At 37.2% G+C, this 72089-nt stretch overlaps 3 protein-coding genes and 1 long non-coding RNA gene across 7 annotated transcripts; 2 read left to right on the forward strand and 2 right to left on the reverse strand.

Annotated features, from left to right (window-relative positions):
• Positions 1-12874: 12874 nt before the first annotated feature.
• Positions 12875-14185, reverse strand: LOC110872775 (probable acetyltransferase TAP2). 2 transcript variants are annotated; one of them, XM_022121652.2, is made up of 4 exons: positions 13689-14185; positions 13390-13448; positions 13242-13298; positions 12875-13144 (listed from the first exon to the last, which is right to left on the reverse strand). In XM_022121652.2, exons 1-4 carry the CDS (start codon positions 14112-14114, stop codon positions 13006-13008), a joined length of 681 nt encoding a protein of 226 aa, XP_021977344.1. In that variant the 5' UTR covers positions 14115-14185; the 3' UTR covers positions 12875-13005. The 2 variants fall into 2 exon arrangements, with proteins under 2 accessions (XP_021977344.1, XP_035832087.1); XM_035976194.1 differs by having other exon boundaries at positions 12875-13131; positions 13689-14184.
• Positions 14186-14923: 738 nt separating this feature from the next.
• Positions 14924-19747, forward strand: LOC110872778 (probable nucleoredoxin 3). The gene is made up of 4 exons (XM_022121654.2): positions 14924-15119; positions 15196-15473; positions 16419-16898; positions 19067-19747. Exons 2-4 carry the CDS (start codon positions 15372-15374, stop codon positions 19646-19648), a joined length of 1164 nt encoding a protein of 387 aa, XP_021977346.1. The 5' UTR covers positions 14924-15119; positions 15196-15371; the 3' UTR covers positions 19649-19747.
• Positions 19646-33813, reverse strand: LOC110872776 (cytochrome P450 714A1). The gene is made up of 5 exons (XM_022121653.2): positions 33449-33813; positions 22809-23035; positions 21644-21894; positions 21195-21543; positions 19646-20180 (listed from the first exon to the last, which is right to left on the reverse strand). Exons 1-5 carry the CDS (start codon positions 33780-33782, stop codon positions 19752-19754), a joined length of 1590 nt encoding a protein of 529 aa, XP_021977345.1. The 5' UTR covers positions 33783-33813; the 3' UTR covers positions 19646-19751.
• A 10558-nt stretch (positions 33814-44371) lies between these two features.
• LOC110872779 lies at positions 44372-48684 on the forward strand. 3 transcript variants are annotated; one of them, XR_004864350.1, is made up of 8 exons: positions 44372-44763; positions 44878-44960; positions 45306-45385; positions 46025-46115; positions 46239-46467; positions 46742-46854; positions 46969-48072; positions 48450-48684. It is a non-coding gene; the product is annotated as an uncharacterized LOC110872779 (long non-coding RNA). The 3 variants fall into 3 exon arrangements; XR_004864351.1 differs by lacking the exon at positions 46025-46115 and having other exon boundaries at positions 44373-44763; positions 44875-44960; positions 48450-48683; XR_004864349.1 differs by lacking the exon at positions 46025-46115 and having other exon boundaries at positions 44373-44763; positions 48450-48683.
• Positions 48685-72089: the final 23405 nt, after the last annotated feature.

Below are 72089 nucleotides of genomic sequence, written 5' to 3' on the forward strand. Positions count from 1 at the left end.
AGTTGTTTCTCATGGTCAGCTTTATTCTTTGAATAGATAAGAATGTCGTCGATGAAAACGATGACAAATTTGTCTAAGTACGGCTTGCAGACGCGATTCATGAGATCCATGAACGCAGCCGGTGCATTTGTGAGTCCAAAAGGCATCACTAGGAACTCGTAGTGACCGTAGCGAGTCCTAAATGCTGTTTTGTGTACGTCTTCATCTCGGACTTTCAACTGATGGTAGCCCGACCTCAAGTCGATCTTTGAGAAATAACTAGCCCCTTGTAATTGATCAAACAAGTCGTCGATCCTTGGCAATGGGTATCTATTCTTTATCGTGACCTTATTAAGTTCACGATAGTCGATGCATAGACGCATCGATCCGTCCTTTTTCTTAACAAATAGGACAGGTGCTCCCCAGGGAGATGAACTTGGTTTGATGAAACCTTTAGCCAGCAGTTCATCCAGTTGGGTCCTTAATTCCTTCATTTCACTGGGTGCCAGCCTGTAGGGTGCTCTAGCAATGGGAGCTGCTCCAGGGATGATATCTATTCTGAATTCCACTTGCCTATCTGGTGGCAACCCATGTAGATCTTCGGGGAAAACTTCTGGATACTCCGAAATGACAGGAATGTCCTCTATCTTTGGTTTGGGCTCTTCGATTATCACCTGCGCCATGTAGATGACACAGCCACTTTTTAAGCATCTTGAAACCTTGAGCATAGTTACATCCTCGGGCAATCCATACTGCGTATCTCCTCAAATGGTAAGCGATTCACCACTCGGAGTCTTTAGCACTATTTGTTTTCTGTTGCAGACGATCTGGGCCTGGTTGTGGGATAACCAGTCCATACCCAGAACGATGTCAAAACCAGCCAGTTTGAAGGGAAGTAGAGATAGAGGAAAAGAATGGTTCTTAATGGATATCATACATCCATCTAATATAGCGGAGACGGTTTCTACTGTGCCGTCTACTAGCTCTACCGCGTATTTCACATTTAGGGTTTTGACCGGCATATTCAACAGTTTGCAAAATTTTTGGTCTACGAAGGATTTATCAGCGCCTGAATCAAAAAGTACTCTTGCGAAGACATTATTCACGAGAAAAGTACCTGTGATTACGTTGTCGTCTTGCAAAGCTTCCTTCACATCCATTTTGAAGACTAGCGTTATTCTTTTTGGTTTCTTCAGTCTTCTTGGCGAACTTGGGGCAGTTGCTTTTGATGTGCCCCTTCTCACTACAGTTGTAGCAGGTCGCATCTTTAATCTTCTTACAGTCCACAGTCTTGTGGTCTTTGGACTTGCACAGTCCACAAGTATACGACTTTGACTGGGACTGTGAGTTTGACCCAAGCCTGCATTTCCCAAAGTGGAATTTCTGGCAGTTTTTGCACTTGGGCTTCTCTCCGGATTGTTGCCCATCTTTCTTCGACTCGGTCCCTCTTTTGTCATCACCGTTCCCACGGTGCTTCTTTCCCGACCTTCCTGAGGTATCATCCTCACGCTTCCTCTTCTCGGCCTCCTTGTTTCTCAGCGATCTCAGTCGGATCGCGTCCATTGTGAGGGACAAAGAGAGGTCAGTTACAGACCTGAAGGTCGTTGGCCGAGAGGCCTTCACACTTGCCTTTATCGCGGGTTCTAACCCCCCGATAAAACGAGCGATTCTCCTTGGTTCCGGGGTTACCAGATATGGAACCAAGCGAAACATCGTGTTGAAGCTCGTTAAATAGGCTTGGCAGTCCAGATTTGTCATCACCAATGATACAAAATCGGACTCTATCTTCTCCACCTCATGTTGAGGGCAGTAATTTTCTTTGATGAGAGAAACGAATTCCTACCACGTCATGCTGTAAAGCACAGCTTTTCCCGAGGCCTGAACCAGTGCCCTCCACCAAGCCAGGGCCTTGCCCTTGAATGATTGCGACACAAACTTCACTACGTCCCTCTCCGCACAGCCACTGATGTCCACCACAGTGTCCATCTCATCCAGCCACGTCATACATTCGACGGCACCTTTCTCCCCCGTGAAGTCTCGGGGTTTACAAGACACAAAGTACTTGTATGTGCAACCCCTGGCACGGGAAGCATCAGTATACTCCCTTTCCCGACGAACACTATTTTCATTTGACGAGTGATTGTCGTCGTCTTTCTTGGGCTTGGACGAGTGGTTATCGTCGTCCTTCTTGGGCTTGGATAGTGGTTTGCTGTGGGATTTTGAGTGTGTCTTCGGCTTAGAGGGTGGTTTGGACACGGTTCTGCTTTGAGATTCGGTATATTGTCGATCTAGAGCTGCCTGAACAGCGTTGTCGACAAGAGCCTTTAGTTGAGCGCCCGTTAAATGTACTTGGGCATTATCATAATCATCTTCATTTGTATGGCTATTTTCTCCATTGGGATTCGCCATAGTAGCTTGTATCTGCTGCAGAAGATAATGAAAATTCTATTTAGGAGTTTGTTATCGAATTGTCTTTTATGGCAATTCATTAACCATGGTAACAAAGACCATATCCGGTTAATTTGTTACTCACTTTTCATTTAGGATTTGAACATACTTATCCTAATTACAATATAACATTGTTAGTGGCATAAAAGCCTAGTCACGAGGACATTATTATTATAATATCAGTCGAGATTTCAGAGAATCAAGGTATGAAGGTTTGAACCGTAGTTCTTTTACCCCTTTCTGACAGGGAGTCATAGACCACCACTGTCTTTTGTCTTATTATGACAACAATTATGGCCCGTAGGCACTACATCACTAATGGATGTTTGATAAGGTTGGCCCGTAGGCACTACATCGCTAATGGATGTTTAACCAGGGATCATCTTCATTGATGATTTAACCCATGATTTATTATATCATTGATTTGGGCTTTGGAATCCTTTAAAGGATTCTTGTATAAGAATGACGTGTGCGGTTTTAACGAATCACATCTGCCATGATTGTTAACATGCTTACAGAGGTTAACAGGGAATCTGAATCTTTTAATCAGGTCTTACCATCTTGGCCGGATCTTAAAAGACACCTGGCTAGGTTTCACTCTTAAGATTCTTTATTTAAGCAGATCAAATTAAAAGGAATGATTTTGTTTTATTTCATATACAGTAATAACAAAAATGAAATTCATAACATAGCATTCCAAAACTTTAAACACGATTACACACTGCCCTAAACGGGACTTTTAACAAGTACATACCTACGTAGAGGTTAATAAAAAGACAAGTCCACGCAAGGACTAATACTAGATAGGTGTCCGCATAGGGACTAAAAGATAAGTCCACGTAGGGACTGAAATACGATAAGTGTCCACGCAGGGACTAAATTGTAAGTACAACAATCCATAAGGAGACTAAGGGTCTCGTTTCTTCTTCTTGCCCTTTAGTAGGTTTGCCAATCCCTTGAGGAATCCTCGGTGGCTCTTACGTTCTTCCTCGAAGTCTCTTTCCACACGGCTCAAACGGTGGAGTATTTCTTCTTGTTCAGGTGGGGAAAAACGTGGTTGTGGCGTCGGTTGCGGAACTGGAGGTCTAGGAGGTGCTGGATACCCATGAGCTGAGTAGTCCGGTATTCCCATGTTTCCATATGCTCCGTCTGGATATCGGGCATTATACCTAGCCCCTACCACATATGGGTCTTGCTCATAGTTGTAATTGTAATGAGCGTGCGACGATGGTTCGAACGGGTTGTATGCCGATGGACCCATGTACGCAGGTATTGGGTGGTCATACCCAAACGGTGGCGAAGACGGTGCAACTGGTGCGGAGTTCGCCTCCTGTGCTGGACTTGCAGGTCCTTCTTCTGGTAGTGGCGGGTAGTGGCTACTACTAGAGTGTCGAGGGGTGCTGAAGTGGAAATCCCCTCCTCCTCGTGTGGACATACGGGCATTTGTCCTCCTACGCCTTGGCGGATCAGGCATTACTGGCTGTACCGGTGGCGGAGGTGGTGGCGTAACTACCACGAAACGTGGATCCTCGGAGGGATCTCGTGGATGTTGCGGCTGTTGTGATGTCTGATGAGATGGTGTATAGTACCACTCATGTCGGTCGAACAATGCTTGGAAGCTATCTGGTCCCTGATAGGGTGTGCCATGAAAGGATGACCCATCAGAGATTTCTATTGGATGCGTGGGCGTACCACGAGCAGGTTCTGTCGGATCCGTGTCCTCGTCCATATGGTCTTCGGAGAAGTGATCCTGTGGTCCTAATGGGACAAAGCCAGCAGGCTCCTGAATGTAGTCAGCTGGGTTAAACTGACCTCTGAAGTATGGAGTAGGGTCGTCGAAATTGCGGTGCGATACCGAACGTTGTAGAGGCATGTAGGATGGTTGAGGATTGTTGGGATCATTCTCGGAATCTGGCCCGAACGAGTGCCGGTATGATGGCGTCGAGCTGTGCGAGGTGGAATGCCTCGCAGGTTCGAAAAGGTTTCTCCGTCTTTGCGGTTCTTCACTCCTTGTGGTCGAAGGAGCTCGCGTATTTGAAGGTTCAGCTTCGTGATCGTTGTGAGTAACGATCTCTCCTCTGCCTCTTCTTCCTCTTCCTCTTCCTCGGAAAATTACAGGTGCCATATTTCCTGCTTTCAAAACTATTAAAAATCACAATAACAATAAAAGACAACTGGAATAAAGAATTCGAATTTGTCCTATGTTCTTGTCTAGACTCAAGTACGTGCAATTGTGTCACTGAGATTAAACACATTAGGATAGTGTTTAATTCACTCAATGTTGGCTCTGATACCAACCTGTCACACCCCGATTTCCACGTGTATCACCGGTGGGCCCGGTGGGGGATTACCGTGACGTAGTTGGCAACAATATAGTCAAACCACAATATATGAATGCACAGCGGAAGCATAAAGATAAATATAATTCAACCATTTACTGTAATATCGAATGTATCACATATAGTTGAATAGTATCCACAGGAGAATCAAAAATTATAAAAAGTGTTGTTCAACAGACAAGGCATCAAAGTTTGCGAGACTTCTTAAGATGCTAAGGAGCTATTGCCAGCCGATTTCGTGTAGTACCTGCACTTAATCTTTTTGGGAAAATACGTCAGTTTACACTGGTAAATACATTCAACCGACACTTTTGTAAAAATGTTTATTTAAAATTGATTTGAATGCACAAGGCACAAATTCTTTTATAACTTGGGAGAATTATTTAATATTATAATCTTGTGAACGAATTACATGTTCCTTCTTTGCGTTCAGTAGCCCGGATCTAGTCCGGGTTAAAGATCAATAAACACACCACTTTGCGTAAAACCGCGGTGGGTAACCAACGGCTACGTCTTTTAATAATATAGACATAATACCGGGTGTACGCCTACACCCGAGTGTCGAGGTCGTGGCCATTTCGTAAAATGATGCCTAGGATATCCGGGACATGGTCATTAACCCCCCAAAGGCTTTTAAGTAACAAGACTGTTTAAATGAGCCGATCAAATTATTCAATTAACCACCTAAACGATGGAAGATTTGATGTTCAATCAAGCGGTATTAATATACCGTAACCCAAGCCCGTATAACGAAAAATAAGTTAAAAGTATTTACCTTTGCAAGTATTGTCCTTAATTGGTTAAATCACAGATATCTTTTACTGGGGCTCCTATTCTGGAACGAAGGTTTTAAAAATAACCTCTTAGAATCCTAACGGGTCTTTATATTAGCCGTAGCCTAGACCGGTCAGTTTCAAGGGATAGATACGGTTTAATCGCGTGAAGGGCGAAAACCGAGAATGGAATGTGATTCTGACCCAACAAGTTCGAAGACTTGTTTTATATGGGTTTAATATTCACACTCTGGATTTTGGGGTCAAAATAATATGGTTTGACCCGTATCGGCTAATTTTATGTAAACTAGTTACATAAGCCGAACCGCGCGCGCAAAAGGCGCAACGGGTAACCGTAAGAGTCCTACACTTGTTTCCTAAGTCAATATGCCTTAAAGAGGTTGTGGTATCAGTAGGATACCTTCCGTGATACCCCTAACGAGTTTAAGTTTATTATACGCCCCGTAGGGGTTTTCCGGTCATTTTAAAGACTTTTAAAGGAGGTTTTAGAGTTCTACAGGAAATCTGAGTTTCCCGATCAGTTTACAAAGTTCAAAATACTTTATTTATTATTTAAAATCAGTAGCAACTGGAATCGGGTCAAAAGACCTTATAGAACTCAAGTTTTGGCCGAAAAGGGTATATTCGGTATTTACCGAACCGTAGCCATAACCGCAGGTTATGAGCAGGTTAAAATTAATTAAAAATCCTTAAAAATCCCAAAATATTATTTTACAACAGTGAGTAAAAGGTTTGGTGACGAAATCTTGGTTTAGGTAGGCGTTATGCTAATCGCGCCGTTTATTACAAAAGTTTCTTTTAATTTCGCTATTTAGCATAACTCCTATTCTAGACCTCGGATTGGCGTGAAACTTTAGGGACATGCTTAGAATTTAGTAAGCAAGGTTATGGTCCCTTCACGTGTCCGAAATACTCGTTTTATTTTGAAAAGGGCGTTACGGTCAACTTTTAAGCAATTAACGGAAATGCGTAAAAGACTCGGACAAACAACGAACCGGTCACAGAGGGTGATACCATCACGTGACCTGGTCCTAAAAGAGTCCTAAGGCATATCTACATTGCACTAAAACGGGTCAGAACTGAAGTCAAAGCAAAAGTCAAACTTTTGCGACATTCGGCTCCGAACCGGGTCAATATATCAAATGGCCGAATCAAACGAGTTTAGACAAGTTTATATACTTAATATCATGATTTATAAGTATTCAAACAGGTTTCATATCATCTATATTACAGATTATGCAAGAATCGCAAAAAAATGGCTTTCTGTTGACTTTTTAAGTATACGTTTGACTCGACATTTGAACTAGTTAGAGTGGTGATCAGGGGGAACCCTTTTAGGGGTTTATTACCCATACAAATACCAACTTATAACTACTTTTGATTCGAGATATGACTGAGCCATTAAGGACTTATCTCGAAGTCAAACCGTAGTTACGACGGTTTGATTTTTAGCTATTTAACTAAGTAAAACTAAACCACAAAGGATTTAAACAACTTACAGAAGCTTGAGCACGAATTAGGATGGTAGAATAAAGCTTGGAAGCTCCAGAGGTGATCAAGAGAATGTTTTTGAAGTGTGGTGAACTTATGCATAACATAGGCCTATTTATAGTACAAGAATGGCCTTTAGATCCTTACAACTCAGCCTACAAGTGAGTATGGATGATGGGCAGGTGTCCTAAGGTGCTATGGGTCGAGTAGGGGGCGCCCATGCCTCCTTGATTGCTCACAAGGTCGTTCACTAGCCAAATCATTGAGCTGCCCATGTTTTCTGTTACTGTGTGTCCCACGCGGCCCGCGTTAAGGATTCACGTAACTTGGTCGCGGGTCGCTTGAGTTCGCATATCAGAACGCGTATAAACAACAGGCTCGCGGCCCGCGTTAACTTAAGTGTAACTTTAAAGCGGCCCGCGTTAGGTCTGTTTTTCTGGATTTTTGAATCTTTTATAATCATGACAAAATCTTGGTAATTAATAACGAAATCTTCGGTAATTAATAACCTGACCTTTCAGGTTTGAAGGGGTAACTTTGCGATTTGGCCCTCGATTATTTACAACTAAGGGCCTCGTGTTATTTACTCGCATTGTTAAGTCCCCGGTTAGTTTTTTAATTATTCGGAAAGCTTTAACTTTCATTGTTGACGCCTTTAACCCCTCTTATACGAAATTGATCATATCTTTCTCGTTTTAAAACGGAACTTCGCGGAATTTATACAGTATATTCTAGTGAGCGTATTTTACTGTTACAAAGCCTCGGGTACGTCAAAGGGTCACTCAGAGGTATAATTAAACATGTTGACACAGTTAACTCCTGCAGCTTGTAATCTCTCACTTTCTTCCGCGTTTCGCTTCCGTACGATCCATGATTTATTCGTTTGAAGGTACGAGCATCGTTTAGGGTTATTATACAGTATACTTACCCTTGTTTGACATTTATAACCCTCGAATTTACATACTTTCAAGGTTTGTCAACTTTAGTCCTTTATTTATTATTAAACGCCACGTGTAAACTCAAGACACATATCAATACATTATTGGACCCAAAATTTCGAGGTGTTACAGTCGTTATCACAGAGCCCTCAGAGTCGGCGCTTAAAAGGCTCAAGGTCACTAAGGTTACCATCAAACCCTTCAAGGTTACTGAGTCGGAGAAGGAGAAGCACAAGGCTGGCGAGAAGCCTGTTAAGGAGAAGGGGATGGAAAGAAAGAGAGCTGTTGACAAGCCTCTTACTGAGCCCAAGGAACCCGAGGTTACTGATGCAACCCTTCCTGAAAAGGCGAAGGGTCCGGAGGTGTCACGGCCCCCGACCCGGTTTGACCCGTTTCAGGAGCCGCGGGACAGAAATCCCGTGGTATTTAATTTAGGCGACAGCGGAAGTCTTTTTAAAACAGGATCTTTCAATATTTTCAACTGCCCGTTTACATAATTTAGGGATAAAACCTTGTAATTTACAATAAAGTGATTTCACTGGGAAATCTTTATTTTACAAAACATGTTTCTTTATTTATTTATATTGAGCCACTTTTCTAAGCTTGAAGTGCTTCACGACACTTTTCTTGGATCACAACAGATCACCTGAAACATGTTTGAAAAAGGTTTTGTCAGCGGGAAATACTGAGTGAGTTCATTCAGGTTTTATAAAATGACCCTTAGTTATAAAATTACAGCATAAGAGCGATTACAATGGTTTATATCTTATTTTTATCTGGCGCTCTGTCACAATGGTGACAAGTCACAATGGTGACAAGTCACAATGGTGACGATGGTCATACCACTATTAAGTCAATGAACCCAAATAGTGATGATTATCCCTAGTAGGTCAATGAACCTAACTGGGAGAAACTAGTAATGTGCACAATACCCCACTAGCCAGTGATTCAAGATATCCACGACTTAGTCCCTGTAATTATAACTTTTGAAAATAATTTGGAGTATTGTAAAACAGTTGATAAAAAGAGAATGACTCACATTGCAGATTTAACGAGCAGAGTATAAGCCTACTGATTAGCCTTGATTAGCCTAATTTGAATAACAACGCACACACAAACGGGTTAGTAACTAATACAGCAGTTACGACAATTCATGAGATTAAACCCTCACAACGGTTTATAAGTGCAATACTTAATAATTCAGCGGATTCACAACGAATGACAGAGTATAGTCCGAGTTCGAACAGCACTCAAACATTCAAGTCGAAATCACTATGAATAACAAAGTATAAACTCAATTTGAGCAGCACTCAAACAATCGTTGGATAGTTACAATTTGAGCAGCATTCAAGTCCACACCAAGCTCCCTGCGGTTTGAAGCAGAAAGACACGTTCAAGGATTTCTCAGCTTGTCGAGAATGGCTCCTAAATTCCTTCACTCCTGGCGAGGTGAATCGCCAAAGGGCGCGAACCCATGACGGGCTGTATCAAGCCTACGTTGTTGGAGAGACCAACACTCGTGCCGCCAATCACCAGATTGTGCGTGAATGGCGCACAATGGTTAAGGAGCGGGCTGATTGGGAGAAGTACTGTGACCGCCTGGTCAAAGAAGTGAAGGATTATGAGACTGCTAAGGCTGCCTTTGTTGAGGAAAAGGCGAAATTTAAATCTGATAGGAAATCAGAAGAATGGGGTCGTGAAGGCCTTCGTAGCAAGCTTCGCGCGGCTGAAGAGTTGTTGTCCAAGGCGCGTGCTAAGTTCAAGAAGATATGTGAAAAGGACAACCAGCGTTCGTATGCAGCTCGCAACAAGATTACGGAGTTGGAGGGTAAGGTTGTGGAATTAACTGGGAAAGTTGAAGATGCGCAAGCGGCGAAGGAGAATGCTGAGGTTTGGGACACGTTTGCCCTTTCTCCCTTTGTGCTTTGTTTGTATAATGTGTCTGAGTGTTTTTACTTTTCGTAGGTTGAGCTGGCTGATGTAAAGTCGCAACTGTCAAGAAAAGACAAGGACCTGATCGCCAAGGACGTCGAGATTGCCGAGCTAAAACGTCGCCTACGAGAGCAGGTTGACAAAAGTGAGTCATTGGAGATCGATCTTGAAGCTGAAAGATCGAAAGTTGCTTCTGCTGAGGAAGCCAGGCAAAAGGCCGAGGAAGCGCGTGCCATAAGTTCTTCGCCTGCCCTAAATGTGGCGCAAAATAACTATGCTGAGGTCCAGGGTATTGTCGACACGCTGTCCTCGGAGGCTGAATGGATGCGTGGCAGGGGATTAGTGTCGGTATTATTCTTTTTCTAACTTTGGCTTTATTTGGTAAAACCAGTTTCTTAATCGTTACTTTTGCTGTAGATGGCCAACTCGATTTTGAATGCTGGTGAACTGGACGGGACTGTTGCTGCTCTCATAGATGCCTCGCGCGCGGTTGGTCACCGTGGAGGCTATCTGGAATGTGCGCAACATGCTGAGGAGATGTTCGGGCAGGAGTTTGACACAAGTCACTGTTCGGTGACTGATGAAGCTAATGCGGAGTTGGCTCGCGCTGAAAGTGCATACGATCATCTAGCCCTGCCTGTGATGGACTTGGTCACAAAAGCTTTGGAGCATGATGACTGGTGCCATCGTCTTAAGGCTATTCTGAACCCACCGGAGATGGTTGACTTATCTGATGAGGAGGAGCCAGCGGGCGATGGTGGTGATGGTGCTGGTGACCAACATGACGATGACAAACATGGCGACGATGGTGATGGTCATGAATGAATAGATGGGCTTTTGTGCCTTGTAGTTTGTTTTAGATGTTAAATTTAACTTGTTGCGCGGTCGCGCTTATTTTGTATTTGAACTGATGGTGACTTGCCACTTTTGTATGTAACTATTGCATTTCTGCGCTTGTTAAATATGATGTTTCATGTTTGCTTTTCCTGTCCAGTTACAATTATTGCACTGTTGCTAGAAACTTTGGTTAAGTTAGCGCGAATAAATGTAAGTGTGGCTCTTGTGTGAGTGTAGCTGCCCGGTCTCGCGCTATGCTCGCGAAGGACCTTGGAGGTGTAACTCGAGAGCTCGTAATTTACTGAAGTGTTTTCGTGCTAATCAAAAGTTTAACATGCATTTGTAACGTAGAAGTCATCATGATAAAAGAAAACATAAGGCATAAGCTTTCATTAATATAAGAAACAGGCGCTTAGGCCAACGTACATTGTAAACAAGTAGGGCGTTTAGCCAACATAGAAGTCAGAAAGGCGCACGACCAACATAAGATAATAAAGGCGCAAGGCAAAATGGTAGTTACATGTAGCACTTGCGCAGTTGTTGCGCATTCCACGTGCGCGGGATGATGTATCCATCCAGAGTGCGCAATTTGTATGCCCCTTTCCCTAGCACTTCATGTATTAAGTATGGGCCTTCCCATTTGGGTGCTAGCTTCCCTGGGCGCTCTGCGTTTGAAGCTTCGTTGTCTCGGAAGACATATTCTCCTGGAGTGAAGGTACAAATGCGCACTCTCGCATTGTAGTACCTTTCCAGTTGTGTCTTGTACTTGTCTTCTTTAATTCGCGCAATTTCGCGCCTCTTTTCTAGCAAATCCAAGTCAAGACGACGCTCTGCCTCGTTGTTGATAGTATTGACTGCTGTCAAACGTGGCGAGGGCAGGTCGACTTCAGCTGGGATAACTGCCTCCGAGCCGTAGACTAGGCTGAAAGGAGTTTCGCCAGTGCTTGTTTTCGGCATGGTTCGATGAGCCCACATGATGCTTGGGAGCTCATCTACCCAGCCTCTTCTCTTCGTGCCAAGAAGGGCTTTTATCCCTTCGACGATACTTTTGTTGACACTTTCCTTCTGACCATTGCCTTGAGGATGTGCAACGGAGGAGAAAGTGTGCTCAATCTTCATTTCCTTCATCCAATTTTGAAGATCCTCGGAAGCAAAATTGGTACCGTTGTCTGTGACGATTTTGAGTGGGAGACCAAACCTGCAAATGATGTGTTCCAAGATAAACTTGCGCACCATCATTGCAGTAGTTGAGGCGAGAGCTTTGGCCTCCACCCATTTAGTAAAATAATCAACGGCCACGATTATGAATTTCACGGCTCCCGGAGCATCAGGGAAAGGTCCCACCATATCAATTCCCCACTGTTGGAAAGGCCAAGCAGTGGATACAGGGAAGAGATCGTTTTTCGGGCGCAGGGTTTTCGGGGAGTGTCTTTGGCATGAGTCACATTTGCGCAACTCCCTTAGAACCAGGAAGCAAACTGATGACAAACTCGAAAGATCAGGAAGGAAGATGGCTACTTTTAAACTATTGAAGCAAAACCGTTAAAATAATCAAATCAGATGGAACAAAACAAAGTTAACTCCATATTTTATGTGTATGCCTTTTACTCTCTCAGAATCATAGGTTGCCCAAGATCATCGAAATCTGGTTTCTCACCTTCTCGCTTCAATTTGATAACTATCGTTGTTGGGCTTGGGCTTTCTAAAATTGACATAATTCAACCTGTTGAAAACAATTTGTTTTTTTTTTTTTTTTTGTTTCCTATCCTTTTTGTAATATAGAAAAGAATAAAGTAAAGCTTATTTAAATCATCTAAAAAGATTGCTTTGTTTTAATGTCAAGAAAGTATTGGAATTGGTTATCTTGGTGTTTAAAGAATCAATCTTTTTTATGTTATCATTCTAAGGAGACAAGAATGTGTTCAAGAGTCAAAAAGTGTGCTGTAGATCAATAAAAGTGTGAACTGTGAACAGTTATTTAACAAAATAGGGTATTTGTGTTAATTAGGCATTATCGCTTATGATATGAAACCAAGATAAACAAAACGACATAGCGAAACTTATACATGTACGAGACACTTTTGTTAGAAGAATGCACACATACACATACGCCCCGTGAAATACAACATACCTTATATACGACTCCAAAAAATATTCGCACGCTTATGTCATGTATAAAGATGAAAAAATCATATTGATTCCTAACAAATAAAATAATAAATATTTATAAACCAACAATCAAAATTGTTAAGGTTTCCTAAGTGGTGGAACCATAAGTAACTTCCTACCAGCACTTAAATCCAAATCACTACCACTCTTCCTGGTATACATCATTGTTGTAGATCCAAGCATATCATCTCCAAATCCGCATGCCTTAAAGAATTTCCTAAGGATATTTCAGTCATTTCACACTCTAATTAGCATACATGTTTCAATTTACTGTTTATCAATATGTAATTTGCAACAACAATGCAGTAACTTACATATCTTGATCAGAACACAGAGCTGCAATATCATATATACCTTTATTTGTAAGCAATCTGCAACATTTCACATCTTGACTCTTTTTGGTCAAACTGTATCAATATTATTAACATGAACAACATAACGTTCCGAAAATTACAAACAAACCTTATGATCCTTTGAAGAATCATCCTCCCGATTCCTCGACCTTGTAACCGCGGTGTTACCTACAAAATAACTGATACAACATTACATGAACATAAATTCAAATAAATAAACAGAATCCAATCTGTCAACAACTTTGACTTTCTGCAAGTCAACAAGACCATCTTAAACATACAATTTTGATTCATCAAAGATGAAATCAACTTAATCTATGCCATAATTGAACCAACAGGTGATTAATTTACTATAAAACCAAAAAACATGAAATTAGGGTTTATAACTTTTGTAGGGTTTTTTCTTACCATAACATCATAAATTGAAGCAGTTAATGCATCATCACCCACAGCTCTACCAAATCCAACCAACTCTCCGGTCACCGGCGTCAACGGAATCATTCGCCGGTACCAATCGCCGCCGCCGGTAACAAGTTCCGATCTGGCGTAAACGGAAACAACGACGGAGCTGTGAGAAACAGCGGTTCGGAGTTTATCAACGTCCACAGGCTCCACTTTTCCGTCCGGTGAGATATTAGGGAACCGGTGGAACGAATGGTTGCAGGTAGTACACAGATCTCGTAAATTGTTAGGGTTTATATCTGACAAGTTTGTGGATATGAATATTGGGGGCGTTGGTGGGCGCTGGTGGCGGTGCCGGAGTGGTGGTTTGTGGTTGTTGAATATTATCGCCGGCGAGAGGGAACCGCCGGTAATTGAACCGATGAATGTCATATCTCCGTAGAAATAAGAAGCTTTCTTTTTGTGTTTTATTTATTTTTATTTTTTTAAATTAACCAAAGTTAATCCAAAACTACCAATTACAATAAAGTGGAGGGTAGATCCGTAGATGGACAACAAGATGTAGGGACGGTACTGGTATTTATCGGTGTTTTACCCGTAAATACTGATACTGTATCGGTACCGAAAAAACGAGGAAAGTGGGTATCAGTTTTGGTATTGAACACACCTGATACCAAATACTCATCCCTAACAAGATGTCACAACCTCTTTTTAGATAGCAAAACTGATCCTATTATTAAAGACAAAACTATGAGTCGTAGGGTTCGAAAAATTACTATGCACGACCCGCTCGACCTTTATTCAAAAATTTCACTACTGTATCCGAGGCTAGGGAACCAAATGTATCAAAGGCAAAGGGGATAAACACGTTGGTAATCTAAATGCATCCGAGGACAGCGAACCAAATGTATCAAAGGCACAGGGTACAAACACACGTTTTTTTTTTTTTTTTTTTTTTTTTTTTTTTAAAGCGACTTTGTCCCATTCTATCTTTTAACACTATCTAGCAGCAACAACCCATTATCTTGAAGGTAAAAACATATAATTTAACTTTTTTGTTTTAATCAGAACGGTCACAATCTATCGGAAAATGTAGACAGTTACGTTTCCTAATCAAACAATAATTTAACATCCACTCCACTGGAAGAAGAGGATAAGAATCAAGAGGGACCGGAGTGTATAAGTGGCCCATGATGAATTCTGGTATTAGATAATATCATAATTTAGTTACATATCTATTGTGGCTTATCTTAAATCGCATGTGTTGCATGATCAATATAGAAAACTGGAGTTCTATTTTGAAAAAGAGTGAGTTTGCACACTAGGTGTTTGATGAAATGCCAAGCCGGGATATATGTCATTATCTTTAATGAAAGTGATCATGGGATGGGGTATAAGATTTAAGTAGCTGTAATCTTCTGTTGCAAGGTCAAAATGGTAATTTACTTACATAACTTGTGATAGTTGAAAAGACTTATCCAAAGACTAAAGTTTGAAGGACTTTGTGTAACAGAGTTTCAAATGGGCATAACAGAATATCCTCAAATACCATGATAATAAGCTCAAAAGGGTATATATTCCCAAGCTAAATAGAGTGAACCACAAGCAAGCAAGAAAAAGAAGGGTGGAGAGCAACTCCAGTTATATCCAGAAAGTTGATTAAAGTTTAAATTATAGCTTCAAGGTGCCATGGGAGGAGCTGCTTGTGAAACTGCTGAATTCTCCACTCAGAACTTCAAGACTCTTATGGAACAAGAAGGAACTCATTATCTTTTATGTGGTGAACAGAAGGTATGAAAGATTTTAATAAAAAAGTAATCTTTTTGCTAAACTTGATTTGTTTTGGTTCATATGAATCTAATTTTACTTGATAACATGGCTGTTTGCGGTGTCGGATCTAGTAAAACCACAAAAAATTTCAAGTTAATCACAACTTTTTGAGCTAGGTTATTTAATCACACCTGGTAGCCCTCTGGCTGTGTCACTGGTTTATGATAAAGTAAGCTGATAACCGAAATTTTTGTATTTTTCCTTTGTGCTTTATTCATTGCTAACTGGATCATAATTCATAAGTGAGGACCTATTGATGCAACTTGTAATCTTGTATGGTTGAATCTCAATGTGTTGCTTCTGGTGGGATGCTTGTTTATGTAGCAGTGTTTTGGTTACTTGGTTGGGCTATGTGTTATCTATAACGGGTTATGTCTACAATCATAAAATTTAGCTAAAAAGGGAACATAGGGACATCGGGATGAACAGGTCAAACGGGTCATGGTCCAAGGTGGCCCAAAGTTAATTGTTAATGTTAATGTGTACAACCAAAAAATCGGGTCAAACGGGTCATGGCTACACTCGTAAAATTTAGCTAAAAAGAGAGCATTGGAAAATTGGGTTGAACAGGTCAAACGGGTCATGGTCCAAGGTGGCCCAAAGTTGATTACTTGATTGTAAATTGTTAATGTCAATATGTACAAGTCAGGGTCCAAACGGGGTGCCATCTCCTTTAACCAAAAGAAATTTGATTGTTAATGTGTACAACCAACTGAATGGCTTCATTAAAAAAGTTATATTATCATATTAATAAATATCGTCTATAATGATCCGTTAATAAAAAATGTTTGAAATTTGGGAAAAACGTGTTTTGGGTCAACTCAACCCAACTGCCCTTTCTACCCGTTTTCCACATTTAGTTAATGAGAATGATCATGAATCCATGTGCTTTGTTTTTGGATCTAGGTACCATTACCATCAGGTATAGAGAAGACAATTTGCTTATTGTTCTCTGCAAGCTGGAGTAGGCCTTGTAACGCTTTTATACCACAACTCGTGCAAGCCTACAACACGCTAAAAGAAACTGGACAAGAACTAGAAGTTATTTTCGTATCATTTGACCGCGACGAAAATGGATATAAAGAGCACATAAAGGGCATGCCATGGCTTGTGGTTCCATTTGATGTCAATTCACAGAAAATTATCGGTAACGTGTACAAAGTTAATCAAATTCCGTCGTTTATGCCATTGGATGTCGGCACAAAACTGCTTGCAAAAGATGCAGTTGGACTGATAAAAGATTACGGAGCCGATGCGTATCCTTTCACCAAGAAAAGGCAAGAAGAGTTAAAGGCGTTGGATGAAGCGAAACGTGAAGGAGGGAATTTAAATGAACTATTTGCAAATGGGATTGATGATTCATTTGTCTATGGTAAAGGTGGAAAGGTTGGTGATTCTTGTTTATTTAATTACACAGAGTAAAATGTCATTTTCATCCCTCAGGTTTGGCCACTTTTGCAACTTTTGTCCAAAGGTTTGCTTTTTTCGCATTTGGATCCAAAAGGTTTGAAATCTTGCCATTTTCATCCAACTCGTTAACTCCATCCATTTTTCTTTGTTAATTGAGATGCATTTACGTCTTTTTGAGACAATTTTTATTAAAATATAAAACACTATAAGAAATAGAGATCCACCTCTGCTGACTTTCTCCCCACCCAAACCCTTTAGTCATCACAAAAAAAATGTCTAAAAAGATAAGAACACCCCTGACTTAACATTAAAAATCGATGGAGTTAACGAGTCAGATGAAAATGACAATATTTCAAACCTTTTGGATCCAGATGCTGAAAAACAAACTTTTGGACGAAAGTCGCAAAAGTAGCCAAACCTCAGGGACGAAATAACATTTTACTCTTTAATTGATGTCTTTTACATCTGTTAATCAGATTTTTTTGCAGGAATAAGTGGTCTCAAGTCAGAAACAGCGCTTTTAGGTGGTCTGAAAATTTTAAATTACATATAGGTATGTCGCTGTTTCAAACAGCGACTTTCACCCTCTTTTCCTGCAAATCTGCAGGTCTCCTGCCAAAGCTGCCAATTGTCTCTTAAATTCGCTGTTTTGAACAAATACTTTAACACGCTGTTTCATATAAAGAACCTCAAGAAAGTCGCTGTTTTGAACATAGATCATTAAGAAAGTCGCTGTTTTGATCGGATATGTCGAACAATATCGCTGTTTCATTATAAAATGTCCAACAATGTCGCTGATTTGCAACGATAAGTCCAACAATGTCGCTGATTTGAAACGATATGTCCAACAATGTCGCTGATTTGAAACGATATGTCCAACAACCTCGTTGTTTCAAATAAATATGTTATATATGTCGCTGATTTGGGTGAGTTTATCATATTTGGGTGAGTTTTATCATATTAATCCTCTCCGATCACCAACACTTGGTATCAGAGCTACACGGTTCAATCAGTTGATGCCCAAATACCCCAGATGTCAACCTTAGCCACTACATCGAACCCACCGAAGGAAGCCGGAGTCGTTTCGTTGCAATGCCCGATCTTGACCGTCATGAATTACACAACTTGGGCGATCAAAATGGAAGTAATTCTGGATGCTCAAGGTCTTTGGGAGTCCATAGAAACAGAAGATGGTGTTGCAATTGATGAAAAAAAGAGCAAACTTGTAAGAGCTTTCTTGTTCCAAGCAATACCGGAGGAGGTTTTGCTGCAAGTTTCAAAGAAAAAGTCGGTGAAAGAAGTGTGGGAGTCGTTGAAAATGAGATACTTGGGAGCCGAGAGGGTGCAAAAAGCACGTTTGCACACCCTCCGAAGTGAGTTCGAGGCAATGCGTATGAAGGACGGGGAGTCCATAGATGAATACACCAGGAAGTTATCCAGCATGATTTCGAAGCACAGTGGGTTCACATGGCTTCTTCAGACTATACTAACACCTCTTGATACATACAACAGAGTTCATATTAACTTCTCTGGTGAAGGCAGTTTATTTGAATATTTCATTAACACATCTTGGTAAGTATTTATTTCAAACTGCTCTTGTATCAGTTTGATTCAGCGACGTTAATGAACATATGGGTTCAATTCAGCGACATTTATGAACATATAGAAATAAAACAGCGAAGTTTATATACTTATCAGTTTGATTCAGCGACATTAATGAACATATGGGTTCAATTCAGCGACATTTATGAACATATCAGTTTGATTCAGCGATGTTATTTGATGTATGGGTTTAAAACAGCGAACTTCTGAATGTATGGGTTTAAAACAGCGAACTTCAGCTACAAAAAGAATCTTTGCAGAATCGTGGCAGGACTTGCAGGTTTGGCAGAAATTTTGGTTAAATGTCGCTGAATCAAACAGCAAATTACCTATAAGTAATTAGTTTTTTGCACACCACCTAGAAGTAGTCTTTTGATGTTCAAAGCACCTAGTAATGCAAAAAATTCTGTTAATCATGGGTTTTGATAAATAGATTTTGTTTCCAGCTATCTAAATATTTTATGGGTCGACTAAGAAGGAAAAAAGTTTAAAACTTTGGTGATCCATGTTAAGCTTTTAAAGGTCTTGAATCTTGATTGTAGTTATGTGCATCCGATCTTGTTGGCAAGACGATCGGCCTATACTTTGGTGCACATTGGTGCCCACCGTGTCGTGACTTCACATCCCAACTCATCGAAGCATACAACGACATCACCACCAATAAAGATCAACAATTTGAAGTCATATTCATCTCAACCGATAGAGATTTCAAAGAATTCGAACTCAGCATAAGCAAAATGCCATGGCCAGCTATCCCTTTCAACAGCAAAACAAGGCAAGATCTCTGCAGAATATTTGAAGTTAAATGGATCCCGAGTTTGATATTTCTAGGACCGAATGGGAAAACAGTTAGCACAAACGGGCGAGAAATGGTTTCATCGTATGGTGCTCGAGGATTCCCGTTCACCGAAGCAAAGATTTTAGAGATAGAAACGTCGTTAATGAAGGAAAAAGATGGATTACCTCAACAAGTAAAAGACGGTAAGCATGAACATGTTCTTACACTCGACATGGCAAAAGCATACATCTGTGATTTCTGCAAGAAACGTGGGTCGTTTTGGGCGTTTTCTTGTAATGTTTGTGGCTATGATCTTCATCCATCATGCATAGAAGAAAGCCTATAGAAACTTTTTATGTATGCATGTAATTATTATATCAAAAACAACTTGATTCTACAAAACATGTTATATATTCGAATGCATACAATAATCTCCTATCTCTAATTCTCTATTGAAACTTTTGAATGAGGATGTTGACACCATGCCCGGGTTGTACAACCATTCTATAAGCCGGAGAATGTTGATAATTTGGAGACAATGAAAATGTGAACTTTGAAGTGATGAGCGAGATGACGACTTTTAGCTGAGCCATAGCAAAATTTCGGCCTAAACAAGAGCGAGCACCAACTCCAAAGGGGACATAAGCTTGTGGGGCTTTGCATGCTTTTATTACACCATTAACAAACCTCTCGGGTCGAAATTTATGGGCATCGGGTCCCCATATATCAGGGTCGCGGTGTAGTGTTGGGATCAAGCTCCATATGCAGACACCTTTAGGCACGTCTACGTGCCCTATTTGTGTCCTTTCTAGTGCCTCCCTTGACACAAATGCTGCTGGTGGGAACAACCTCATTGCTTCTTGAATCACCATTGTTACCTACATATGTGGTTTGAAAACAATTATGTGATTTTCGATAATCAAAATTGGGGTGTCAAACATGTCGGGTTGGCGGTTAAATTATTTAACCCGAGCATGACCCATATATTTATTTGTGCAAAAAATATCAGCCCTAACCCAGAAACACTTAAAATCGTGTTACCGAACACTACCCGCTTAACACAATTATCAAAACATGTCAAACAGGTTGACGGGTAGTAATCAAGTTGTAAACTTGTTAATCGGATTGGTGGGTTGTGATAAACGGGTTAAAGAGTCTTAAATGGATTGGCGGGTCGACCAATTAGTTGAAACGAGTTAAACAGGTCAATGCACAAATGACTCGTTTATTAAACGGATTAGACATGACAACCCAAAACCTGATTATTATCATGTCTTGTCAGAATTTGTCATCCATAATCAAAATCAGATAAATAGCTAAAATAAAACGGGTGTAACTAGGGGCGTAAACGAGCCGGGTTGAGCCCGGCTCGTCATGTTTTTCTGAAGCTCGAGCTTGAGCTCGGCTCGGTTCGAGCTTTCTTATTTGAGCTCGAGATCGGCTCGCGAGTAAAACCCAAAAGCTCGAGCTCGGCTCGGCTCTACTCGAGCTATTTTGAGAACAACCTCAAATGAGCTAAAAGCTCGGCTTGAGCTCGTTTCAATATCGCTTAAATGAGCCAAAGTTCGGCTCGAGTTCGGCTCGCCAATGTTATCATCATCATCATCATCATTATATTATATATAAAAAATAAAATTTTGTTTGGGCTCTTCTAGGCTCGCGAGCCGAGACGAGCTTTGTATTTCAAGCTCGAGCTCGGGCTCAATAACAAAACGAGCTCTATTTCAGGCTCGAGCTTGGGCTCGGGCTCGTTAAAGCTCGGCTCGTTCGAGCTTTTAACCGAACCGATAACGAGTAGCTCTCGAGCTTCTGGGCTTGTTTACACCCCTAGGTGTAACAATCAGAAACTCATTTTCAAAACCGAGTGCATGAATAATGGTTATGGATTATACCGATTTCAACTTAGGGAGTGAATCTACATCGAGTGCACCGTTAGGACAGGCTTGAGACATTTCATTGCGAATGTGAGTTTGCCATTCCGGATACAAAGCTAACAGCATCAAGCACCATGATGCAGCCACGCTTGTCGATTCATGTCCTGCAAAGTAAATATTCTTGCAGTTATCCACAATAAAATGTCTGCTTTCATCTTTACTAGCGAAATGATCCATGGCTTCCTCCAATATCATTTGCAGAAGATCTTTTTTCAACAACGGTGTCTCTTGACATTTTCGTTCACACACAGCCTCCCATATCAATGAATCTATCTCTTTCTCCAAACTCTTCACATCCTTCCTTTGTCTGTTTCATAATATAATCTTGTCATTGTCGGATTTTTAGGTAATAGTTTGTTTGTGATAGGTTAAATAAAGGGGTGACAATTGACATTGTTGCAACTTACCCGAAAGTAGGAAGGCCAAAGAGCATGCCTTTAGAGGAGATGGTTTTTTGAAGGGTTCTAAGCTTGGAGAAAATCTCTTTGCCTTTAGTATAAGAGCTTCCAAAACATGCCCTTGAGATCACATCGGCAGAAACCGCCCTTAGATCGTCGTCAACTCTTATCTCGGCTGTAAGTGCACCCTGAGCTTCAATGCACGCTTCCCATTTTCGCAAAAGTGGTTCAACCGATTCCAACATGAGCCCCATCATACCCTAGTCAGTTAACAAAAAGGTTCGTACACTATAAGTTCATAAATCATAACACAATCTTAACATTCGGTTAACACTTTGTTTATTGATAGGATAATGTTAGGATCCTTTATGACAATAAGTTCATAACATGATTCTATCATTCAGTTTACCCTTTTGTTTAATGAGAGGATTGTGATATGAACCTTTATGACTATAAGTTCATAACATGATCCTACCTGTTAATCCTTTGCTTAATGATAGGGTCGTGTCAAGAACCTTTACGACTATAAGTTCATAACACGATCCTATCATTCAGTAAACCCTTTGTTTGATGATAGGATCGTGTTATGAACCTTTACGACTATAGGGGTTCATGACAAGATCCTATCATTAGGTTAATCCTTTGTTTAGTAATAGGATCGTGTTATGAACCATTACAACTATAATTTCATAACACAATCCTATCATTCAGTTAACCCTTCGTTTAGTGATAGGATCGTGTTAGGAACCTTTATGACTATAAGTTCATAACATGATCTTATCGTTAATGATAGAAACGTGTTATGAACCTTTACGACTATAAGTTCATAACACGATTTCATCATTAATGACAGGATCGTGTTAGGAACCTTTACGACTATAAGTTCATAACACGATTTCATCATTAATGACAGGATCGTGTTACGCACCTTTACGACTATAAGTTCATAACACAATCCTATCATTCAACTAACCTTTCGTTTAATGATAGGATCGTGTTAGTAAACTTTATGACTATAAGTTCATAACATGATCTTATCATTAATGATAGAAACGCGATATGATCGCTTTATGACTATAAGTTCATAAAGCGATCATATCATTCAGTTAACCCTTTGTTTAATGATATACATGGGGTTTGTTTGGTTGGTTGATAGTGAAAAGGAGTAATGTACCTTGACTTTATCCATGAAGAATTCAGGGGCAATAATTTTCCTCTGATGGACCCAAAAATGGCCATTTGATCTCAAGATTCCATTGCCAAGCAAAGGTGAGAGTCTTTTGGTGATGTAAGAAGGTTTTCCCAGTCCAAGTGTGATGGACTGGTTCATTTCCTTAACCAGTTCAGGATCATTTACATACAAGTGTTGCTTATTCCCCGTTGAGTATGTAAATATTGAACCTGCATCCAAACACTCCTTTTAAAAACGGGTGTAGTATGTTTTCTCTAACATGATCAAACGGGTAAAAAATTGACCGAGGAGAAAACGAGTCACAAGATTCTCAATAAGGGTATCCTCAAGGCATACAGCCTGTTTAATTCTTTAGCTTTGTTAAAAATAACCCTACAGGTTGCGTTTACTATACTTTAAACATAATCACTTTAGAAGATAAGGGATTAAGGATTAAAGCACAATAATTAATGCACATCATTGACTAGCAAAAGCCTTACCCGTTTTTATTTGCAACTATATTATTATTGTCAAAGTGTCAGCACAAGAAGTGTTCTGGGTCAACTAAATCCAACCCAACCTAAAGAAATACGGGTATTTAAATATAGTCAGTCTAAGACGATGACAATGACACATGTCAAAAGATTAATGGTTGATGTTTTTAAATAGTTACTTTTGTTAACCAATCAGTTTGTTGAAGAATATAAGGCTACACGGTATGGGGGTCGGCCCCGGCCCGTCGCGGGTCGGCGACGGTCCAAACACCGTGCCGCCCCCATCCGTCCCCGTCCTCTCCGTCCCATTCTAGCCGTTTGCGACGATGCAAAAAAGTGGACCCCCTTTTCTTTATGACCGTTAAAAATAAAAAAAAAAAAAAGAAAATTTCCATAATTTGAATAATTACAAACGGCTATATTTATAAAATATATAAATATAACTTCCATTTTCACTATCAATTACCAAATTAACCTCAAAAATTCACCTCTTTCTCACATAATTTTTATACTCCTTCCACTATTCTCTCAACCTTCTTCCACATAATTTTCATGGATCCGTTCAACAACCAGGAGAACCCGAACACTTCGAACAACCCGAATACTCCCAACAATCCGACCCAACCAAATGTTTTTTCGGTTCCGGGATATTATCCAACACTAGAACCGAACCAATTCTCCCAATATTCATCGAACGCGTTTGCTTCATTCCAACACTCGCCAAACCAATTCACTCAAATCTCCCAAAATCAAGCCCTTCAACAAATGATGATGCGGGGTGCTTGGAACTTCCCACCCGTTCAACCTCAACCGATCCCCACACCCCCCGTTCAACCTCAACCGATCCCGACCCAATCCGAACCCGAAGACGATGTGGAGATTGTGCCCGAAACCCAACCGCCTAAAGGGAAAGGAAAACGAAACAAAGGCAAACAAGTGGTGGGTGATCAAACGTCGAAATCGAAGGCGACTAAGTGGACCCCAATCGAAGAAGAAGCCTTAGCCAAGGCTTTCATTGGCACTTCCGACAAGCCGATAAAAGGTTCGTACTTTTTTAAAGTTTACATCTTTTTAAAGTTTACATTTTTTAAAGTTTAAATTTTTAAAGTTTAAATTTTTAAAAGTTTATTTTTTTTTCTTAATAGTGGGTTTATATTTTAGTTTTTAAGTTTATTTTTTGTTTAGGTTTATTAGTTTTTAAGTTTATTATTGGAGTAAACTGCCATTTTGGTCCCTGTGGTTTGGCCAGTTTTGCCATTTTAGTCCAAATCTCAAACTTTTTACATCTGGGTCCCTGTGGTTTGCATTTTGTTGCCATTTTAATCCAAAATTTAAAAACCCTATTTTTTGACTGTTGCAACCTCCTATTTTGTCTTTTAGTTCAGGGGCATTTTGGTCATTTTGTTTTTCATTTAACATTTTCTTAATTCAAAAATTAATATATATATATATATATATATATATATTAATATACACACATACATCTGCAGTTCATCTTCATCATCGATGAAGAAATCTGCAGCTCTCTCTCTCTTATCTGAACTACCACCACACCACCACCACCACCCCTACTACCGCATCATCCCCACCACCACCATCCCACTGCCGCCAACACCACCATCTCTCTCTTCTCTCTCTCTCCTCTGCACACACACACTCTCTCTTTTTCTCTCCAAACACCCATCTCTCTCGACCCAGATGCAGCACAGATTCAAGTAACTTTGAATCCGATTCAAGTAACAAAAACCAGATTCAAGTAACAAAAACCAATCAAAAAACAGAAGATAAATTACCTAATGTAACTTGAATCCGATTCGATTTCTGAACAAAATCAACAAACGACATGTCATCACCATCTCGCCAAGCACCACCGCCTGCCACCACCACCCCCCACTCGCCGCCAAGCACCACCACCTGCCACCACCCTCTCGCACCCCCTGCAACCACCGCCCCTCTCTCTCAAATCTTTAACCTCAGACTCAAATTCATCTTTTTCTTTCAACAATGATGTTAGGGTTTTGATGTAATTGGGATAGGGGGTATTTTTATTATGTGGGTTTTGTAATAAATAAATTGCTTTAATAAAAATTAAATGACCAAATTACCCCTGCAGATAAAGACAAAAAAGGGGCCTTAAAACAGTAAAAAATGAGAGATTTTGAGTTTTGGACTAAAATGGCAACAAAATGCAAACCACAGGGACCCAGATTTAAAAAGTTTGAGATTTGGACTAAAATGGCAAAACTGGCCAAACCACAGGGACCAAAATGGCAGTTTACTCTTATTATTTTGTTTGTTAACAGTTTTAAAGTTTTTATTTTTTTTTTCTTAACAGTAAGTTTATTTTTTAATTTTGTTTGTTTTAAAGTTTGTTTTGTTTTTTTAATTTTGTTTGTTTGTTTTTTTATAGGTAATAACCAAGCGGGTGAGGGGTTTTGGTCCAAGGTATTGGCCAAGTTTCTCGCCTTGATGGACCAAGGCCCGTATAGAGATCTCGACTCGGTTTCCTCGAAGTGGCGAAAATTGAACTCGGCCATTAATCGGTTTTGCGAGGAGTATAACAAATTATATACAAGTGACCGTCGTAGCGGGTGGAACGACGAGGATGTGTTCAAAATGGCGTTGGAAAAGTATAAGGACAAGAATGGTAGCAACTTTCCTCACGTTCGCGCGTGGATGGTTGTAAAAGACGACCCAAAATGGGCGCCTATTCCTAACGAGGTGGCGATGGCGAAACGCCAAAAACATCGGAAACGGGTAGTTTAAGCGCCGGTGGATCGGACGCGAGGTGTCACATAAACTTAAATGATGACGCCGACTATGACGAAGACGAGTATAACGTACGTGAACCGGAGCGTCCACCGGGCCGAGACAAAACAAAGAAGGAGCGGGCCAAGGGAAAAGAAAAGGAAAAGGTGGACCCGCACATGGTTGAGTTTATGGAACACCTAAAAATGTACAACGACGTCACGGCCCAAAAAACGAAGACGAAGGAGCGGGGCATCGAAGAAAAAAGTCGTGCATCGGAAGAAAAGTTAAAAGAGAAGGTCCGATTGGCGAATGAGAAAATCCGAATTCCGATGAAAAAATTCGGCTCAAGGAATGGGAAATAATGACGATGAATGTCGAGGACGAACCCAAGCCGAAACGTTCGATGTTGAAAAAATTACAACACGACATCATGAAAAAACATCAAATTATTTAACTCTATGTTTATTTTTATTAAGTCTTTGTTTTTTTTTAAGTTTATGTTTTTTTTATATTTATGTAATGTGGGTTTAATATTGATGAAAATATTTTGTTAGTATATTTCTTAAATGTAAAAAAAAATAGAATACTAAAAAAAATAAAAAAAAAACATAAAAAGTGGTGGAGGACTATGACTAGGACCATCCTACCATGCCCTCTAGCTTTGGAGGATGAACCATCTTGGGGAGGAATGTGACGTGACGCCTACGTGGCGGATCATCCTCCAAGGATGGTCCATCACCATACCTTGTAGTCTAACAAAAAAGACCTTAGAGTTAGATCTCACGTTTAGATCAAATCTATCTAATTAAGAATTTTATATTTAATTATTTATAACCAATCAGTTAGTTGAAGAATATAACCAAAAAGACCTTAGAGTTAGATCTCACGTTTAGATCAAATCTATCTAATTAAGAATTTTATATTTATAATTATCGATGGAAGATAAGGTTTTTGACTTTTTTCTTTGGCAATCAATGCATGTGTGAGGGACACACATAGTCAAGTCAACACATAATTATCATTAGGGATATTTCCAAAAAGACCCCTTATTCTATTACCAGATGCTGCTAAGTCATCAACGTACGAGTTAATTACATAAATGGTCCATGTTGCATACATTTTTTTACGGATTTGGTCAACATTGTTTGTCAAACTTGTAGAGGTTTTGGTCAGTAAGAGGTGTTACAAATTTTTTATAGGTTTTTTAGAGTGTCCCTCTTGTTAGAAAAACAAAACAAAAACAACAAAGTATATGTGTGTATATATAACATCCCTAGTCTTACGTCACGACGTTATAAGGAATGATGATTTACTTTACTTTAAATTACAAGGCTGGGAGGGGAAGGGGAAGAGGGAAGAGATGGGTGTCACAGGAGGGTGGAGAAGGCGGCGGTTGTGAGGTGGGATGGGTGTCATAGGAGGGTGGAGAAGGCGGGGGACATGCCTTTGTTTTTGTTAGAAATTTGGTTGCTTAGGGTTTTAAAACCTCTTTTGTGTTTCCAAACCAATTAGGTCTTTTGTGTTTTCAAACCAATTAGGTTGTTTAAGATTTGGATTTGGGTTGTTTAAGGTTTTGATATGTAGGTTTCAAGGATTTAGGATGGTGGCAGCAATAAAGATTGAGGTGGAGACATAAAGTTGAAACATGATATATGTGGGTACAAATTTGCATACATTATTCCATGGCCAAAAAGAAAAAAAGAGCAAGAAGACATACTACATCAAACAACAGTACTAATATTCCATCCAGCTCATAATATAAAAACCAAATTCAAAAAAAAAAAAAAATCTCAAGTATTATAGCATGCGCAGCTTAGTAGACTTGTACCTTAGCTAAGTTGACTTTACCTTGATCAACTATTTTGATAGATACATTCTGATGAAAAAGAAAAAGTAATGAAATATATATAGAGAATTAGAGAGAAGTAAATTGTCATTTTAGTCCCTGATGTTTGGTCTAAATTGTCATTTTAGTTCAAATAGTTTTTTTTTCTCCTCTGGGTCCCTGACTTTTCCATTTTCTTGCTATTTTGATCACATTCCCTAACTCAGTCTAAAAATATGGTTATAACCAGAGGTATTTTTGGCATAACTGTTGTGTAGTGATAACCAAGGGTAGTTTACAACATAATTTATAAACCTCATAATAATTTAATGCCAAAAATACCCCTGATTATAACCTGTTTTTAGATTAAGTTAGGCAGTGTGATCAAAATGACAAAAAAAAGGAAAAGTCAATGACCTAGAAGAGAAAAAAACTATTTGGACAAAAACTCAGAGACTAAAATGACAATTTACTCAATAATATATATATATATATATATATATATATATATATATATATATATATATATATATGAAAAGTGTAAAATACATTACGGCTTGAAGTACATCACGTACGACAACGTGCGTGATTATGCGTATAACGTGCGTGATTAATGTTTTCCAACATGCGTGATTTGGTTTTTTTAGTTTATAACGTGCGTGATTTTCAAATGAACGTGTGTAATTATCTATCGTACGTGACATACGTTAAGCCGTATTGTACGTTAACTGGCCTCTATTTATATATATATAAAACACAACTTTCTACGGGAAAAATGTAAATCTTTTTAAAAGATTATTGAAAAAATGATGATGTGACATAACTAATGATATAGATATAGATAAACTTTACCAAGCTAGTATTATTATTATCCACTAGTTTAGTTTCCTTGTTATACACCCTAAATATATACACACAACGTATTAGTTTTACGTTACTGATGTTATCTATTTGGTATGGAGTAATGAAATGAACGAAAAAATAGAATAAATGAGGTAATTGAATGAACAAAGAAATAAAATGTATTATTTCATTCTATGATCTTGTTTGTTTACCATATGATAATGGAATAAATCACTACCTTGTAACGTTTGGTAGGCAGGAAAAGAAGAAGGAATAAAATCGGCAATGGGTGGCAGTTGTGGGTGGTGACGGTAGTCGATGGCGGCGGAGGGGGTGGTGGGTGGCGGCGGAGGCGGGGTCAGTAGCGTTGGTGGCGGGTTATGGCGTCAGTAACACCGGTGTTCGCTAGTAAAATAACGTTTAAATTAGGCTAAACCTTGTACCATATATCTATTTAATTTTAGAAGAAGATGATGTCACACAAATTTATTTTATTAAAGAGAATAAAATAAAGATAGATTATTAGAAAGTCAAAATAGCCAATAACTTTTAGTCGTGACTATTTTCTTAAATAATTCATAAGTGTAAATCACAGCTGTTTAAATTTATTGATTTTATTTTATTTTATTTGTTGTGTGTGTTCTAGACTTGTATGGTACACAAGTTGTAACCAGACCCACGTGACGTTTTCTCTTTCTTTCTTCGATTTGAACATAAAAGAACAGGGACACTGGGGAACACTGAAACATCGCTTTCATGAAAAAGTAAACAGTGTACAAATCTTCAACAACATGCTCCTAGTAATATCCATTGGTAGAAGGAAAAATAACTTTGCTATAAATAAAAAAAAAATCTATGTTATCCATATAAAGTAATCTTATAAAAGTACAATCATGTATTAAAATTACAAACGTCACCCGATTATTTATGGTGTCATTTATAGATATATATATATATATATATATATTTTTGTTAAGTATATGTAAAATGTTAAAATAGATCGATATATATATTTTTTGTTAAGTATATGTAAAATGTTAAATGATGATACGAATTTAAGTTTTTTTTACCAATTAAGAAATAACTACGGTGAGGTGTGAATGTGTTAGAAATTGTAATATTGCAATTTCATTATTAACATGTTTTCTTTAAATATAATATCACAAACAAACAACCATACACCCAGTAGTAGATCCACATATGGCAAACCGATTCGTAGGGTTTAGGGATGGTGAGATGCAAGCAAAATCTTACATCTATCTGTGTGGATAGAGAGATTGCTTATAAAGAGACTCTCGACTCGACAACAGCGATATGCAAGCAAACCGGACTAGAATATAGCAATGGCACAGTAACATAGGAGGTGGTGACAAAGTAACATAGTGAATAGAAATAGATATAAATCCTAATACATAGCAAAATATAAACAAATATAACATCATAAAACATCTATATAGATACCATAAGGAAAACTATGCAATGACCCCCTAAAGTTTAGGAATAATATAAATCCCTAAGACAAAGCTAAGACCTAACTGTACCCTTTACTAAAAGTGTTTAACCTTAGTCATACGTCTCTACGAACCCTTATCATGGATTATGTTTTCAGAAAGGCACAACTCTAACAACTCTTGCCTAATTCACTTATCCCAAGTCAATTTAGGCCTTCATCTAATCCTCCTCCCCTCTATAATAAGGGTTTCCACTGCTCTAACTGGTGTTGTCGTCAACCCCTCTTCACATGCCTAAACCATCTCAATCTCTCATCCTTTATTTTACACGCCTTCTCCTAATATCACAAACAAACATATCTAGTAAAATTCTCTTGCACAAAGTGGGTCGACAGAGGATGAGGGTGAGATGACGGTAAAGTCTACCTTTATTCAGTGAGATAGAGATGCTTTAATTTCAAGTTTATATTTTATGTGAAACTAATATATAAAAAATACAAAGTAAATAGGTGACATATATTGATGAGTAATAGCAAAATATATCATTGCTATTTATATATGGGTAGTCATGTGGTTATAGGGTCCATTTTTGCCAAAATCGAAATATACAATTTAGATGACTATAGATCTTATTTGGTATTTTAATATGATCGAATGCATTTAAATTTATTAACATAAAACAAAGTGGGAATATAATATTTGTTATTTCTTTAGAGATATAATTTGTTTAGATTTATTGAATGACATTAATAATGATACTGCGACATCTTGTTATGTCCCACACATTGTCTCTTCATCAAGAAATGTACAAGTCTATAATGCCTTGACACTTTGTATGTTTGTACTCTACATTTTGTGAATCTTGTGACATTAATGACACTGTGATTATTATAATTCACCAAAGTATTCATATATTGATGATATATAATATTATTGATAGTTGAGTATCAATTTGGTAATCACAATTATTATATAATTATAGTATTCAAATTCAAATACTATAGTATTTGAATACTATTGATATTGCCTGTCAGAAAAAAAGTTGTCAATATAATATTTTGATCGTTGAGTATCAATTTGGTAATCACAATTGTTATATAATCATATTAAGGTAACTCGTTATATGTATATATTGTTATGTATTGCTCTATATCTATCAAATATAAGGGTGTCTGGAGTGGGCGGCAAACCTACTCGGCAAAGCCAGTTTACCGTGCGGTAACATCGCGCGCTGGTGGGTTTTGCCGCTCGGTGAAGATGGAGACGCGGTAATGGGTTGCCGAAGCGGGGAGAGGGAGGGAAGGAGAGAGAGGGGGTGTGTGTGATGGGGTCCATGTCATCTCAACCAATCACAAATTTTTTTTTTTTAAATAGTTTACCAATTCATGAAGTGTCTAACCATTGCCAATACTTTTGAGCATAGTTTAAACAATTAAGGTTGAATGACATGACACACTCTCATTGGTTGATTTTAAAGTTTACCATTTTCAAGTGTCTAACCACTCCCTACACTCTAATATACAGTTATACACACACTTCTTTATTAAAAAGAATAAAATCAAGATTTTAGTTATCTTTAATTTTGTTATATAGTTTACTATATGTTAATTCAAAGAGTTAATTACTGTTTATGTCCCTGTGGTTTGTCAAAAATCACTATTTCAGTCCATTAGTTTAAAAATTGCGAATTCAGTCCCTGTGGTTTCACTTTCGTAACCATTTCAGTCCACCTCGTAACCATTTCAGTCCCTGTACTAACAAAATAAATGGATTGAAATGGTTATAAAAGTGAAACCACAGGGACTGAAATGGTTACGAAAGTGAAACCACAGGGACTGAATTCGCAATTTTTAAACTAATGGACTGAAATAGTGATTTTTGACAAACCGTAGGGACGAAAACAGTAATTAACTCTAATTCAAAACTATTTTTTAATTATAATAATGTGATTAAAACGTGTGTTTAAACTAATTAGGGTGTAAGGGGCACTCCCCTAAGAGGGGAGTCCCCTCTCTTACGCATAACCAATCCTCGTGTGCCACGTCAACTCCCCTCTTAAACTCCCCTCACACCCTAAATTGATGGCGGCACTCCCCTCTTAGGTGACTTGGTTTTTTATTTAAAAAAAAAAAAATTCATTGGTTGATTGAATGGACCCCACCTTCTCTCTCCTCTCCTCTCTTCGGTGCCTCCTCACCGCCTTGGCTCCCCGCTGCACCGGCAGCACCTCACCGTTCGGTGAGATCGGTCCCCGCATGGGGTCACCGATTGTGCCCCGGCCAGCCTTATAATGATGCTATTAAAGTTACAATACTACATCTAAATTACAATTATTACAATTACCTAGTGTTCTTACACGAAATGGAGTGATTATAAATAACAAAATTCTAAGAATATTAATCAATCATGTGATAAATAAAGTTTCCTATTTTTCTGTAAAAATAACCATTATTTTATAATTATTAATCAATCATGTCAAACCTTAGGAGAATAAAGGTAAAATATCTAGACTGGTCATGATATATTCATGAATTTTGTAGCTAAAACATCTTTGCAAAAACTTAGGGTATGCGGTACGGGGTTCGTCTCCGTCGCGTTATGGTACGGCGCCGTCCCCCTCTCCATTTCATGCCCTCCGTTGCCGGTCCAGTTTCGTCGCCAACGTCGGGGTCTCGACGTTTTGGACGGTCCTCCCCCTCTCTCACACACCTATACATACAATATATATATATATTAGGCCCATCCCCCATTTCCTTAGCTCCATCCTATTTGCCCCATTCTCACACCCCATCTACGTAACGCTTACGTAACAGACCATCCTCATCACCATACCACATAGCCTTATTTTTGTAAGTTCAATTACATTATTTTATAATTATTAATCAATCATGTCAAACCTTAGAAGAATAAAGGTAAAATATCTAGACTGGTCCATGATATATTCATGAATTTTGTAGCTAAAACATTTTTGCAAAAACTTATCTATTGCTTTTTGTAAGTTCAATGACATTATTCATGTTTTAAATCAACACCCCTATTCATATTTTAAATCTCAACTAAATCAACACCTTAAATTTAAAGTTTAATTATAGACAAACAATAAATGCTTCAAGGTTAATGCATCTTAACAAAACCATAAAACATCATTTATTATATTTATTATATATTTAATATTTTTCTAATAAACATCATTTTTGAATATTTTATTCTTGTTCAAGAAACGATTTTAATTAATATTTTGCAAAACTTAAACAAATAACAGTCGGTGGTGTAACATACCGTATTGTTTCCTCCATTGTTCAAAGTATGGGAAAAGAAGACGAGTATAGTCATCACCAACAAAATCTCCATTAATGGACCTTGAAGCTTTCATGGAGATTGCAGCAGACTGGATTTTCTGCATCTCTCCCACATTCCCATATGGAAAAGATGGTTTTGGCCCTCTTATTCCTTGCCTCTCAAGCTTCTTTCTTAATCTTTGAGGCTTCACCCATAAGATATTCAAGAAATATGAGGGTAAAATGATAATTACAAGCAAACAAACATAGATAAATATATCAAGAATCATTGAAGAAGAGAAAGATGATGTAGAAGAAGAAGAAAGTGTGTTCATTTTAGTTTTATGGGTGGTGAGATAGAACTTAGGAAGAAGGGACTACTTATAATAGATCAACTTTTGTTGTAGAGATGAGATTTGCTGGTTTTTAATAGTGTACAAGTTTTAATGCATAATTTACAAGTTGTATAAGGAGGTCTGGTATGGTTTTGTGGGTTTTGAGAGTGGAGAATGTAAGTTCAGTAGCCTATATTGGAATTGAGCTCAAAAAACGTAATGTGAAGTGGATTAAATTATAAATCATAGAATAACATTTGATACTAGGTCTATATCTGAATTGATATGTACTTACATTTTTTTTAAAATTATATATATATATATATATATATATATATATATATATATATATATATATATATAGGGGAAGGTTCATTGGGGAACACTAAAAAAGTGGGGAACAGCGGGGAACCGGCTCAAACGAACTCCGATTGGACTCATTCCAGCGACGTTGGAACCGGCTCGTCGAACCCTAACTAAGATCTCTTAACCCTAAACCCTAAATCCTAACTCCTAAACTCTAAACCCTAAATCTAAAAAATAAGGCTAAAATCTAAGCTAAACCGTAAAATCTAAACTATAAACCCTAAAAACTAAACCCTAAAGGCTAAACCTAGAGCTAAACCCTACAGCTAAACCCTAAAGCTAAACCCTAAACCCTAAAGCTAAACTCTAAACCCTAAAACTAAACCCTAAAGTTAAACCCTAAGGCTAAACCCTAAAGCTAAACCCTAAAGCTAAACCCTAAAAGCCAAACCCTAATATATTTAGGGTTTAGGGGTTATGATTTAGGGTTTAGGGTTAAGAGATCCTAGTTAGGGTTCGACGAGACGGTTCCAACGCCGCTGGAATGAGTCCAATCGGAGTTCGTTTGAGTCGGTTCCCCACTGTTCCCACTTTTTTAGTGTTCCCCAATGAACCTCACACTATATATATATATATATATATATATATCGATTTTTAAAAAAATCACATGCCCCTCGAAATCAGGGGCTTTGTACGCAGGTCCTCCCTTCACACCATTATAGCCGTCTCTCTCTCTCTCTATATATATATATATATATATATATATATATATATATATATATATAATGTAAGTATCTATAGAAAATCCACTTTCATTTAGAAAACCCGGGAAACTCAAAGCTCCCGATGTTTTTTTTTCTTGAAAAAATTTACACATGTTATATACATGTTTTTAAGGGTTTTGGGCAAAAAAATCAAAAAAGCGCCGAGTAGATATTTAAAAAAAAATAAACAAGTTTTGGTGTAACACATGTTACAAATATGTCAGATGAATGTAACATGTGTTACACCAAAACTTGTTTATTTTTTTAAAAATATCTACTCGGCGCTTTTTTGATTTTTTTTTGCCCAAAACCCTTAAAAACATGTATATAACATGTGTAAATTTTTTCAAGAAAAAAAAACATCGGGAGCTTTGAGTTTCCCGGGTTTTCTAAATTAAAGTGGGTTTTCTATACATCCTTCCCCTATATATATATATATATATATATATATATCGATTTTTTAAAAAAATCACATGCCCCTCGAAATCAAGGGCCTTGTGCGCAGGTCCTCCCTTCACACCATTATAGCCGGCTCTCTCTCTATCTCTCTCTCTCTCTATATATATATATATATATATATATATATATATATATATATAGAGGGCCAGTATTTAGAGAAAACGGTGGAAAATGTGAGGACGGTGAGAACGCTTATGAATCGTCCGATCAAAACAATCTATGGACTAGATTGGCGCGGTGGCGTTTTCGTAAATAACATCAATTTTATTACGTGGACGCGCTTCATTAAGGGTAAAAAAGTCTTTTGACTTCTCTACACAAAACGCCATCTCATGAAATAAAACGCCAAACAAAAATCACACACCATTCTAACTAAAAACGCCATTAGATATAAAACGCCAAACTTAATTATAATAAAATCCCGCCAAAAAAAACCGCCAAAAAACTCCTATATATACAACATCTCAGACCTTCAATTAAAAACACACACAAAACCCCAAACGCCATATTTATTATATATCATTCGTCTTATAAATGCCCAAAAACCCAAACATCAAATCTATCTACTATACTAAAAGAATTCTCCTTAGCCACATGGCATATTCTTAGCCAATCATTTTGTTGATGTGGACACCGTCTTTGGCCAGATAATTGTTTAAGAGCGCCAAACCCTTTTCCTTTATTCTCCTTGCTCACATTCTCACGTTTTCGCTTCTTCAACAAGCCATCTCTCTCTTCCTTCTATTTCCTTTCCTTCTGTCGTACGATTCAGAAACCCTAAATCAATCTTTCATCTATCTTCGTTCCTTTTTCTTCTTCTTCTCTAGTTGTCTTTCCCTTCTCATACCAACCTAACCGTGGATTACTTCTAGATTTAAGGGATTCACAGCCAATTCAACCAAATTTTGCGCTGATGGAGAAGAATCTCCGCCGTATGCAGTCCATCGCTAGAAGGGGGAGTGCTCGAATGAAGTTCAGGGTATTCTAGATTTTCGAATTAGGGCTCATAGATTATGTTCTTGATCAACCAAGTTTTTTTTATCAGTTTTCCATGTTTGTTGCAGGTGTTGTGTTTTGCTCAAATGAGTGATTTTCAAAGATTAGAATTTATGAGAATGGTATAGCAGCCTATTTGTTCATAATGTTATGTAAGAAACTTTTATTTTATTTCTTTGTGCCTTTTGATACATATTATGGAAGTGTAGTATTAATGTATGTTTAATCTTCTCATTGTTCATACACGTTTGTATTTTAGGGATTCAAAACATTTGACAGGTACCAAATTGTGTTCCCTCAAAAAAATCAGAAAGAGAGGAATCGACACTTGATGTGAACCCTAACCCTACTTCTGGTCGTCGATGATGGTGGTTGGTTCGACAATTGCAGCCTGTTTGTTCATAAAAAAACATATCAATTCTACAACAGGTATTTTCATAGTTGTCATAAACAATACACACAGTTGTTATGCTAAGATTTTTATGGTCATGATCTGATTTTGAAATTGGTTTTGTTTATGTTTCATATCATGTATGTGTATGTCCATTTTCTGCTGATGATTATTGCAATAATATCTTAATAATGCGTGATTAAGTTAAATATGTTGGGATCTTATTATTTGGGATTCATTTGGAACATTTTCTTAAAAAAATAGTCCATGTACACTTGCACTTAACTATAAATAAGTTTACTGACTTCTATTTACTTTACTATTATATTGCACATAATACTAGACGCCGTCACCACCAGATCCGTTGGTTCCGGTATACCTCCGATCATGGGTGTAATCACCGTGAGACTAACTCGCATCTGTCGAATGTTCTAAGAGACCAACGTATCTCTGTCTTCACCAGTGTCACTTTCAATCAAGCTCAATCACCTTCGGATTTAACCAAAGGTTTCGTTTTCGGTTGGGTCTTGATTGCCCAAAAATGAATTAGAAAGAAATTGAATGAAATGGACTGAATTAACTGAAAATGATCTGTTTTTAAAACCTTTTAACGGAAAATTTTGGTAGCTTTTTCACTATACTAAAATATATGATCATGTCGTGTTTTTCGTAGATTTTCGTCTTCGGCGGATAAGTTGTAGCAGCGTCTCCTCAGTGACAGAGACAACCATTGAGGTTTCACATGTAATGCGATCCAGGTATGTATTCGATGGTTGGTTTCCGTTCTTACTCTTTTAGATTGAATATTAGTTTATGTAGGTTGACAGTGATTCATTTTGTGGTGTGATTTGTTTTATAGCCGTCTTTACCTAGCAAAGCTGTGTATGATTACGAGGGGTATGGCGTCATTGTGAGTTTAAATTTCTTCATTTGTAAGGTTACTCTCATCAGAATGTGAAGCTATGACCACCTCACAGAGTTCGTCTCATTTATCGATTTTACTTAATCTTGATTATCTTATTTGTTTTAGTTTGTTAAATTAATGAAAGATTACCTAAATATTAACCAGAAACTTTGAGCTTACTAATGCTAATTTTTCTGTAAATTTTTTTTAAAAAAAGTTTCTACCATCTTTTTGATTATGTTCTGTACAAATTTTATGCAGATGACACTTGAAGAAGCTATTGGCTATGTGGCATCTGATGAGCTAATTGAGGCAGTTTATTTGGTCTATACTTTGCGTCAAACGGATCAAATGGTTTAACAATATTGTCGGTTAATTTAGGTTTCCATTCGGTCTGACACTTTTAGTATGAATCGAAAATAACGTTTTTCCCTTTAAGCAAATCTTTTTTTTCCCGACCCTTTTGAGATTAAATAGAACCCTGATCAACCTATCCATGCTGCTAACTCTTGGTGTTTGTTTATATTTAGCTATGGGTCAGTATGAGTCGGTTTGACACTATGCTTCTCCAGATATTTTACCAAAAAAGTTATATTTACTTCAAAAAGTAACTATTTTCAAAAGTTGATTTAGCTCATTATGAAACCATTTGTTGGCAGAAAAAAAAATTCTACATGTTATATGTCCTAATTAATGTAGGTTGCTTTTTTAATGAGTGTTATGGATGGGATGAAGGGTAAAAGCCTGGTTATGTGATTGGTAATGTTTGTAATAATGGGTTATCTTGGGGCTGCTATTTGATGATTGTAGACGCATCAGGTTGTATGTTGATGCCTTATGAATTTTAGCATTGTAGACTCATGATGTTGGTACTGCTTGCTATAAGAACTTTTTTGTTTTATCTTTTTTTATTTGACTCACTTCAGATAGAAAATAATCCAAATCCACTATTCATAAGTAATTGGTCAAAGTGACTACCTCGAATTTCTAAATTACCATTCATTGTATATATTATGAAGTAAGTTTGCATTCAATATTTGACAACCCAAAAACAAAATTGGTTGATTCTTATAAAAAAAATGTGTTAATTTTATCATTTGATTATCTTTGTTTTTGCTTATATAATAGTTTTGAGTGAGTTTTTATGTTAAATTTGGATCTTTATTGTCACACCCCAACCAATGGCGGAAACATCGGGATGAGACGAAGTGTGAAGATTGCTAGAGACTTCATAACACTATTTGTGTCAATATTTAATAAACCGATTTCATTTCATAATTTAATTTGTCAACAATACAAGGAAATTCAAATAACAAGTTCAAAAGAAATACATAACAACATAATCAAAATTGATACAACATTTAAACCTAAACGTCTATATGTGTATCTATTGCTACTTCATTTCATAGCATCATCATCATCAACCTGTAACATGTTAAAATAAAATTCAATGCAAAAGCAAAGGCGAGTACACAAGGTTTAAATAGTATAACATAAGTATAAAGCATTTTACTCGAATCCACATGGCAATTTGTAAGCAAGGTAATTAGCATGCATATCATTACATCTAAACCCAAAGTGTCCACTAGTATTTAGCATCCCTCGCCACAAAAGTGACGAGACCGTATAGTATAAAGACCTAACAATCCCCCGTCGGGTGGTGTGCTACTCCTATAGCGCTATAATTGTTAAGCGAGGGTATAACATAGTAATGGCATAAAGCATGTATTATCTAGCATAACAAGTAGCATGTATATCGGATTGAGTTCACAAAATATGTTTAAGTGTGTGTATGTGTATTTATTGTATGGTAACATGTTACAACCCAAAAGTGGTTTAAAATGTAAACGGGTCGAGTGTACTCACTAAGTTTGCATATGCTTTCCGATTATCCAATTGTTGACGAGTAGAGATTTAGAGTCCGAATGTATAGGGGTTAAAGTTCAAGTATGTTTAGAGTCGAGATTCGGAATAAAACATCATGAAAATAACATATGAGAATAACATGTGAAAATAATCATCTAATACATATGATACTTGTTCTTGACACTATGTACTCCAAGGAGTTTATATGGTTTCATGGAACAAGGTTCCATTAGAATCGTGACAAGTCTTATGTCTTAGGTGATGTTATTCTAATATCTTGACAAATGAACACGAGTCCAACATCAAGGGTTAGAATAGTATATATATGTATAAGTATTATAGATATTATTTAGTCCATTAGTCAAGCATGAGGTAGAAGATAAATCTTCATTTAGGTACCTCTATTGTCTCATAGAATTCATGTAGGAGGTAGGAAGAACACGCTTCCATTTAGGCACCTCTTAAGTGTTCACCACTACACTTGATGTAAAAACATTCAAGGAGGGTCATGAACTACAAGTAATACAAGAATATAAACAACTAATCTATAAGAAATCATCAAGCAATGTGTGGATTTTTATGTAGGACAACCCAAGTTAATCCTATATCACACATACATCAAGCTTTGAGCTTGAACATCACTTGTGGGTTAAACCCTTGAACAAAACAGAAAGTTTGTGAGGATAAATCCTCTAATTTTGAATGTCTCAACCTTGTTTTTAAGCCTAACTAACCATAAAAGTGGTTATAAGCATAAGGACATAGGTTTGAGATGAGTTAGACTCAAGTTTGAACAAAGATTAATGAAAACAAACATAAACAGTGGACTTTGAAGCCTTTTTGCCGGAGTTCCAGGGACTTGTTTGCTGTGAAACACCCCTAGAATCGAAGCCAAGGTCAAGCCAAACGTTCTGGAAAAAGAATGGACCAAAATGGATAAGAAATGAAGAAGTTATGCTCATTTTCGTAAAGCTCGATGAATCTGTCCGAACTCTGATTTGCAGCAACGATTTTGAGTGTTTGAGAGAGATTTAGGAGTGTTTGTAAAGTGTATGAAGTGTGGGATTGAGTTGGGTTTTATAGGGAAGGATTGAGGTTGGATTGGTTGACATTTATTGTGAGTTGTTGGTAGTTAAACTTTTCAAAACAAAACAATAAAAAGAAACCACACAGCTGTTCCGATTGGAAGCTGTGTACAGCCTTTACATTATTATTTTTCATCATTTGTTGTTTCTATTGTTTTTTATTAGCACTACACAATATATATTATGCATGGTAGGTATTACTTATAAATTGGTTGGAAGTTATAAATAAAAAAAAACAACCAAAACATAATCAGCCATTGGCTGAATGGGCCTTCACGGCTGTGAAGAAAAGTGGCGCCATTTTGGCCATTAACAGCCATTATTCTTTTCTTTACCAACTTATAAATGTTCTCAAGGTTTTTTTTTTTTTTTATAACATATCATAAGTCCACTTCGTATGAACTAAATAAAATGGACAAAGATCAACATGTGTGGCCAATTATGGCTGCCTTGCTGGCGTGAATGGACAAGCTTTATATATATATATTTTTTTTTGTTTGTTTAGTCCACTAAATTGATATCACAAATAATTTGATTAATTATGACTACATATTTACTAATGCTAATTTAATATTTAATTAACAATATTTTAGGGTCTATTATGTACTATAACATATAATTTGGTTAACAATTACATGACATATTTTAAGTATTAATCAAACGTAAGAAGCGAGTAAATGTATGAACCAAGTATGTATGTATGGATTGTGAAGTACGTACAATGTAATTATAAGTATAGCATTTTTTTTAGGTCATGCATTCATGATGATTATTTGTAGATTAGACACGCCTTTACGAGACGCATGAATACATTTCGAATGATTGTACGAATTTAAATGTATCAGCATAAAAAAAATAGGCACATGAATAATCTTTCTAGTTAAAGTAAGTTTTGAAAAGCGAGGCGTTACATTTATACAAAAAATGTGTTCATTTTTATCTTTGTGAGTTACTTTTCCCTGCTCGAACTTACCACCTGATACAATATGAATGTATGTTTATTCTCATTATATGTATATTTTATTTTGGCTGTAAACATCATAGGGTGATTAAGCAACAACTTGCTACAAAGAATTCTGACAATAATAACTATTGTTTATTCACTGCATCTAAGCTACAAAATTTATGAGGAATAAGTTACTTTAAAGGCGAATTCGAGAATTCTCGCGGTTGACAATCCGGTACCTCACATGCTTCTGCTCTGTTGCAGGTATTTTTTTAAGCTTTATGGTTTTTAGATTTATTTTCATTCAGATGTTAGTTGTTTGTCTCATAGTTTTAGCATAGGAAAGAAACTAAATATAAACAAAAGACTCTTAATTTTTATACCAGCCAAATCTTTCACCCCCTACACCCTACTTTATTTGCATGTTTACATGGGGTTGCATGGCACGCTGGTGGGTTGTGCAGGCTGTGTAACCGGTCAAAAAAGTTTGTGTGAAAAATGAGAAGCTTTAGTAGGCGTCGTGTCAGCTCGAAATGGTGTAATTTCACAAATCATAAGGAAAAAATATCCAGTTTTCAACTGACGAAAATAGTTTTCATGTCATGGACTGAAAAGCAGACAATACATAACCAGTTTAAATCAGTTTGGCTTGCCGTTTTCAACAGTTTGGGATGAGCTTTGCACACCTGTACTTCGTTTGCGTGGTTAACGGGTCAAAACAGGTTGGGTTGACCTGAAAAGCTTTCTTTGTAATTCTTTTAATTTTTTAAATAATCGGTGAGTAACATATGATTACAAAATCTATGTGATCCTGATAATAGCGATTTCTTCGAATAAATTGATTTAAGATATTTTATGCATTAAAAATAATAGTTTGAATTTGGACTACTTTTGACACTTTGTTTTAGGTAATTTTTATGAATTCAACTTTTGTTGACCCATTATATAAGCAATCGGGGCAAATGGCCATCTCTAATGATTTCTATTTTAGTTTCTTACTGTATCTTTTTATCTACTTTCTTGAACAAAAACAGTTACATTTTAGAAGGCAAGGAGCTTGAATTCTATATGAAGTAGCTTCAGGAAAAGAAAAAGAAGGGCAAATGTGCTCGTGCTGCTTAAAGCTTTTCATGTATATTGTTAAGTACTATAATTTGGAGGCCATTTTAGTAATTTAGAAGCTTTTGTTTCGTTTAGTTTGGTTTCACTAAAGTTAACTTTGTTTTAGTTGTTGTGCAATGCTAGCAGTAGCATTAATGTTATTATACAATTGTCGTTTTGTGGTTTTGTATAATTTTACATTAGGAAAATCTTAATTGATGATGTGCACTTTATAATAAGTTGGTTAAAAGGATATTTGTTATTTTAATTTAAGTATCGAGTATCTATATTTTTTAGCTGACACGTGGCAAGTAATTAGCCAATTTTGTTTGAAGATTGTAAGCTTTTTTAAATTACATTGGATGACATTTAACCCTGAGATTTTAAACTCTTACAACATTTGCTGTAAAATATGATCCAAATGTACTTCTATTAAAATATAATGGGTTTAATAACCACATCTCTTTTACCCAAAGGATTGCTACGATGATATATTTTAATGTGTATAGTACTCTTACCTTTATTTTAGATGCCATATAAATCCACCATGCAACTATTTACTCCGATCAAGTTAAAATGTCGTTTGCCCTCACAATTCATACATATCCTAAGCATCAAACCAAGCGAAGCATCAGAGAAATGCAATAGCTGCCTAAAATTTACCATTTGTATGTCACATTACATTTGAAGCTATGGTTAAAACTGTTTGTATCTATATCCATATAGTTACACAGAGATCTCACTTTCAATGATTTTGGTGGAGATATACCAGATCTTGTAGACTAATTCATTACAAAGTTCATCTCAATGTCAGTAGATATTATATGTTTGTGTTAAGCCACCCGCGAGACTCGCGGGATCTTAAGCTAGTATCTTCTAAACCAAAACGTTTATTTGAAATTCAGTTTGGTTGTCTGTAAGCTTTCGCTCAATGTAATGGACAAAATCCTTAAGTAAGGATATTATCCATTTCATTGAATAAAATCTTATTGATTTTATCCTCAACTTCCATCCAATTTATAACGCCAAAATATACAAAAACATTATTGAGGTGTTTGTCAATAAAATTTAGCTGTATAGGATGGACAACATTGTCAGCCATCTTTCTTAACTGAGGATTAACAATGTTGTCCATCACCATACAGCAAAACATTATTGATTTCAGTATGATCAAATTTAGAGTTTTAAGGTGGTTTATTTAGTCGCGTTCTTTTTCTCAGTAAAACGCCAAAAAAGTAAAAAAAATCAAACATCGTTCATTAGAAATTCAAGGATTGTTGGCTGAAAGGGTGTAAACTCAATAACATTTTGCTGCATGAGATGGACAAATATTATAGAAAAAGAGGCTGATTTCAGACTTTGTACTTCCACACGGCGACAAAAAAACTACTTCAAAAAACAAAAATAAAAAAAATCATACGAAAATCGAAACCGCCAGTGAAAATGCTTCAAAAGAAGAAAGAGACTGGTGACAGTGAAGATTTGAAAGATCAATATATATTTTTTTTAATTTTCTTTTTCAGTTGATTATTATATAATAACAATGCCATATCTAATAAAAACGTCACACAGCCAAATGCTTGTCAAAACGCCAACATGCCATAAAACGCCCCAAAAACTACCAAACCATAACAAAATTACTTTGGACAAGTATTATAAAAAAACCCAAAAATAAAATAAATAAAAACCAAACTTGAAAATGTAACTAGAAACAGTAACTACAAATTAGTAAAACTGAAGAGAGGGGAAATCTATCTATTATACTAAAAGAATTCTCCTTAGCCACATGGCCTATTCTTAGCCAATCAATTGGGTGATGTGGACACTCTCTTTGGCCAGAGAATTCATCTTAGGCGCCAATCTCTTTTCCACTATTCTCCTTCTCACGTACGTTTCTTCACCCCGCCTCTCTCTTCAATCAAATACATCTTTCCTTTTTCCTGATTGCTTTCCCATTTCATAGTACAGAAACCCTAGGTTTCTTTCTCTGCGGCTTTGTTGTCGATTTGAAGGTCATCGCTCTCAATCAATCCTCTGGGTCGTTTGTTTCATCTATTGCTTCAGCACTGATGTCATCGCACCATCAAATTTCTTCTTTTTCAGCCCCCATCCAATCCAGAGATCGTCCGCCACCACTTATTTCCTTCTGAATTGACTCTACAAGTTCGTAACTTTGATTTCTTCTTTCCGCCGATTTACTTAGGGTTTTTCTTCATATTATTTATCATCGTTTTTATTAAAATTTGAGGTTTTAACTGATGTTTTTGTTTTTAGCAGGAGGAACCTAATGGTGTGATATGATGAATCAAGGAGGAGTTTCAAACACCAGAACGACACTGGACCAGAAAGTTTCACTTGAGGTTGGTATTAACCTCTGTTTAATGCTTTTTAAATGATAATCTGTGATATCATTTGATGTTACTCATTGGTGGTTGATTGTTAGGGCTTACACTATATTGTGTTGGTTATTATTGGTTCAATGGTTAGGTGGCAAGAATAGGAATTACTAAATTCCCATGAGTGATATCAAGAATACGTTTGTTTATACACAATACAATATAGTGCTTACTCTTCTGTTCTACATGTATGCATATATCAAATTATGTGATGTATGTCGGATTTGAAAGTAATTCTAGGGGTTCTGTTGAAAATAGCAAATGTTGATAGTATTTTGTTTAATTGAAATATATGTTTTTGCACTCCAGGTGTTTGATAAATAACATTGCCTCTCTCGCCATGGTTCTAGACAAGTAATTCCCCCTCCCTCCCCTTCTCATACCTGCAGGTACGCACCAGTTTAATCTTTAATTATATTTATTTTCACTAATTATTACCTTTGAAACATGAATATAAGGCTGAAGATGACCATATCAATATTTGTGAAGCTTATATGTTGATTTTTTTAAATAAAATTAAGAAAAAGATGTGTTAGTGGTATAATGTTATGATTATATTGTAAGGATTAATCTTGGAGGTCTCAACAAACGGGCCACTTGATACAGTTATGCAGCTGGGCCGGGTCAAACGGGTCAGCCACAGTTTGTTTATTAAGTCACGTTTTATTAGAAAAAGTAGTGGATCTTGAGTAATGGGTCACTAATTTGCTTTTTAGTAGGGGATAATTTGTCAAATAACTACTGGAAAAAAACAATTGTATGATACATGGGTGTGTCATATTGCTTACAAAGTTACAATTCCTTTTTTTTCATTAGCATCCTTTCAATTTCTTTTACATTACTGGGTTTATGTGTTTGATTTGTTGTTGGTAAATGTCATGCTTTAATCCCAAATGATGATTTATGTCCTATCAATATGGATTGTTACACATCATTGTTATTTTGCAATTTGTTTCTCCACCATCTACATACTACTGATTGTAGTTTTTTCGAGTTCATTATATTAGAAATTTTTTTTTTTGTCACAGGTTGCTTTCTTTTGTTATTATCGTTACTACACACCTATAAATATGTGATCAGTAATATACAATAACTTCTGTTTTGTTCTTCTATAAAACGGTAAACAATCTTCCATTGCTCATATTATTTTGTTACAAAATTCAATGATACTTGAAAGTTAATTTAATATGCTATGTGGCAATAATTTTCGTATTATTTTTTTTTCTTGGTGAAATATGGCAGGGGACTGGTGGGCATGCAGAAACCTCCAAGAGTTGACTGAAGGTTGCTCATCCTTCAGTGACAATTTTGACCTGTTTACTTTTAATGGGTCGATTAGACATATATTTGGAAAAAAAAACTTTCTTTTTGGTCTCAAGAAGACAACCATATCAGGCAAGTCCTGATAACAATGAGAGTTTGAAGTTTAGGTGGCTGAGCTGCATTAACACTCATCATTAACACTAAATCTGTAAGTTATTTAGTAATTTTTGTTTTAATTAAGTTGTGTTGTATATGTTTTTTTTGCTTTACCTAAAAATAAGCATTTGAGGTTGCAAAATATTGTTTTTTGCAAGTGGTTTGTGTCAAAATGGGCAATGTTAGTGTTGGTCCAAACGTGTCAGGTCCAAACCGTCTTTACAATTTTGACCCGTTTTCTTTTTTTGGTTAAATAATTTAACTCGGCCCATTTAACCCCTTAGTGATTAAACATAACCAGTTGTTTTTTTGATGTGTCAAATTAGGTAGATTTGAAATTAAGCAAAGGAAATCACCAACCAGTCTAGCCGGTATGCGTCATACCACGGGAAAATTCATTGACGTTAACATCTTTGATCTTTTCTGTCCTTAGATCTTGGTAAATTTCTTTCACATCTTCATAGAAACTTCTAAATCGCTAAGCTGGAACTAATCGTGAACAACCACCACCATTACTAGCATCTCATTTGCTTTTCACTTCTTATTTACGCAGCCACTCCATAAACTGTGAGTCTATAACTGCTATAATCTTTTGGATTGCAAGATTCAACCCTATCAATTTAGGTTTCTGGCGATACATTCAGGGAGGGAGATACGGTAAATATGCCTCCAAAGGAAGAGCATTATCAGTCACAACGAATCTAATCGGTTCCAACCGAACAGTGGTGTAAATCAGATGTTGCATTCTTTTGATTATATCCCAAATTTATTATTTTTATTTCCACTTGGTGTTTGCGTCATATCCTTTATACAACCCGTGTAACACACGGGAACTTAAGCTATAGTGCCACGTGTGTGTGTGTTTTTGTAGTCAAGTGGGTTCTCTACATGTTTCGCATCGACGGCTGTCTGTTTATACACACCTTCAAAAAACTTTTGCCTACTGTATTTTTTTCTAGATTGATGTTTTATCTAATAGGTTTCAGTAGAATAATGTGATAATTGGATCTTTGTTGTTTAATATTCTTGATTCTTCTATTACATCTTCATCCCTGTTTGTTTCCATAGGTTTTATTCCTTTTTTTTCTTGAAAGTTGCAAGCGATGATTTTTGGACATTCAAAATAAAGTTTCCATATCTTTTTTTCCATAGGCTAATATACCTCTAAAACTATTTTACCATTTTACCCTCACTTCTTTTTCTGCTTGGAGCGTGGGTGGGTGGGTCATGGCTGGTGTGTGTGGGTTAGGGCTGGTTGGGTTGGATTTGGTGAGGATGATTGGGCTTTGGGATGCTTGCAAACTGGTTGTTCAAGGCTCACGCTCTTATGTCATTGGATCTCACATGCTCTCAAAACATTGAGAGCTGGTGGCATCAAGCTAGATTTGATTGCACCAATTGGCAATATCGTTTGCTTCTGCAGCTGAACAGTCAGGTACTCTACCTAAATGAGACCATTGGCGCTGCTATTCTAACTCTAAAAAATTGGATCAGTTGGGTCAAGGCCCATTATGTGTTATATATGGGTTGGATTTACTTATCTCCGCTGAAGGCCCAGTCTTGGGTTAGATGCTGTGTGAAGGAGCGTTTGAAGGTCTGGGCTAAACAGAATAAAAAGGGTCTGGCTAATGTGTTGCTGTTGAAGGCCGAGGCTCAGGTTTGCTCCTTGGGACGTTATCTTTTGGGTTGGGGGTATTGGGATGCCCATTAAATATATGAACATCAAAAAGTTATATGTTGGTTTTCACATAACATAGATTAACGGATTAGCACCGGATATAAAAAAAATTAAAAAGTAAAAAGAAAATAGTTGCAGGCGATGGTTTTGTTCCTTTTTTTCCTTTGTTTCCATACGTGTTTTTCAAAAAGGTTTTGTTTTTTTATATAAAGTTTTGATTGTTTTTTAAAGATTTTGTTTTTTATATAAATTTTCGAGTGTATTGACGACTCTCATAACTCAGATATCATTTATATACTATGTTAAAGAACAAAGTGAATGTGTATGTGTTGTTTAAAAGGTTTTGTTTTTTATAGTAAGCCTTGAGTATTATTGACGACTCTCACACATGTTCTGGTGGCACTATAAAAGTCCATACAGAGTTCATGATCCAAAAAAGCCATGGCTAATTTGCAAGGTGGACCACTAAGTACTTCTGACTGTATTTATTTTAAATCTTTAATAAAAAATTTAAAAAACTCATTTTATAGTTTGTATAGAGAGGATAAAGATATAATCTTTGTAAGTTATAACTGTTTTTTTTTTCTGTGATGAATGAAATGCAAGGTGGTTCAAAGGTTGGAATAGGAAACTTTGGTGAGGTGGGGCCATTGGATCGTAACCCAAGAAACTTCACATGGCTCAGAAAGCCAGATCTTTTATTTGTGGTATGAAATGTGTAGCAAATTTACAAGATTTATAATTTATACATGAATATAAAGTACTAAATTTTTTAATAATTTTGTGGGAAATTAGGATAATCCAGTTGGGACAGGATACAGTTCTGTGAAGGATGAAAAGTTATTGGTGAAAACTGATGAAGAAGCTGCTAGGGATTTAACTACATTGTTGATTAAATTATTTAACAGAAATAAAAGCCTACTAATTTTTTTTTCATATTTTTTCTATGATAGGTACGGTGTTATTAGATGACATGATATATTGAAGCTGAATATATTTCGTTAGCACAAGTATATACTTCATATGTGTTTTGCTTCATGATCTTTAAACTTTGTCACAGAAAAAAAAACACTATATCCACCAATTCATTTATATATATTTGAGGTCGTAATTTCGACTATATTCGTTAGCTGAATATATTTCTTTAAACGTTTTGCAAGTTAGTTATTTTCCACTTATAAGGCTAAAGTAGTAATATATGTTTTTTATTTATATTTATTTAGTCTTAAGTACTAGCGTTTTGCATATATCAAACTATTGTGTTTGAGTAATTATGTTGCGTGTCTTGATGAGTTCGCGGTGATACCAAAATGGGCTAATGGGGTGTCAAGATTCCATTGAAATCAAACACAGTCGTTTGATATATGCATTTCTACTTAGAATACATATAAATGTTACATTTATCACTTCTTAACCAGTACAGAAACAAATCTTACATATAAATGTTACATTGTGCATCAACGTTTGTCAATCTATAGCCAAACTCTATTGTTTTTCTAGAAGTTTTTAAAGTAAGTTTCGGTCTCAAATTATAGTATAGATACCGAAACAAATCTTTCATTAAAAGATTTATGAAAACACCGTTAAATAATACATTTTTTGAGGCCACCCATGTAAGTATGTAACACACGGGGTCTTAAGCTAGTTTATTATATTAGAATCTAAAACGCCAAACTTGAAAGATGGGACGTGTTACAGACTTCAGAGATAAAGCTTATCAAAAACAATAATTACAAACAGTAACTGAAACGACGAATACGCCTAACTTACGCGCCAAAAAGACATCCTATAAAATGATACGTCTCAGCAACTTCCATTTGATCAAACCAAAAAAACAAACGCCAATACTACTAAATACCACCCACTGTAAAACGCCAAAAAATTAAAAAAAATCAAAGATTGCTAATATGCTTTCTTGGATATTCAGTATTGTTCTTCGTGAAGTTTCACTGAATGAATTGTTAGCTGCAGGGAGTAACTCAGTAAGATTTTGCTGCATGAGATGGACAAAAATTCAAGAAAAAGATACTGATGACAGTCATATGTCATTTTGTATTCTTTGTTCTTGTAGAAGGCTTGGATGAGGAGAAGAGATCAATGACACTGAAGAGTTGGATGATTACAAAGATGAAGATCAAGATGAAGAAAAAGCGAAAAACCCACCCACACGTCATAGATCTATGTCCCCAAACATCCACAAAAAGCCACATCAACAGACGAGCAGGCAAAATAATTAAACCGATGGGCTTGTTAAGTTTTATATAAAACGCCATATATTTTGTGACAGTTCTTGTACTATTAAAGAAGAGAGAGACTGATGACAGTGAAGATTGTGAAGAGAGATCCGATTAGGATTTTTAATTTATTTTCTTCGCTTCTATTTTTTTCCCTGTGGTTGTAATATAATTTTACAATTGTCAAACGCCAAGATACCACAAACGCCAAAATGTATATAAAAAATAATAGAACAATGGGCCATCTTGTTTAAAACGACTTGAAAAACGCCATTCAGATAGATTTCCTGACCCCCTGGGTTCCAATGGCATACGATTTGCATAAAGGCCATAAACGCCAAAATGTTAATACAATGAAACCATTAAACGCCATTAATTATTGAATTTGGTTAACGCCAAAAATCTTAAACCCCAAAAATAAAACAATATTGTGAAAAGCGGAACTCAAAAAGCAGAAGATAAAAGGACAAAAAAGCCCCTCAGCCCTTCTCTATGCCGCGTGACACGTGTTGGGCCAGGATGCGTTCTCACCGTTCTCACACTTTTGAGCGTTTTCTCCTGATCCCGTTTCTATATATATATAGGTAAAGTGTAGGATAGAAATCCCCTTATCGTACATTATGTATGCGATGTCCACAGCCATACACGTGTCCTGATTCAATTTAATTAGATAAGGGTATATCAGACATTTTGTTCAAACATCTGAGGGCTAATCAGGGAATTCCGTCAACAAGGAAGCAGATTACGAGTTCGTTTCATAACCGTCCATCTAATTATTGTTCGTATCAATTCGATTTGTAGGTTTTTTGATTGATTCCTGTACCGAACACAGATTGGCGATTTCCGAAAATGCTGGATTCGTCATTTAGGATGTTTGTTTTTGGTTTTTCATCATAGGGTTACGGTTGAGGTTTGGGTTTTATTTGTATTTTCATTTTATTAGATTGTAACGAGGTTGAAGATAAGTTGTTTCTGGTTTTATTTGCTGAGTTTATCATATCGCATGTTGTTTTTTTAACATATCCCAGGTATTTAAGATTGGATCATATGAATAATTTCGCATGTTTAAGTTGGACATTTCGCACACAATGAAGTTTAATATTTAATTTCGCATTTTTAAGTTGGACATTTCGCAGACTAGAAAGTATTTAACATATATAGCTCTATATTTCGCACCTTTAAAAGTAATTATATTTATTTTCGCACAATGTGTTTTATAATTCAGTTCAATAATTCAAATCAAATAATTCAGTTCAATAATTGATTTCAATAATTCATATCAATAATTTCTCAGTGCCCTTTTCCATTATTATATAGTTTATCTTTTTATCACCATTTTAAACATCCTATTAAAAATGGCAGACCTACCAACATCCTCTTCTTCGGAATCAAGTATCAAGCAGGCTTTGAGAAAAAGGATCCAGGAACAAATTCAAGAGGATCGATCATGTCAAGAGATGTTGGAGACCAACATTTCTCGTGTAACAGAAAACATGAAGAGAAGACAAGAAATTCTGAACTTGCTATCTCAGATGCAAGTGAGTAGTCTTCAAGAAATTGCTGTTATGTTCATGGTTGATCTGGTCGAGAGGGATGAGAAGCAGTTGAAAGAGTTGGCAGATGCAATAACTATCTTAAGATGCTCGATGAAGATGAAAATGGAGTTTCTTTCATCTTTTGAATGTACTTTGTTTAGTTTAGTGCTTTATTTTAATAAAACATTCAAGTTTTGCATGTTTCAATAAATTCGCATGTTGTGTTATGGAATGGATTTTTGATTTCGCATGTGTATATTCCCCCATTTTGCACATTTTAAGCAATTCAATGTCAAACATGCGATTTTATGCATAATATATGCGAAATTAAAAACATTATTGTTATATAACACTCAAAAGAAATCCAACATCAAACAAGTTTATTAGTCCTTTCCAATAAATGCACTCAACCTATCTGGGATTATTTTCTCCAAATCTTTCATATACTTTTCTTTGTCTGGCCTTTTATCGAAAGCATTTGCCTTTTTAATTACTAGTTCATGATGCAAATTGTGTTCGGATAGAATGATTTTACTTAGATATTTGTGCCTCAGGAGATGAAGTTGTGAATTCTGTCTGTTGTTTACTTCATTTTCTTTCACAAACCCAGTCACCCATGGTGCCTTTGTATGCTTCCATGTGACGCATCGTAAACACTCCACAGTCTACGCCGTTATTCTCCGTCCTCCAATCCATCTCTTTTCTTTCTACCTCTGATGTTCCAAGTTCTTCTATAGCCGGTGTTGGTTTTAAAGCCTTCTGTAGGTATAAAACCAATACCCTTCTCTGTAACATAGCAACATTGTGTCAGTATCTTTTACATAAAATATAACATGTATATGAATAAGTTTTTGTATTACCAGTGTGTCTGGAAGCCCTTTGTATCTTTCCTTAAACTCTTGTTCAGCGGCTGAATTGTCAATCGGCTCAATTTTGCCGGTTTTCAAGTGGAAGCACAAGACATAGAAGTGCTCACCGTGAAGTACCGGAATAAACACCAAGTCAACCGAATCAAGTTTTTTTTACCTCATATCTTAGTATGATGTCTTCAAAATTTGAGGCAAATACGTTTAGACGTTTGTCGTCTGTGTATTTCTCCTCGTCGTACATGATATCCGGCTGTATGTTATATAATTAGAATCAAAGTTAAGTAATGTATTAGAAGGTATTTAAACATGGGAAATTAGTACATGCAAAATAATGTGTGAAAATTTTCACATGCGAATAGTATGTATACCGTATGCGAAATTACAATGGTATGCGAAATGTTGTTTTTGTTTTCATAGTAAAACTATCTAATATTCTATATGTGATTTAAATATAAATAGTATGCGAAATCATTGATTATTCATTTTCTGTTTTAATTTCAAATGCCAATATGTTTAGAAAATCATACCATCATTGTGCTAAACAAGTAGAGTCTGTATGGTGATGACTTTCTGTCCTTCTTCTTCTCTTCAAGGTTTAGAACATCCACAAATGCATCTATTCCGTTTGATGCTATGTACTGACCCCTGTAGAGGCTTTCAAAGATACCTTTCAATGTGTAAACCCCAGTTTTTGTTCGGTAAAGGTCATCCCTGCCAGGCAAAAAATAAATAATTAATATTTTGAGTGTATATATTTAGATGTTTGTTAGTTGATATAACCATTTTACTTACTCTATGTCTGCAAATGTAGCAAATGTATATCGGATCACACTCAATTCTTGATTCAAGAGTGCTTCGTGCATGTTTACCACTCTGTTGCAGTAAGGTGAACAAAATGCGTCTCCAAGCTCTGCACATCTTTTCTCAGCTCGAATTTTGGCTGCTTCTATTGTCTTATAAAGGAGTTCATTTAACCCCTTTGGTAGAACTTGTTTTGGAACTTGCTTTGGCTTTGAGTTTTTTCTCCCCCTAGCTGGTTTTTTTTCCTTATTTTCTTCCAGGCTGGGTCCCAGGCTCAAAAGCAACTCAACTGACTGCAATTCCTCAGCCGTCACCTGAAGGTATTCAACTTCCGGTTCCTTCTCAACTTTGATACCCGAATCGGTTTGTTGAGGGTCTTTTTGTGTAGTTTCTCCTAAAGAAACTGCTTCCACTTCTGGCTCTTTTTCTTGAACTTTTTCTTGAATATTTTGTGTAGATTCTGCCAAGTTCACTGTTTCTTCGATAACAGTTTCGTTTTCACCACTTACTGCAGGCCAGAGTTAGTTAAGAAATATAATATTTTGTTCGTTTTAATTTTTTTTCTAATATAAAGTGTTTTTTTACCTTTGACAGGTGGTTTATAAGCGTATATACCCGTTTTGACAGTTTGAATGTTTGCAATAAGGGTGTCTGTCACTCCTCCATCATCTTTATTTGTCAATCCTTCATCATCTGGCTGCAGTACCCCTATAGATACAAATTATTGAATTTTAATACATCAGAATAAAAATCGCATGGTATACATGACATTTCATGCGAAATCAAATGTGAAGTGTTTGTATGAAATCGCATGTGTCTTTTTAAGGTATCGCATGTGTATAGGAAATGGTGATTTTTACATAATTTCACATGTGTTAATTTGAAATCGCATGTTTTACCTTCTAATTCCATTTGTACCAAAGCATTGGATATTACTTGTTGAGCTTCTTCATTCTGTCTACTTTCTTCGTTTGTAGTAACTTCATGATGAACTTCAGAAGCTGCATTTTCAGGCTGTTATTGAATATGAGAGGGTGCAGTTTCATGCTCTTGAACCGAATCAGGCGGCACACAAATGGGATTATTCTGAAGCGTCTCATCCCACTGCTTACAGGCCTCCATAATCTCCGGATCCCAAAAACACTTAGTTTTTGCTTCTGAAACTAAGTTGTTCATCCCTTGAACATCTTGAACCATTTTAACGTATTTTTTGACATTGGCTTTCATTTTTTTCAACAGGTTCTGTAATATTTTTCGAGTTAAGATACTATCAATCCAGATGTTAAATATAAATGGATTAAGTGAAATTAATATTTTTCATGCTTACCTTTTGGTTGACGTTCGAAGCCTCTCATTCTCGTTGTTGAGCTGAATCGTAGAACACTGATGGTGAAAGTTGAGCAGGAGTGTTGCAATAGTCCATCATTTTCTGTGTCTGTGTCCCAACTCCAATCTCAAGGTTCAACTAAGACATTTCATTGAGTTCAAAACTAAAATCCATCATATCATCAATGTTTTCATTATCGTTTGGGTCTTCCTCGGTTTCTACGTTTTGTACTGCACGTGCAGTCCTTCGTCTGTAGCTAATTGTGGTGTCAACCGGTGGTCGTAGTGTATACTCCTCCGTTGAACGACCATCTTCTTCTTCATTTTCACTCTCACTTGATATCCACACAGGTCCATTATCCGAAATATGCTCTACGACTTTATCAATCTCCGAAGATGTGATATAACGAATAACTGGTATCTCCACGACTTTCTCAAACAGTTTAAGCCTCTTGTTATACTCATGCGTGTATAGAAGCTGTATAAATCGCAAGATCAAACAAAATTATTTTTAAAATCACATGTATCATTTAATTATATAACAAAACAAACTAGTCTTTTAAATATGTTATCAAATGTAGTAATGCATACCGTAAGAAAGGCAACAGGTCCCACGAACTGTATTTTATAGTTCTTCCAGCCCGCTCGTGTACGACGCAAAGTGTCATGTAGATATGAGCACCAATCTAGATTCTGTATTTCCTCAACAGCCTCTACACCAAGCAAACATCTATCATTTGCAGTTGTTGCCTTTGTAATCTCCGCAAAGAACGTCATCCAGTACACCAGGAAATTTAATCTAAATAGGCCGCCCCCATCTCTTTGATTATCCATTGTATTTGCAATTAAGCCATGGGTAATTCTCGTGTTTTCCCCCCACTGGCTGATGAATGTATCTGTGACAACTCGTACTTCGAACTTATCTTGTGTAACGTTATATGCTTACGTGAATTATATTATTTATATGAATGCATGATATATTATATGAATGCTATGTGTTATATGCGTATGTGAATGTTACACGAACCGAACCGCACAACATATATCAAACGCACAAGGCCATTGGGCCGTATTGTTTGTACTCGGACCATAGGGCAACCGAGTGGGCTCGGCCCACTCCCCTTTTACGCAAACAAACACCCTCTAGGGACTTGTTTTCTCATTTGTTGCAAAACATAAGACACACAAGTTACACCAAAACCCTAGAAGCTCTCTCCCTCTCTCTCGTGACTTTTGGAACCCGACGGCAAGCACCCTTCGAAGCTCGTGAACCCAAATCGATCCCCTACTTTCATCTCGGTTAGTATGATGCCACTAATTGTACGTTTATATGTTTTGTGAGTTATCGGATTACATGATCGGTTAGGGTTATGCTAGTAACTCGGTTGATATGTTGTATGTATGTGTATGCATGATAAACGGATTGAAGTTTGCTATCCTTGTTATTGTTCTTGTTGTAAATCGGATTGTATGATTTGAACCGAATGGATATGTTTAATCGGCTGTGCCATATTTGAACTTGGTTAATATGTTTAGATGGTAGGGTTTAATCCGGTTGGATGATGATAAGTTGTTCATGCTATGTTTAGTCTAGGGTTCATACGAATTAAGGTTTGGAAACCCCCGTTTGATCGATATTGTGTTAACTGCTTGGGTGGAATTGTGTTAATTGATTGATGTAAACTTGGAAACCTGAATAAGTGTAACCGATCTGCATGAAATCAGGAAAATTGTTACAAATTGATAGACTCAACATGGTTGCGAGTCGAGACCGTGTGATCTCGACCTGAGCATGATGACCCGAGACCGACATTGCGAGTCCCGTTGCGACTCGAGACCTCACACCGACACACAACAACACAACTCGAAACCGAGTTTGCGAGTCCCGTTGCGACTCGAGACCGGACCATGACAAGCCGAGACCGAGGTTGCGAGTCCCGTTGCGACTCGAGACCGGACCATGACAAACCGAGACCGCCCCTGTTGCGACTCGAGATCTCATTCGTTGCGACTCGAGATCTCGACACCAGCCCAACTCGAGACCGCTTGGTCTCGACTCGAGACTGTGAGCACGGGCACCTTATTGGACTGTTTAAATCTTATTGGGCCGATGTGTTATTGGGTTGCTATGTTATTTGGGCCGGGAACTATTGAATTTCATCGGGTGAACCGCACAAGGATGTTGGGCTTGTGCGAGTCCAAATCTTGCATACGTTGTTAACTGTTAAAGTGTATTTGACTGATTACGTGTTGCCATGATAATTACGTGTTAACTTATGTGATACATACGTGCATTACTTGAAGTCAAAACCTGACTTGTATGGTAACCCTGTTAGGACGAGGTTGACCACTTTAGTTCAAGAACCTTTTGTGTATCTGCCGAGCAAACCAAGGTGAGTTCACACAGCCAAGGCATGGGATTCCCGGGTTGGGAATTGGGTTGGAATGTTGACATGGAATGATTACTCGTACTTACGCAATCACTAGACTATAGACCATCGTCCTCAGGATAGTCAGGACACTTACGTAAAACCTACGTAAACTAGTATCTACCATTGTCTCCCGGGTCGGGAGGACACTTACGTAAATCCTGCGTAACCTAATACCCACTACTGTCTTCCGGGTCGGAAGGACACTTACGTAAATCCTACGTAAACCCCACGCGTACCACTGTCCTCGGGGAAGGGCACTCACGTAAATCCTACGTGACCTTGTACGTATTCCTGTTCTCGGATTAAGAAGAACACATGGTTGCAAATAGTCTAGTAAGTACCATAATGGGAAGCCCCCCGTTAGCAACGATAAACGTGGGAATCCCCCACTAGTAATATATATATAAGCATGGGAAACCCCCACCATTAGTACATACATGCATGGGAAGCCCCCAACTAGATGAACATACTCATTACTATTACGAACTTATTTTCTGTGAACTCGCTCAACTAGTTGTTGATTATCTAGCTGCATGCCTTGCAGGACCTTAGGTACACTATGGAGCTTGCACAGGGAGGAGCAGGTCGTTGTGGGATACGGATCGTGAACGATATTTGAACTTATAACTTATTATGGGTTTTCATTATTATGCTTCCGCTACTTAAACAAAGTTTGGTTTGAACATCAATCGTATTGATTTGGTTTTTTTTTGAACTACTCTAACTATTATATGCTTGTTCAATATGATTGGTGGCTTGATCCTGGTCATGTCACGCCTCCAAGCGGTGGTACTCCGCGTGTGGATTTTGGGGGTGTGACAGTATCCCTGACAGCATTTCCCGGTTCTTTACTCTTTTCAATTTTCTCCTCCTTTTTAACTTTTCTCTTATTGACTATTATTTCAACTTGCTTTGGCCCCTTTGGTATTCCAAATACCTCATAAACTGTGTCCGATGTAATTTTTATTTGGTGTCTACCTACGTTTAGTGTATCGAACATCTCGTCAAAGTTTCTTGCAAGTCAATATGCCAAACGTGTTGAAATATGATTGATATTCATGTCTAGAATAGCTCCAAATCCCATATTCTTCACCTCATCAACCTGTTTTTTTGAAAAATTTTTCACAGTATCCATATACGAGTTAGGTTGACATCTTAACAGTATTGCTTCGTTGCTGTATTCGAAGAAAGCTCTAGTTTTTGTTCTAGGTGGTTCCACCTTTTTTGAAGGTTTTTTTTGTTTGTATCTTAGATTTCCTGTCATCTTTCTTCTTTTTCGGTAGTGGCTTAACAAAGTCATCCTCCTCAGAACTTTCTTCAACAATCCTTCTTTTTCTATTTTGTTAACTTTTTTCAATGTTGATATTGGGTCTTCAAAGTCATCATCAGAATCTTTTTCTACAAAATCGCATGCTACCAGTCAAAAACCTTTATAAAATCGCATTTATCAGTTAATCATGTACCCTAACTCATTAAGTTGTTAAAGTCGCATGAATGAGTTATCAATTCGCATGTCTTATTTAAGCATTACCAAAACTAGCCAATCTTATAAATCGCATGCTTTAGACAACTAAAATTAATAAAATCGCATGTATAATTTAATCATAATCCCCTAAAACTAACTAATCATATAAAATCGCATGAGGTTTTTATCATTTCGCATGCTGAAGCTAACCTAAGACAAAAACCTTCAACAAACAAAAGTTAATATATAAAATCGCATTTGTCATACAAAACCCTCACAAAACCCTATATAATATCACACATATATCAGCTTATCATTAACAAAACTGCATAATCATACAAAACCTAATAAATAACCATACCAGTCATAAACCCTAACAAAATCGTAGTTATGAACAATATGTAATCTTATAAAACTATAGGTTTCAGACCAAAACCTTACTAAACAAACAAAATCGCATATGTCATTCAAAGTCCCTGTAAATATCATTATAAAATCGCAAATGTCAATCGATACCTGGATTCATCTTCTTCGCCTATGGTCTGTCGTTGTTGGCTTTGCTTCGTTTCTCAAAACTCACGAATCTTAGTTGAATCGCAACGGTGAGTAATAGGGAACTTGGGGAAGGAGAATGCAATGTAGATTTTGGGTTTACGGTATGATTGTGAGTTATTGTTTGCTGATTATCAGGGATTTTGATTTCGCAATGGATGATTTTAACCCATGGCGGTTTCATTTATTTATTTTAATTTGATTAATTTTTAATAGTTAAACACGCGGTTTAAATGAGATGATCTGACGGTTGTGGTTATAGCACACATAATGTACGATTAGTGGATTTGTATGATAACCGGCCTCTATATATATATATAACTTATATTATTTAACAAGTAGGTAATAGGTAAGATAACTATTAGAAATATGAGATATCTAGACGAGCATGTACAAATATATTGTTTAATAATATTAAATTATATTATATTTGGTTAAGCTTCGTTTTTTTTTGTAGTGCACATGTGCAATAATGCACATCTGTAGTACATATATAATGCACATGTGCAGTACAAGTTTTTTTTTTTTTTTTTTTTTTTTGAAAAAAAAGGTTTTTTTATATATAAAAAGTAGCGAAAATTTGTAAAAAAAAATTAGCATGTTTTTTAGACTTTTTTAGTTAGTTTTCAAGTTTTCACTTTAGTTAGTTGTTTTTAATTAAACCCTCCCCTACAACAATAAATAAACATATTTATTCTTACGTATGTAAGTATGATGTGTATAGTTATGAGGTTAATGCCATGTTTATATATATAGCCCTAATTAGGTGTATATATATATATATATTTATATTTATATTTACTCCACAACTAAACATATATGTTTGCAGTTATTAAGTTAGCCGACTAAATTGAGATGGGCAAATTATCAATACATTGAGTATATGTAAAGAGAGTTGATGTATTATATATGTGACTTGAAGTTAGCTACCATTAAGGTGAAATGTATATACTACATATACATTAATTTAGGGAATACATACATGTATATTTGTCACAATATATATGAAGTGCAAAAGAGCTTTAAAAACTCTTAAGTAAATATTTGGAAATATGAAAAATTTGTGCCAGCTCATGTACTAGATGCTAGTCATGAGTCATCATAGTAAACTTTGAAAGAAGCCACGTGAACATGTACCATAGCCACGTGTTGAAATAAGGATGATATCAAATTTAACTATATTCATTATAGTTATCTAATTCTATCAACCCGTGGTAGTTTCTGTAAGTCGAAAAGAGAGTTGAATGATAAACAAAAGATGACGGGGATGATTTAGATTGGTGTTAGGGGTCGGTAAAAGGCAGTAAAATTACGATTAAGTTTCGGATACGATAAACTGTTGGACTATTAAGGATCATAAGCAAGGCATTAAGCTGTGTTTAATTACGAAGATTATCGAGGTGAATATGTTTAACTATTTTACAAAGTTTGAAATGATTTACATATTTTTAATATGGCATGAGTTTATATTAATTATGTTTAGCATGTATAGTAAGTTTACTGTAACATTTGGAACAGTGAGTGTATTTCGAATTTGATCAAATTGGTACATGTTGCGAAACCGTAAAACCGAGTATGTAATCACGATAGGTAAATTGTACATAAAACCGGGTATCTATTCACGGTAGTACACACGAGTAATGATACTCGCTGAATGTGTAGCTTACTAGTACGTGTGTAAATAGCTTTAATATTACTTATGCCTTGTTAAAAATTGTTTGGTGTCTGTTAAATGTTATTCACCAGCTATAAGCTGACGTATTAATTTTAAAATGTTTTCCGGTAATCATGAATAAATATGAATAGCAGAACTAGTGCTGAAAGGAGGACGATTCCGTAGGCACAGAGAAACCTTGTGGCTAATTTGTTTTGTAAAACTGACATTAGACAAGAATTTTGATTACCTATGTATGAAACATTTTGTATGGAAGAAGGGGTGTTTAATTCCCCGTGTATAAAAGTATGTTTTGTTAAACTTAACAGTTGTTTAATAAATAACAATAAATACAAACATTTTTTCATTACGTGTTTATCAAAACAGGTACCAACCAAGTAGTCGCATGCCCGGGGTGTCGAAAGACCAGGGTGTGGCATATAAAGCCCTTGAAAGACCTATACACTCCCCTAAGAGTACATTACCGTAATATGTCATCTCTGTGAACTCTTATTCCCAACCATATACTTTGAGAGATGCAATTTTAGCATATTCTGCCTAATCCACTCATCGCATGTTAGAAGTCCAGAAATGTCGATGTTTAGGGAATGTGTTCGATTTAGCTTGTCAAGGATATAGAGGATCCTCCACAATTTGGGCATAGCCTGGGAATAACATATTTTGGTAATTTCAAAGAACTCATTGACAAAGGTTGAGAATAGGAAGGTAATTCAATACTGAAAGGATAGAACAAGAAACACACCCATTGGGTAGAGCACAGGTCGGCTTTGGAAGAGGAGTCGTAGGGTTGAATTACAAAATTTTTAGGAAGAACTTGGGAAGCTTTCAGCTGCTCAATGCACTGATCATTGAAGGAACAAAGTTCCTCCTTATAGGACTCAAGGATCTTCTGATTCGTAAACTCGGAAACGTTGGATGATCGAAGAGATTTCTTCACCATTAGCAGGTTTTGCCGAGAAAAATTGAATCGAAAAAACAAAGGGAAGGTAAAAGTGAGAGGAGAGAATTAACCTGATCCTTCAAATTCCTCCGGTTATAATGAGTGAATAGTAAATTAGGGACTTGTGGTTATAATGAGCATCATAGCGGTCAAATCAACATGGGTAACCGGGTCAAAAGTCTATCCTTTAATCTCATCCACATCTTTTATTTGAAATTTGAAAATTTGAAATTTAACAGCTGTTAATCCACAGCTATAAAATTTGGGGACAATTGTCAGGGGTAGATTTTTCATACTCAGGATCCTTATGTCTTTACCATGCGACACTATCCTAACATGAATTATACACAGGAATAATTATTATCCCTCTCAGGAATTATGCACAGGTTCCCTCACAAGGGTCGCAAGGTGAAGGGCTCCGGATATGTCGTATAAGAGGTTTGAGAAAATGTGTTAAATGAGGCTAGAAGGGCTGCAACGTTCACTTACCTAGTCATCGCAGGATCCCAGAAATCTCGGACTTCTAGTTAGGATTTGTTTTAACCTTTGTACTATAAATAGCATGATCCGGTCGAGTTAAGATTAAGTTTTACACACAACGCACACTCACAATACTTGCAGTCAACTCTGTAACACATAGTTCTCGATCGATCAAAGCTCACAATTGTAATTTTTCAGGTGCTTAACTACCGAAGTTATGTCGTAGCTCCTGGGGTTTTTTTTTGTGCCGGAGATCATCTGTCAAAGAGATCAAGGGCTTTTTCCCCGTAACATATCACCTGTGTTCGTGCTCATTCATTATATTCGTCACATTACTCCTATAAACCTTTTTTATCAAGCCTATGATCCTGACATTAACTCCAGGATCCTCAATATCAAACTAGCAGTTTTTAAGAGTACCTCACCTAACTTTCTCAATTTGGTTACTAAATTGATCTTGTCAGAATTTGATCCAAACAATGTGCATGTTTGATGTTAGAATGTGTTTTGATTTATATTTCTAAACATTTTATATAAATTGGTAGCTCCTTGTTTTTATTAAGACTATGATTCACTCAACATAACCGACTTTTTAACATGCATGCCAGATTTATAGGTTGATGCTTTGATAGGATGTCCACGACAGAGATTGAAGGCTCCCATACTCTTCATGTTGGCATCCCGTCAACCATAAACAACCCGTTTATGTTAATTTGAATGTTTTGTTTAAAATTGATGAATTGGTGTACTTAGTACCTGATGTTTCCCGCTGCTATTTTATGATATTTACCGATATAAGAACTATGTTTTAATGCAATGATCCAACTATGTAGTCTTATGATAAGTGAGTCATACATCTAAGCTTTAAGGCTACACAGTATGAGCGCTATTAGCCCATCCACCTCAACATTTTTCTCCTCAATAGCGCCCTACCATACCATGTGCGCCATTGGAGGGGCACTATTGAGTGCTCGCCACTACAATAGCGATGAATAACGGAGCAGAGGGTGTTGACCATGTGGTTGTTTTTTTGCTGTTGATGGAAGAAGAAGAGGAAAGGAAGAAGGAGTGGTGTTGGTGACTGGATGTTTAAAGAATTTAGGGTTTAGTTGTGTGTTTTTGTTTTAAATAATAAAGAGTAGATGGGCTAACAAATGGGCTAAATTATGAATGCATTTTATCAAGTTTAATTATAAATGGGCTTAAAGGATGAATGTTTTTTTTAATTGAAACTAGTATTGTACCCCGCACATTGCGGCAGTACCAGTACAGTACCAGTACTGATACGGGATGTAGTTATCAAAAGAGATAAAAAAGCAACTTTATTGAAGTTTAAATACTTTAAGATAACTTAAGTATTTTATCACGCGTATTGTGATGGTCTCAGTAGTATTGGCACGCATTGTTGTCGTAAAGAAAGAAGGAAAAAGTAACTTTACCAAGTTAAGAAATTGTATAATAGCTTTATTAAAATACAGGGGTGTAAACGAAAAAAACACTATGAAATACAAATTCGTTTAAAAGAAAAAAACCATTAAATGACAACACCATTACTATAGTAAAGTGGTGTTGTCATTTGATATATATAATACTGTTATGTTTATTTAAAATGTTATGTCTTTTTTATATATTTATATATTTAAATGTTATACTTGTTAAAAAAACATAAAAAATGATTAAGTAATGACTGAAGGGTCCCATTCCATATCATGGGCTTTATTCAGAAAAGGCAATTGAGCCTCTTGTTCTACGTGACGCCTATGTGTCGATGAGGTGACGCAATGGAGCCCCTAGAGACTCTATTCCATACCCTCCAGCCTAATACAATAACCTAATATATACTTCCTATGAGCTTAAATTAAACCTTAGAACTTAGGAGCTATATTTTTGTTAGGAGTTAAATGCCTTTCAGTCCCTGTTGTTTGCGCCATTTTGTCAGTTTAGTCCAAAGGTTTCATTTTTCGCCTGTGGGTCCAAAAAGGTTTCACCGTTGCCATTTTAGTCCACTGTGTTAACTTCATCCATTATTTCAGTTAACGAGAAGGGCAATTTGGTGATTTTATAAGGCGGAACTGCCCTTCTATATAACAGAATTACATATAAAATGACTGAATTGCCCTTCTCGTTAACAGAAAAAATGGATGAAGTTAATCCAGTGAACTAAAATGGCAATGTTGAAACCTTTTTGGACCCACAGACAAAAAATGAAACTTTTGAACTAAACTGCTAAAATGGCCCAAACCACATGGATAAGCTTGGTATGACGTAGTCCAGGGGATGCCCCCAGGCCCCAACTCAATGTAGTGAGTGGCATCACTTGATGACGTTACCCCACTATTCACTTTTTGTATTTTTCTAATAAACTATACGCACCATAAAGATAAAAAAACTAAAACATAAAAAAGTATTGTCTCTTCACTTTAGAAATTAAAACGACCATCGACTTGCAAGAAAACTTCCACATCCTATGAATTAAAACTATAAATGGTATAAATATGAAATATGAACTTGAATTGATTAAGTGTGTCATAACAAGAAAAGAATCCCTCTATATATAGGGAGGAAGAGGGACCAAAAAGAAATAATTAATTACATGTGGGTACACCTATAATTGCATGCAAGGACATCTAGAATTGCATGCAAGGACTCTATAATTACATGTTGGGACCTCTAGTTAACAACTAGGTCCTTCTACTATTTACCACTAACACTCCTCCTCAAGTTGGAGCATAGATATTAATCATGCCCACTTGTTACATATGAAGTCTATTTGTGCCTTCCGGGGTGGTTTTGTGAAGATATCCGCTAGTTGGAATTCTGTCCTAACATGGATTGGCTGAATCGATGGGGGATCCTTTTAAGTACCGACCATCTGATCTCTGATTAGGTGACAATCAACCTCATTGTGTTTAGTTCTCTCATGGAATACTTGATTTTTGGCTATATGTATAGCTGATTGATTATCACAGTACAATCGCATCAAGTCTTCAGAGATAACCCCAAGTTCTTTGAGAAAACGACGAACCCATATCATCTCTGATGTAACATCTGCCATAGCTCTGTACTCTGATTCGACACTTGATATGGATACGGTGTGTTGTTTCTTACTCTTTCAGGATACAAGGTTTCCTCCAACAAAAAACATAATACCCAGTGGTGGCTTGACGGGAAATAGGACAGCCTGCCCAATCTACGTCTGAGAATCCAGATATATGTCCATCTCCATCTTCTGTGAAAGCACCCACACGACAATGACCCTGATCAGAATATAAGATCCCTAGGCCTGGTGTGGTCTTGAGATATCTTAAGACACGGAGAGCAACATCCCAGGGTCCCAGGTACGGAGTTGCCATGAACTGACTTAGGACACTGACGACAAAGGAGATATCTAGTCGGGTGACAGTTAAGTAGTTAAGCTTTCTGATCAATCGTCAGTATTGCTCAGGATCTTTCATTGGAATTCCGTCCTCTGGAAGGAGCTTCCTTGTAGGAAGTATGGGCCTATCAACCGATTTGCAACCTAGTAAGCCACACTCAGTTAGCATATCAAGGATTTCGTTAACAGAGAAGTATTCCTTGTGGGGAATGAGATACTTCTATGCCTAGGAAGTACCGAAGTCGCTAATCTGAAACTAAGACTGAATGAACTGTTTGATCTTGGTAATCCCTTCTTCATCATCCCCTGTAACTATGATATCATCCACATAAACAACTAAGATGATCCTTCATCCCTGATGATGTCTGAAGAATCCAGAGTGATCATATGTACTACGAACCATTCCAAATTCTCCCATAACACTAGAAAACCGACCAAACCATGCTCTGGGAGATTGTTTAAGGCCATACAGAGAACGGCGTAGTTTACATACTTTGGATGCCTCCTCCTCAATAATGAACACTGGTGGTTGCTCCTATAAACCTCTTCCTCATGAACACCATTAAGAAAGACGTTCTTGACATCAAGCTGGTGGAGCGCCCAATGATGAATGGCAGCAAGAGCAATACAAATGCGAACATAAGGAATTTTGGCAATTGGGGAGAAAGTCTCATCATAATTAATACTATAAACCTGGGAGTAGCCTTAGCTACCAAATGAGCGTTCAGACGATGTAGAGAACCATCAGGGTTAAGTTTAACCGTGAAGACCCAACGACAACCAATAACTCGCTTACAAAGAGGAAGTGGTTCATGATCCCATGTCTCATTGGCTCGTAAGGCCCCAATACTTCCATGGCTTGACGCCATCCTGGGTGAGCTAGAGTTGTCATCACATTCTTGGGAATCGGGTAGGAATCCAGGGAAGTGGTAAAGGCATGAGACTCAGTAGAGAGGTGAGCATAGGCAACGTAATCCTGAATGGGATAATGAGTGGAGCGTCTAGGTTCCCTGCTGAAGGAAATAGGGATATCGGGATATGGTGCACCCGAAAGTTCATAAGCCTCCGAGGTAGTATGGGTAGTATCTGGTAAGGGTGTATTAGGTTCAGTCATAGTGGGAGCAGAGGACGTATCAGAGGCATGAGTAGGTTGGGGATCAAGGGCCACTGAGGTTTGATCCTTACCTCGCCGAGTGTCACAACCCCCGACCTTACCCTGGGCGGGAGCCGTGAGCAGATACAAGTGGTACTGGTGTTTACTAAAATTGTCACAGTGGGAAACTTATCAGGACCGGGTGTTAGGAAAAATATCAAAGTTTCAAAACACCAAAATTTTCTTTTCATAAACTGTGGGGTAAAGCCCGTATTTACATAAAGGATTTTCCATGGGATAAACCCTTGATTACAAAACACGTTTTATTCAGGTTTACATAGCCACTTATTTAAGCTTGAGTGCCTCATAGCACTTTCTTCTCTTCACAGTAAATCACCTGAAACGCGTTTTAAAACATTTGATCAGTAAAAATACTGGTGAGTTCATTCAGTTGTACAAAACACATTGTTATAATTACAACATTAAGAGTTTTTACATTTGTTTATATCTTAAAATTACCCAATAATATTTGTCACTCAGCAAGACCTGTGACTATGGTCATATCATTGTTGATCATTCTCTCAACTAATGCAGCTTATCAAGTAGTGTATACAAAACCCCACATATCGACACTAATTTAAGAATACAAAGACTTAATCACTGTAAATATAACTAGAAAACATTTAGGGTTTTGAAAGCATTTTAATAAAATAGAATGACTCACATTACAGATTTAGGGTTTCAGTACTAGCCTTCTGGTTTAATGCTTGGTTTCCTAATTAAGCACACAATTAGTGTATTAACTCAATTCAGCTTTAAGATAATCACGAGATAAAAACCAACAACGTGATGACAAAGTATAGCCTAATTCAGGCAGCACTTAAACATCCGTTGGCTTGGTTTCAATCGATCGGATAGGGTACCGTACCAGTGATTCGAGTTAGCATGCTGATTACCGGAAGAGGTTTAGAACTCGGGTGTAATAGCAGCAATTTAGAGAGAAAGAAAAGTAGTGAGCGACTGAGAATGCCCCATGCACGTTCCTTTTATAGTTGATCTTGGACCTCGTCGCGTCGCACGACTGAATATGTATTACCCATTCGCGTAGCGCAAAGGGTCTAATCTAGGGCATAGGTGTCATGAGTCACCACGTAGGCATTCCACGTGGCTGCCTGTCACACCCCGATTTCCACGTGTCTCACCGGTGGGCCCGGTGGGGGATTAACGTGACGTAGTTAGCAACAATATAGTCAAACCACACAATATATGAATGCACAGCGGAAGCATAAAGATAATTATATTTCAACCATTGTTTGTAATATCAATGTATTACGAATAGTCGAAAAGTATCCACAGGGGATCAAATAAAATATGAGTATTGTTCAACAGACGTAGGCATCTTAAGCTTGCGAGACTCTTTATTGATGCTAAGGAGAAATAGCCAGCCAATTACGCTTAGTACCCGCATTTAATCTTTTTGGGAAAATACGTCAGTTTACACTGGTAAATACATTCAACCGACACTTTTGTAAAATGTTTATTTAAAATTGATTTGAATGCACAAGGCACAAACTCTTTATAAGTTGGGAGAATTATTTAAATTTATAATCTTGTGAACGAATTACATGTTCCTTATGCGTTCAGTAGCCCGGATCTTGTCCGGGTTAAAGATTAATAGACACACCACATAGCATAAAACCGTGGCGGTTAAATCAACGGCTATACCTTATAATTATGGACATAATGCCGGGTGTACGCCTACACCCGGATGTCAAGGTCGTGGCCATTTCGTAAAATGTTGCCAAGGATATCCGGGACATGGTCATTAACCCCCCAAAGGCTTTTAAGTAAACAAAACTGTTTAAACGAGCCGATCAAATTATTCAATTAACCACCAAACGATGGAAGATTTGATGCCCGATCAAGCGGTATTTTATATACCGTAACCCAAGCCCGTATAACGGAAAATAAGTTAAAAGTATTTACCTTTGCAAGTATAAATCCTTAATCGAATAAATTGCAAATAGCTTTTACTGGTCTCCTATTCTGGAACGAAGGTTTAAAATAACCTATTAGAATCCTAACGGGTCTTTAATTTAGCCGTAGCTTAGACCGGTCAGTTTCAAAGGATAGTTACGGTTTAATCGCGTGAAAGGCGAAAACCGGGAATGGAATGTGATTTGGACCCAACAAGTTTGAAGACTTGTTTTATATGGGTATAATAACCACACTCTGGATTTTGGGGTCAAAACAATAAGGTTTGACCCGTTTCGGCTAGTTTATGTAAACTAGTTACATAAGCCGAACCGTGCGCGCAAAAGGCGTAACGGGTAACCGTAAGAGTCCTACACTGGTTTCCCTAGTCAATATGCTTTAAAGAGGTTGTGGTATCAGTAGGATACCTTCCATAATGCCCGTAACGGGTTTAAATCCATTTTATGCCCCGTAGGGGTATTTCGGTCATTTTAAAGATTTATAAAAGAGGTTTCTGAGTTCTACAGGAAATCTGAGTTTTCCGAACAGTTTATAAAGTTCAAAATACTTTATTTATTATTTAAAATCAGTAGCAACTGGAATCGGGTCAAAAGACCTTTTAGAACTCAAGTTATGGCCGAAAAAGGTATATTCGGTAATTACCGAACCGATGCCATAACCGCAGGTTATGAGCAGGTTAAAAATAATTAAAAATCTTTAAAAATCCCAAAATATTATTTTACATCAGTGTTTAAAAGGTTTGGTGTCGAAATCTGGGTTTAGATAGGCGTTATGCTAATTGCGCCATTTAATTACTAAAGTTTCCGTAATTTGCGCTATTTAGCATAACTCCTATTCTGGACCTCGGATTGACGTGAAATTTTAGGGAAATGTTTAGAAATCAGTAACTAAGGTTATGGTTCTTTCACATGTCCGAAATTCTCGTTTTAAATTAAAAAGGGCGTTACGGTCAACTTTTAAGCATTTAACGGAAATGTGTAAAAAGACTCGGACAAACAACGAACCGGTCACAGAGGGTTATACCATCATGTAACCTGGTCCTAAGAGAGTCCTAAGGCATATCTAAATCATACTTTAACGGGTCAGAACTGAAGTCAAAGCAAAAGTCAAAGTTTTGCGACTTTCGGCTCCGAACCGGGTCAAAACAGTAAATGGTCGGATCAAACAAGCTTAGACTAGTTAATATATTATTATTATGTTTTATGAGTGTCAAAACAGGTTACACACCATCTACATTACTGATGATGCATAAAATTGCAAAATAGCATTTCTGTTGACTTTTTCTAAGCACGTTTGACTCGACATTCGGACTAGTTTGAGTGGGAATCAGAGGGTGCCCTTTTAGGGGTTTAAAGCCCACATGATTACCAACATATAACTACCTTTGATTTGACAAACCACTAGACCATTTGTGATTTATCTCAAAGTCAATCGTTAGTTACGACAGATTGACTTTTAAGCTAAACTATGCAAAAACTAAGCCACAATGGGTTAGGCATACTTACAGAAGCTTGGTGCACGACTAGTGATGTTAGAAGAATGCTTGAGAGCTTCAGAAATGATCAAGAAGGCAGGTTTGAGGTGTGTTGAACAATGGAACACTACCTTGCCTTTTATAGTGAAAAATTGAGCTCAAGATCATTACAACTCAATCTATCATTGCTCATGGATGATCAGCAGGTGTCCCTGAGTGCTAGGGGACATGTAGGGGGCGCCCATGCTTCAATTAATGCATCCAAGATCGTTTACAAGCTCAAACATTGAATCTATCCAAGTTTACTGCATCTGGGACTCCCACGCGGCCCGCATTAAGATTCAGGCTAGGCTCACGCGGGCCGCCTGAATCCTAATGTCAGTAACCGAATCCACAGATGGCGCGCAGCCCGCCTGAACTTCCTTGTTTCGCTAATGCGGGCCGCCTGAGGCCTGAATTTCAAGATTTTCAAATCTTTTGTAATCATTAACCTGACCTTTCGGTTTCGAAGGGGTAACTTTGCGATTTGGCCCTCGATTATTTACGAATAAGGGCCTCGTGATATTTACCCGCATTGTTAAGTCCCCGGTTAGTTTAATTACTATCCGAAAAGCCTTAATTTTTATTGTTGACGCCTTTAACCCCTCGCATACGAATTTGATCATAACTTTCTCGTTTTAAAACGGAACTTCGCGAAATTTATATCGTATATTCTAGTGAGCGTATTTTACTGTTACAAAGTCTCGGGTTCGTCAAAGGGTCACACAGAGGTATAAAATAAACATGTTGACACCATTAACCCCTGTAGTTTGTAATCTCTCACTTTCTTCCGCATTTCGCTCCGTACGATCCATGATTGATTCGTTTGAAGGTACGAGCATCATTTAGGGTTACTACACAATATATTTACCCCTCGTTGACATTTCTAATCCTCGAATTTACATACATTCAAGGTTTGTCAACTCTAGTCCTTTATTTAGTATTTAATACCACGTGTAAACTCATGACACGTGTCAACACATTATTGGACACAAAATTTCGAGGTGTTACATCCTCACCCCCTTAAAATAAATCTCAACCCGAGATTTACTAAAACAAATAAGGGTATTTTTCTTTCATCATGGATTCAACCTCCCACGTGAATTCGGGACCTCTACGGGCATCCCATTTGACCTTAACAATAGGTACATGCTTCCTTCGAAGCTTCTTTACCTGTCGATCTTCAATTGACAAGGGTTTTTCCACAAATTTTAAGCTCTCATCTATGTGCACATCTATATGTGGTATCACCAGTGACTCATCAGCGAAGCACTTCTTCAGATTGCAGATGTGGAACACATTGTGAATTCCACTGAGCTCTTCAGGTAAGTTTAACTTATAGGCAACTGACCCGACACGTTCGATAACCTCGAAAGGTCCTATATACCTCGGGCTTAGTTTGCCTTTCTTACCGAAATGCATCACCCCTTCCAGGGTGATACTTTAAGCAACACTTTATCACCTACTTCGAAGTGAAAATCTTTACGCTTTGGATCTGCGTAACTTTTCTGCCTATCTCGGGCAGCTTTGAGACGGTCTCGAATCTGGACAATCTTGTCCGTCGTTTCAAAGACTATCTCTGGTCCTGATAATTGGACATCTCCAACTTCCGCCAAACAAACAGGCGATCTACACTTTCTACCGTACAATGCCTCGAAGGGCGCAGCCTTAATGCTGGTATGGTAGCTATTGTTGTAGGAGAATTCGATT

Source organism: Helianthus annuus, chromosome 8 (genome assembly GCF_002127325.2).
Source record: "Helianthus annuus cultivar XRQ/B chromosome 8, HanXRQr2.0-SUNRISE, whole genome shotgun sequence".
NCBI lineage: Eukaryota > Viridiplantae > Streptophyta > Magnoliopsida > Asterales > Asteraceae > Helianthus > Helianthus annuus.

Excerpts from the sequence above, each read along its gene's own strand:
- LOC110872775 (XM_022121652.2), bottom strand. The coding sequence starts at position 14,114 with ATGACATTCATCGGTTCAATTACCGGCGGTTCCCTCTCGCCGGCGATA. Across the intron at positions 13,449-13,688 it reads CTTCAATTTATGATGTTATG|GTAACACCGCGGTTACAAGG; the intron begins GTAAGAAAAAAC and ends GTTATTTTGTAG. Across the intron at positions 13,145-13,241 it reads CTGTGTTCTGATCAAGATAT|GAAATTCTTTAAGGCATGCG; the intron begins GTAAGTTACTGC and ends AAATATCCTTAG.
- LOC110872778 (XM_022121654.2), top strand. The coding sequence starts at position 15,372 with ATGGGAGGAGCTGCTTGTGAAACTGCTGAATTCTCCACTCAGAACTTC. Across the intron at positions 15,474-16,418 it reads TTTTATGTGGTGAACAGAAG|GTACCATTACCATCAGGTAT; the intron begins GTATGAAAGATT and ends TTTTGGATCTAG. Across the intron at positions 16,899-19,066 it reads TCTATGGTAAAGGTGGAAAG|TTATGTGCATCCGATCTTGT; the intron begins GTTGGTGATTCT and ends TCTTGATTGTAG.
- LOC110872776 (XM_022121653.2), bottom strand. The coding sequence starts at position 33,782 with ATGAACACACTTTCTTCTTCTTCTACATCATCTTTCTCTTCTTCAATG. Across the intron at positions 21,895-22,808 it reads TCTTCATGGATAAAGTCAAG|GGTATGATGGGGCTCATGTT; the intron begins GTACATTACTCC and ends TTAACTGACTAG. Across the intron at positions 21,544-21,643 it reads TTTGGCCTTCCTACTTTCGG|ACAAAGGAAGGATGTGAAGA; the intron begins GTAAGTTGCAAC and ends ATTATGAAACAG.